The sequence below is a fragment of the Oryzias latipes genome, chromosome 5 (genome assembly GCF_002234675.1).
Source record: "Oryzias latipes chromosome 5, ASM223467v1".
In the NCBI taxonomy this organism is placed as follows: Eukaryota; Metazoa; Chordata; class Actinopteri; order Beloniformes; family Adrianichthyidae; genus Oryzias; species Oryzias latipes.
In genome coordinates this window covers 25,049,344-25,120,933 of record NC_019863.2, presented here as the reverse complement: position 1 = coordinate 25,120,933, position 71,590 = coordinate 25,049,344, and the positions used below count along the sequence as shown (strand labels likewise).

Genomic DNA, 71,590 nt, shown 5'->3' with positions numbered 1-71,590 from the left:
GTCTGAATAAACCCCTTTTGTAATTGAGGCCAAACTTTATTAATTTCAATCATGTCTGAAAATCTTGGGTGTTGGACCGGACGGAAAAGGAAAGAGGGGAAGAAGAGAGAGGGACGCCACCTGGTTCAACTTTTAATGTGTGTTCAATGGCTACACATTTTGTACGTGAAAACAGTCATAGAAACGTGTGAAACTACAGCATCTTTACATTGGAAATGGTAGCTTGATTGTGCGTTGCCGACAGCGGTGTGGACGTAGTTTAACCCTAGAGCACTATTGCCGGGTGATTTTCACGCGAGCAAAACTATTTACATGAATTTCAATGTGTCACGTGTACAGGAGTCTGTGCCTTCAGCAGGGAAGTCTCACATGTCCCAGGAAGGGGTGGACCAAAGACCAAGTTTCTAGTATCATTTTTTATTTCTTTAGGAATTTTTTGTTTGCACATTCCTAATTTTTCCGTCATTTTTGAGCATGGTTTTAGGAACTTCTTATGTTTTTCTTTTTCATTTTGTCACACATACACCACAGTTGAAAATAAAAGAAAACCACTCTAAATCATCATGTTTTGTAATGTTTTGATCTATTTTTTATTTTTTTAAATACTTTTGTTGGGTATATTTTATTGGGTAAAAATTACCCGGCAAAATGGATGGTGCTACTTTTTATAGCAAAAGTGTTCTAGGGTTAAGAAAAAGTGTGGTGAACAATGTGAGTGCTGCTGGTGTATGACAGGCACCCGGTCTGCTTGTGCTGCAGCAGCTCTCCTCTCCAGCTTCGTGAACTTTTTTCATCTTTGCAGCAAACCAAGCCATGACGCTGCAAACATTTAATTCAATTCAATTGTCTTTATGTAGCCCAATATCACAACAATAGTCGTCTAAATGGGCTTTCTAATGAACATGAAATCATAGAGAACATGAAGTCATACAATTCAATTGGTAATGGCTAAACGAAATCAAACATGACCTCAAACGGAAAGAGCTGCAGCTTCTGGATGAGCTGCTTCCTAAAGCAGGCCTGCTGTTATTGCTTGGCTAACTTCTAAATGTCTCCATGTTTCTGTGTGCACATGCCTCCTCCTCCTCCTCCACTTTTGGCTGTCCAGCACGCATTAGAACTGTCACCCCTTGTTATTGCATCCAAGGCCATCATAGACGATTTACCGCTCCTTGCGCCAGAAGTTTCTGATTGTTTTTACGTGCATATACCTAAGGCCAGGAAGGGAACACCTCCTTCATTTCAGAGGCACACATCTGGAAGACCATGAAGACTAGGTCTTCTTGTCCACGAGTTCCCAAGGCCCCGCTCTATTTTAATCCAAGCGGAATATTCCAAGAGCATGTAATCAAAGCTAATGAGAGAGAATTGGACCAACAACACAGGGCTGTAAAAACAATTGCCGGATATCGGGTAATGTGACTGTTTATTTGATGAGCTGTTCACATTATACAGCTATGGAATCTATTTAATGTTCAGAAATGCGTTTTGTGTCGCTGCAGCCTCCCCTCTCTTCCCTGAGTTCTGTCTTTCATGTTAGTTTAATCGATTCAAAATGCTGCATGATTTCAGTTAAATGATGCAGCTGCCGTCAGGCTGTCACAACATGAAGAATGACAAAGGCTTTTCTTGCACTCTTTTAAACTGGTGTACATGGGAATGGTGTGATGTAGGCCCACATGTCCTTCTAACAGGTTATCAATCACAGTCTGTCCCTGCCAGCTGCTGTTGGATTTTTGTTTGTATGGAAAGGAAAAGCGGCCAAGGAAATGTAGCTTTCAACCGTATCTCTACCCTCACGTCCTCACAGCTCACATTCACACATTTAAGCCAGATCTTATGTTTTTGTCAAATTTTGTGCAGCTTTTGAAAAGTAAAGTTGCAAACGAGGGTCATTTTCATCTTCATCTCCTTCACACCTGTCAGTTTGCAAAGCAGCCTGTAAACACACGTCTACCATTGTAGAACCAAAACTGAGCAATTTTTAGAGTAAAACATGTTACTTGCAGCACACATGACAAACAACAAGGCAAATCCTTATGTTGTTGAAGACGTCTACAAACAGCTGTTTTGTTCAAGCTGTGTTTTCTTATGAAACATCTATCTACATGTTCATTTCTATGCACCATAGAGAGGGCATGCAAAGGCAAGCATCAGGTCATCTGCATCAGTTTAACCAATCAGAGAGCAGCCAGCACATTCAGGAGATTTCCCACATAATTGTTCATGGCCCAGAAATTAAATGCAAAAGCAAAATCCATCCATCCATTTTCTAAAACCTGCTTAATCCTTTTGGAGGTCATGGCGTTGCTGGAGCCTATACTGTCACTTTAAGGCAAATGTGGGGTACACACTGGATGGTCCTCCAGGCTTTTACAGAGCCAGCAAAAGCTAAATGGAGAATCTAATTGGTTCAGCAAGTCTGATTGGAAAGTTGACAGGAAAGTTCAGTGGGGTTATAAAGATGGATATAGAACAAATATTAAGAAATATTACATTTTTCAGGCAAAAAAAGTTCTAACCATAGCTAATAATCGTGTGGTTTAATTCTTCTTAACTGTGTCATAATAATAATCCATCATTTAAGAAGAAACAATGCAATACCTATTAAAAAATTCAATGCTTTCCAATATGTGCACTGCGACAGATTGGAGACCCCTCCTTCGCCCAAATGCTGCCAGGACAGGCTCCGCCGACCTCTTGACCCCAGAAGGGACATAGCGGGTTAGAAAAATGGACAAAAAAAAAAAAAAAAAAAAAGAAAAATGGACAAATGAGTGCCTTTGCAATATCATTTATTTATTCATTGAATTATTGTTGTTGTAAGCTTTATTAATATTACACTGCACTAAGACACTAAGACATGTTTTCTTGAACTAAGATTATTTTGCCATTCAAAAAATTTCAAGGTAAGCTTTTCTTTTCCTTGCAAGACAGAAAAAAAAGACATTTTTGTTGTGTAAAGCTGTATTACTGTTGCACAGCACCTCCTGGTCCTCCTCCATTTAGTTCATCATATTGCATCTTTTGGTTTAGCATGTTCACGGGAGGATACAAAATCTTGAAAATTGGGCTGATGGTACAGTGAATTCACCAATGTTTAAGTCAAAATGTAGCCCCACACTATCAGGAGATAAGACACGTATGGAATGTTTTTTAAAAGATGATTTTTTAATCTACTCTTTGGTTTTCCTGTGCTAAATGAGTTCTGATTCATCCTGTGGCTTCAGAGTTTCCCTGAAAACATTGTGATTGGCATGATACCTGTCCAGACTCATGCACTGATCCAGGTTTGACCTGACTGTTGCAAAGCTTGTGTAACACAGGCTTAATGCCAGTTTTTTGTTAGTTTGGCACGTTGTACATGTCATTGAGTGTCCATTGTGCACCTAAAGGAGGAAACTCTGCGTTCAAGATCGAACTATGCCAAACAATCTCAGTCTTTACAAATAAAGTTAATCTCTGCAGAAGAATTCCAGCAGGTTGTGCTATAAAAAACGTGTTTGATCTTGAAGAGATTAAAAAAAGCTCTGTATGTTTACATTTGTAATCCGTTATTTTACCCCTGTGTGGCATGCATAGCTCATCCTCCAGCAGAGTTTGAGATTTAGAGCCTGTTTTTTTTCCTTTTCAATGGTATTTTACCTGCATGTTTGCAGTCATGGATAGTTCTACTGTACATGCATATATAACTGGAGGTGTACTTTTTGGGGAAGTTCTGCGGATGACTGCAGGAGAGAAATGTTGAAACTTTAACCACTTGCTGCTGCAGCTTCATCAGACCGGTTTCTGATCTAAAGAGGTTAAAGATTTGATGTGTTTGGGAAAATAAACCAGAGCAGAGCTTTCACAGCCATGCTGTGCAGACGGTAATACTTGGAACTCCAGCCAAAGTTAAATTGCTGCCTTGTCAGGTCTTACTTATGGAAGTGGGATTGATTTTCAAGCTGGATTAAGAAAGGAAAGGGGAGTTTCTGCTGTAATTGCAATATAATGAGCGTTTCACTGACCTTCTGCCACAGCTTGGCCATGTTTTTTTTATTTACTCATCCACCAAAGGGAATGACTCCATTAAACTGATGGAAAAAATGTGTCTCTCCGTCTCTGCAGGAATGCAACTTCTCCCAACAGCTGTCTCATTTTAAAGAGCATAAAGTCAGGGAATTGCCTGTCTCAGATCAATCACGCCGGATGACGTTTCCTGCTAACCGTGCTAACAGAGTGAAAGGGGCTCTGCAAGAACAGCATCATCTTGCTGGAGGAGGCCATGTTTATGTCTTCTAATGCCTTTTCCCATTAGCTGGACTCTGAGAGCTGCGATCTGATCCAAGGAAATCACCTGCCGAAGGAAACTCGACTTTAACACGTCTCCATTAGCTTGGAAATGCAGAGAGTGCCTGTGTGGTCCTGCTGGACGAGCTCACCAAAACAACATCTGACCGTGCTTTTTAAACATGTCTTCCAAATGCAGCCATCATTTGTGTCTGTGTGTGTGTAGGGGGCTGAGCTCAGGTAAACGCCAGGCTGAAGCCCAGGTATGCCTTGATGCATGCACAGAAAGATCAGACAGGATATGTGTGGGCACTGCGACCATCTTTTAAACTATTCTAAAAGCATTCCCAGAGGTTTTTAATTATGATTATGTCGTTTTTAGCCAAAATCCAAAAAACCTGTGTTGTTTCCTAGAACATACTTCATACAGAGCGGCAGGAGTTTGTCAGAAATTCGCCTCTGAGTTGTGGGCGGGATTACTGGTGTTGAGTAAACCTGCCTTCATTTCTCAGTCTCGCTTTGTTTACTCTCTCTCCCACTAGCTTTCAGCCCCTTACATCCCCAACATCACATTACTGGTGCAAAACTGGCAAGCCACATTGGAGCCATCCAGCCGTACAGTTTTGAGCCAGATGCCAGCTCGGACGAGGAAAACAAAGTGGTCGTCTGCAAGTAACAGAATGGAGCAGAGAGCTGTGGCCACAAAAAAGCTCTTTTTCTGAGAGCATTTTTTCGTCTGATCCTGATTCAAAAAAATTTGAACAAAAATACTCAGAAATGCAATTTTGAGCTTAATTTTCTTAAGATATGTCCTCCATTATAAGTAAAATGCTAAAAAAGAAAATTCTTTGGGGCGAATCTTTGAGGTCTTCATTTTATGTGTATATTTTACTTCAATACTCCAATTTATATTAAATTTACATTGTTAATATACATATACATATGTGTACATACACAACCTAATGTCCTATTTTTTTGCATGTTTGGATCCCCCTAAGTGTTTCGGATCTTTTTAAATATTAGATCAAGACAAGTAAACAAGAAAAAGGTGTTAATTACCTCGAGTAAAAAACTCCAAACCTTCAATCTTGTGTGTAATCTATGTAGATTTGTGGAAGTTGTTACATAAATTACATCCAGGGAAAACTGCCTCCCCATGGATATTATAATGTTCCAACTGTTCTTTCCAAATTAGAAAATGTGCCTTTAAAGTTTGAGCTCACATAAAACCTAACATTTGTTTATTTTGTCAGTGCGGCGGAGAGCTTTCTGAATGTGAAACACTGAGGACTTTATTCAAACTGAAAGCGCGGCTCTGCGGTTTGTCCCACCCCCTCGTTTCCCCCAGTACCCCCCCCCCCCCCTCTTCAAAGTGCTGACAGCTGAGCTCAGTAATGAAGGGCAGTCGGGGGAGCCGTGTCGCTGAGCGCACCTTTGGAAGGGTTTTCGGGAGTTGGGATTCTGACGTCAGCAGGTCTGCCTCAGTCAGTCAGTCTGTCTGTGGTGAACAAACTGAGCTGCGATCCACCATCAGAGTTCAGGCCTTCGCTCTTCTGAAGTTACACAGATGACTCTGGCTTAGAAAACCATCGTCACAGCAGGGTTTTCTGGCCTGCTGCTCCCTGATGTGACCCCCCCCCGGTTCTGTTAGGGAGTCAAACGATGCTGGTTCCATTTTCAAACCACTTTCAGTTGAAACACTTTATTCCGCCCTCCACTCTCTTTGGATTTGGGCCAAACTGCTGCCTCCACTGCAGCTTGAGCACATTCAACATGAACACAAACCTGCTGCTGTCCCGCCCTGGAGCTCGTCTGTGCACAGTTCAAGGCTTGCAGCGGCCAACATTCAGTCCACCAGTTTCCTCAAGAGAAGTCAGACTCCTGCTTCCTCAAAGTCAATAAACTGAAAATGTGTCAGTGAAAGTGCTCAGAAGAAACTCATGAGGAGGCGAATTGTTAAAGTCTGGAGGAGATCTGGTTCGTTTCAGACACATCCACAAATCTGTGGATTCAATGCACATTTGCATCTGTTATGAAAGAAGCTTAAATGTCCGATACAAATCTGTGTGAGCAGAAATGTGCAACTGCATCAGTTACTTAAAAAAACAACGGCTACAAAAATCTTAATAATGAAGGCCAGCATTTTTCAACCAGTGTGAGTTGAGAGATGGTCAGGTGTGCCATGGGAAATCATTCAATTTCACCTCATTGTTTTGAAAAAAACATTAACCATATCAGGTCATGCAAACAGGCCCAGGTTTTTTGAACACTTAGTAGGCATGAATATGAAAGACCGTAAAATATTTGTTTTGTTCTTTGCGTTTATTCTTAGTCAAGATACTTTATTAGAATGACTGTATTTTGTTAATACAGACCGCAAAGTTTCCTTTTTAAAAAAATATATATATACGGTAGTTCCGATTGGTGGTGTGCCTTGTTGTTCTTATCAAGGAGAAAGTGTACCTTGGCTCAAAAAAGGTTGATTTATTCATTCTGAAAAGTTAAAAAGCAACAAGTGAGGGGGGACTGTCTCTTCTATTAATCCAGAAAAATCTTTCTGGATCATTGTTTTCAGTTCATTTGTCCTCACAATGAAGAAGCAGGATTCCATTGACTATATATGAGAACTGGACTGAGTGAGCGTAACGCCACCCATACAAAATGACTAAATTCCAGCTCTACTGAAATGAAGTCAATTCAGTCAACATGTTGGAGCCAGAAATCGTTCGTAAGCAGAGGTTGGTCCAAGTCGTTTTGAGTCATTGTTTCTATGGCAACAACTCTTGTCAGTTAGCAGTGAGCTTGTTGGAAGTCAACACCTTCACATACTTTGAATGAGGGCTTCACAAAATCTGTCAAACGTTTCAGATGTTGGACATGGGGGCCCGCCGGTGCCACATAGTTTTATTGAGGTATCTTGTTGATCAGCTTATAGCTTAAATAAATTGCACTACAGAATAAAATATCATAAAAACACGAGGATTATCAAGAACATGTTAAAATAAAGGTAGCAGAGCAATAATGGTTGTTCTGACAAATAAATTGACTGAGTAATAGCTTTGAATTGCTCTTTAGAATCCATGGGATGTTTTGGCTACTTCCTGCTTCCTCTTTGGTACTCCAGAGGGGAGGGGTCACTCAGTGTAGTTCGCAGATACGGTCAATGGGGTATTTCTTGGACATTGGAAGTCCCAGAGGTTCCACAAAAACAGCTTCAAAATAAAAGCATGAACTCAGTTCTTTGTTATAGCTCGTGATGCTTAGTGGGCTGACTGCAGTCGTACGGATTCTCTTTGGGCATCCAGTCACTTGTGTTTCCATTAAAGCTGACACTGACAGGTAATGCCGACCCCTTCCCTCCCCTCCAGCTGTGAAGCAGTGAGGCAGAGAGAGTGAATGTGGAGCTGCAGGATAATTGGGATCAAACGCCATATGTGCAGTTTTGGCTCAAACCTCAGATTAATCAGGGTCTTTTAATCGAGGGGAAGGGTTCCTGTGTGGGTGGGGGCAGCTGCTTGACTCACTCGCACCCAGGATCCTTCCAGGCCCAGGGTCGGCCTAAGCATGGACTATTTGACTCTGAATGCCCCCCCTTCATGGTTCAGCCGCACGGATGATCCAAAGCTGCTGACTCCTGGCTGCTGACTCCTCCTCTGATTGCAATTTATGTCGGAAACCATCACTGTCTTGTGGGAGGCGTGGGGGGTTGGGTGCATGTGAAGCCATCACAGTCCGGCCTTCTGCAGGTTTAATCGTTATTGTGGAGGGAAGGCTGCCACCCATTTTCAGCTGGTAAAGTTTTTAAAATGTTCTGCTTCCTGAAAGTCTTATGAGTTTGGCAAAAACTCCAATAAAAGAAAGCAGGAAATCCCTGACCCCGAAGACTGCTCCAACAGGAGGAGCGTGCACGGATGTCCGTGCGCAGACGTTCAGCTCACCTAGATTGTTGACTTTAGCTCAGAGGAAATATTAAAGAGTTCATGTAGAGAAGAATAATCTAACAGAAAATGGAAGCTTTATAAGGAGGAATCACAACATCACAATCAGACAGTTGAACAAACTGAATCTACCAGACAGTTTAGAGTTTTATGAACGTTATGGAAAAGGTGGTTAGGTAAAAGTGGAAATCTTTATCTCATTATTAATCAGTATTTTTTGTGTGAGCTGTCATTAAAATTAGTGATTTTGTTTTAATTTTCATGCTTTTGGTTGTTGTAGTACCCCTGTAGAGAAAACATATTTTACACCCCCCCCCCCCCCCCCCCCCCCACACACACACACAAACACTCTGGGGCAACCAGGAAATAAGTCAATAGCTGTGTCCGAATTCCCATCCTAAGCCTAACCACTAAAAAACTTTATTGTGGGGGACTTTAGTACACTAGGTTCTCAAAGCAATTCAGACATCTTGCTCACTACTTTTTTTTTTAACAGCGAATATGACATAATCAATTTAACGAAGTGAAAATCTCATTGATATGAGCGTTTTGTGATGACCATTTATGAATCCACTGAGTTCTGAAGATGAAAATGTTGATATTTTAAAAAATACATTTAAATACATTTTCTTTGCAAAAACATTTCAAATGCAAAGCATTGTGGTCTATATTCGTCAATCTAGTGAGCATCAATGCACGCTGGTTTTTCGCAGAGACTTCTGGGAAATTTCTAGGGCACTCTATTTTGGAATTGTAGATTCAGGCAGCACTACAAAATGGTTAACGCACTATATAGTGAACTATGTAGTAGGAGGGAATTCGGACACAACCAATAGTTCTTTAAATTTGAAAAACAAAAAACTGCCAGTTGGTAATAAATGGTCTCACGAAGAATTTTACAAAAAATGTTATTACACGTTTTATTAAGCTAAGATTATTTTGCTATTTATTTTCTTAAACAGACATGTGAGACATAAGAAAATAAAATTGTGTCAATAAAAAAACGTTTTCTAAGACTTATTTTCATTGATGTTTATTATTTTTTAGTTAGTTTTTAAATAATCAACTGATGTGAAGCGTTGAATAGAATGGGGAGGGGCAAAACTGAGGAAGAGAAGGGTTGTGTTAACTGCAGATCTCTTTCTTACTGACTTAAAATACAGTTCAGAAAGAGTCAGAATCTTCCTGTGGTGTCAGTGCAGAGATTTTTATTGCATTTTTTCTTATAATTCAGAAATGATTGTGGCTTTATCCCTAGAAAGGTTAGAAGCAAACTGTAGGTTGTGCAGAATTCAAATGGCCTCGCCTCAATTTTCTTCAGGAAATATGCAGATGTCACTGAAACAGTTTTACACAAAAGTGTCTGCTGTGAGCCTCTGAAGATATTTTACTATAGATGAGAGAGACTTTCCTGCAGCTCAATCCCAGCTCAAACTGATTTCAGCAGTATCCTTATTGAGGTTGGCTCACTTCACAGCAGTTTTAAAATTTCTGCACTGGCTACAGAATCCCTTTCTACACTCTTTGGCATTCTCATTTACTGCTTTTTCTCCTGAACTGCAGTTTTCTGAGTCTGTAACCTACTTTCATTAATGTGGGCCTTCTCTGTAGAGCTGAAAGTCTGATGACTTCATCTATTGAGGAGATTAAAAAAGGCTCAAAACTCAAATCTTTTTAAAACTCAATTTGTATGTTTATTTATGTATTTTTAAAGAATATACATATCATATTTGGTTTTTCTGCTAATCTCTGTCATTTGCTTATTTTTTTAAGGCTTTAAGTTTAATGCTTATAATTGAATGGAGGGTTTTGCCAATGGCATTTTAGAATTACCTTTTTGTTTTATGTAAAGTTCAATGTTTGGTTGGGATCGCTTTTTCTTTGTTATTTTTGTTCCGTGTGTGACTACTACAAAAGTGTGTGAGTTCAAACGTCACTTTCAATTTTTTTGTGTTGCAGAATCTGTATAAAACGAACTGTAAATAAAGGTTGATTTGAATCTTGAAGTAAAGAGAGATTCACTCCAAACTCGTGCAGGGTGTTTAGACATGTTTTAAATAAATGATCAAATAATATCTGAACTATTTCCCTTCAACTAACAATTAAAAAAACAAATGTCATTATACAAAAATGATAGTTTTTGTCAATTTGTCCAGACTCCTCGTTGATAATCTCTGATATCAACGACAACAATCTTTTCAGGTTTCACTGAAACCAACCAGACGCCAGTGATCTTTGCACGCGCTTTTCTCACACGGGCACAGCCGCGAGCGCAAAGACCAGCAGCACACAGATTTAGAGGAGGGAACTTCGTCAACTGACAATGGCGGACGAATTATGATGCTCATGCAAAACGAAGTCATAAAAACGGCATTATATTGTGAATAATAATAATAATAATAATAATAATAATAATAATAATAATAATAATAATAATAATAATAATAATAACAATCCAAAACTGCAATCAGACTTCTAAAGGTTATAAAAAGACTTATAACGCACCGCGCGCAATTATAAAGCTACACAAAAGCAAGAAACTTAATTTTAATATATCATCGTTCTAGCTAAATAAGTAATTTTACTTATTGTTTTTATTGTTCAAAAATGTTAAACATGTTGGAGGTTTCGAACAAAAACTTTTGGGAAATTCATTTGAGTTTTTTCCGTTATGACTGGAAGCTCTGTGAGTTTAAAATGTCAGTCAGTTCCCCCTCAAATGGTTGTCGGTATGATAAAATTGTGTTTTTCTTTCTTCTTCTTTTTAAATTATTGGATTTTTCATCTTGAGACACGCATCTCTTGTGTTCAGATTTGCGTGCTGATGCGCCACTGAGTCGCAAAACAGGAAAAGGCTGAAGCTAAAAAGTCTTTTTCAGTCAGAGGACATCCAAAGAAAAATTAAATTCATATATTTTCATCTCTGTTGAATCATTAAAATGTTTTTTCCTCCATAAATTCGATTGACTTTGACCTGCATCTTTACCAGCTGGCTCAGCTCGAGTCAGGCCGGCTGCCATGCGCGCGCGCGCACACACACGGGAGGATCATTTTTAAAGACCGACACATTTTACAGCAAGAAGCAGGAGCCCATCCCTCTGAGCTGTCACAACTCAAAAGTCATCAAGTCTACGCTTCAGTGAGCTGATGCTGAATGCAGAGAAATGAAAAAAGGTGTAAAAAGCAAACATGCAGAAGAATTTTCTTCTCTTTCACCGTTTCAGAGCAAAGCTGCAGGCTGATCTTCAAACTCTCTGTAAATCCAAACCGAAGGCAGAACCTCCTCCTCTCTTCTCCTCCAAAACCATCAGAACCAGAAAAGCTAAACATCGCTCTAGATCAGAACTTCCCTGAACCGAGGAGCACCCACTTTCTCTACCAGGCGGCAAAAACATCTGGGCACATGTGACCTTCAGTGAACAACAGGAGTAGTGAAAATATATTTAATAATTAAGTTGCATATTACACAAAAGAGGAATGCATGAACAGATAAGGCTGGAGGAGGGACAGACCTGCTGCAGCAGTCTTTTCCTCAAAAGTCCATCGTGACAGGCACGCAGGTGCTTCTGCTCCCTGCAAGGGCCTGCAGCTCTTTAAGGAGGGGCGCTCGCTTCAATTTGTCCACACATGCCGAGTGTCCCACATGTCCCAGAATTGTGGGAAAAGGAGGGGGGTCACTCCTCCTGAGTGTTCTCCTGGGAGCTGGAGGCCTCAGATTGACGGTCCGTCTCTGCTGCAGACCGGTCCTGCTCTGAAAGCTGCTCACTGCTGGGGATGGAGTTCTTCTTTGGACGACCTTTGGGCTTTGTGGGGGATTCCAGACCCCCACCTTGCAGAACCTGAGGGATGCATGAGTGTGAGTGTAAATTTAACTTTCCTTTTTAATTTAATTTAATTTTTTGTAACATAAACCATTTTTAAAGGTGAAAACAAGCTTGTTTTAATCTGATGTGACCTCCTGGCCTGGAGGTATTGTCCAAATGTGTACAAATAAATAAAAATAACTTCAGGTTCAATTTAAATTTTCATTTGTCAAAATATTTGTAGCGTGTGAGATGGTAGCTGAAGTCACACTCACCATTTTCTTCCACTTCATCCTTCTGTTCTGGTACCAGGTCTTCACCTGCAGCTGACTGAGGCCCAGAGACTCCGCCAGGTCTATCCTGGGGTGGTGGTGGTGGTGGGAGGGGGGCAGAACAGCAGACCATCATTCACGAACAAAGCAGAAAACAATTTGTATTTCAGGCAAATCCAAAGTAAAAACGATCAAACGACTTTATAATCTGAGCTTCAATGTTTGACGTTAGCATCTTGATTTTTTAATATGCTGCAAATCGATTGAAAAGCTATCAAAATAAGATTATTGTTTAAGTAACATTTTTTTAAAGTTTACCCTACTGTCAAAATATTTTTGTTTAAATTAATAAATTGTATTTATTTATTTATTTATTTATTTATTTGCTTGTTTATTTGTTTGTTTGTGCATTTATTTTCAAAAGAGTAAAAAAATAAAGAAAGAATAGACTGTCCTAGCAGCAGTGAGTTAACAGTTATGCAGAATGGTTGTTTTTCTTATTGCATGCAGAAAGGAACCTCTGCGCTCCACGCGGGACTCACCTGTCGGGCGTGGACAGGTACTTCTGCTTCTCGAAGCGCTTCTCCAGACCCATCAGCTGCAGCTCCGTGAACACAGTGCGGCTCCGGCGGCCCTTCTTGCTCTTGCTGCCGCCGTCGTGCTCCAGCTTCCCGCGCAGGTGCAGGTCCAGCGGGAGGTGGTGCGACGCGACCTGCAGGCCCGGCCCGGCGGACAGAAGCGGCGAGCCGAGCGGGGAGCAGGACAGCGGAGACACGGGGAACTTCAGGAGGCCGGCCTGGTCCGCTTTCAGCACTGATCCCAGAAGACACAGACACGCAGGCGTGAAGGAGGACTCATGCGGCACGGAGACACGCAATAATGTCGGGAAAACTTGCGAACTAAGACAATAAGTCAGACTTCAACAGCTTTAGGGTTTTAGCAATAACATTTGATCCCACGAGTAGCCCAACTTAGATCATGTCACCCCTTCAAGCAAAGTCATACCATAAAAAAATCATTCTAAGACCCTGCTCCATGTTCATTTAACGTTTTATCCTGTTGTTTAGTTTTTCAAATTTAGAATTAGTGTTTTAGGGCCTATGTGAATTCTTCTGTATGTCTTATTTTTATGGTATTGACATTTGGACCTCGACTCTGTTATTCTATTCTATTCTATTCTATTCTATTCTTTCCCGTTTTCCCCTAAATATTAGGAGCGATTTCAGCCTCCGTGGAGCTTTGATTTAACCCCAGAAACTCAAAGTTTGAACCGAAACTTTGGACGTTTTGATATTTACAGTCAGTGACGATATTATTATTTATACCAGTCTCCAGGCTGCAGATACTGGAATGGACGCCTTTAAGCCCTTAAATTCTTGAACTTTTAAGTTTATAATTTATGTTTTGACATTTGGACTATGAATCTGTCATTAAAATTCTATTATATTCTATCCATTAACAATTTAAATGAAAATGAAAAGCAGCCCTTAAGCTGCAGCTGACCTCAAAACGCGTTTTGAAGAATTTAAACTAAAGGTCAGAATACACAAAAAACTCAATTAAGTAGACATGAAGCAAGACTTATGAATTATAAGTCACCGTTTCATTCTTGATTTAAATGTTTTTCCCCTCAAAAAATGTAATATAAATTCCTCAGACAAATGCGTAAAGTTTCAAAAGTTTATTTTAGCTGAACTCTACACACTAAAAACTCCAGAGTTAAAAATAACCTCAGACTTGGTTTGTTCTTAACTCAACTCTGAGGTTAAAAAGGGACTACGTTTTTTCTGGGTTATTAACTCAGGAAAAAAATAACTTGGACTTAACACTTGGATTTAAACGAAGCCACTATAACCCCCAAATTCTTTATGCTTTCAAGTTAGCCCAAAGATGTATCCTAACAGGACTAATCTAAGAAATGGGTTGAAGAGAAAAAAACCACGTGTTTTGAGAGTGAAAGAGACCCGCAGATACGCTGCGCGTGCTGCGGCCTCCGCACTGACCCGCAGAGTTCACGCAGAAGAATGGAATCGGACCTGCAGCAGAAAGATGGAACCGCTGAACCCAGAGCTTCTTCGTGTCTTTTTTTTTCTCCAGAAGTAGCAGCTCAGAGTTCTTCATTGGTAAAATAAAACTAAACTGTCAATTCATCCTAAATAATATCCAACCAATGTATCTGTTAATATAAGTTAAGAAAACCATTTTATAGCTGGTTTAATTATATATGTCCAAATGCATTTTGAAAGTCACTTTGAATAAATGAAGTTTTCAAATTTTTAAATCAATGTTTTGTGTTTCATTGACTAGTAATAATTAATGCAAATGTTGCATTTATTTCACCACTTATTATTATTATTATTATTATTATTATTATTATTACTACTATTATTATTATTATTATTATTAATTGTTATTATTATTATTATTGCTCCCTCCCCTCACCGAGCTGGCTGTGAAAGGGCCGCGCGGACAGCAGGGCCTGCACCCCGAACTTGAGGAGCTCCCCGGCCGGGACGGGCGCTTTGTGCTCCGGGTGTTCGGTGAGGATCTCCTCGATCATGAAGCTCCGGTACCGGTGAGTTCTGAGGTCCGGGTGGACGTCCGGAGGGTAGAACCGCGCCGACATGTCCAGAGGATGCTGCATGGTGACGGACACGAAGGGGAGCTCCTCAGCGGCACGAGCCGCAGGTCATGTCCCGCGCGGGTGTCCGTGCGAGCAGCGGCGCCTCTCTGCCAGGGTCACTAATGTCCAGATCCCGCTCTCCCGGAACAAATACGTCCAAAATCCAAGAATCCCAGCGCGTGCATGCCCACTCGGGGTCTTCGTGTGCGACGGGAGGATGAGAAGCGCGGCTCGTCTCTGCAGACTGAGACGGAGGCGAGAACGACGTCCGCTGACTGGGTCCAAAAGAGGCTCCGCCCACTTCCAGGCTTTTCGCAGCAACGAGATGCACCCGGAGGCACGCGCGCGCGCTCAATGGAAATCAGTTAAAACACCCAAAATGTTCCTGCAGAACAGAATCTTGAAACCACTCACGCAAACTTTCTACATCATCTTGAAATCACGTGACCGTGTCCACGCCCAGAGTTGAACTCTAGCGCGCAGGTCTGCTCATCACTGAGTTCAGCAGCAGCATTCAAAGCAAATATAAAGATTTTCGTGACTTTTCCCACTTGATCCTGCCCCGCGTGGGATAAAAATAATCTTTATTTTTTTTTTTACGTTACGTCTGTTGTTGCATGAATCTACTGCATCAATCTCAGAGATGACGTGCTTTGACTCTAAAACAAACATTTGGAAAATGTAATCCTAATCTGGATGAATTAGGTCGAAAAACAAAAAATCATACGTCAAAAAGAAAATGTTTGATTTCTCAAGATGATCTCTTATTTATCTATTTATTTATTTAATTTAGTTTAAACCCCCCCCCCTCTCTCTATATTTACATATATACACATAGATAGGTGGTGGCTATCTTCCACTTCTTCCACTTTCGGCTTTTCCCATCAGGGGTCGCCACAGCGAACAAGTCGCATGGTAAATTTGGCAATGTTTTACGCCGGATGCCCTTCCTGACGCAACCTTCTCAAACCGGGCTTGGAACCGGCACAGAGGTAGAGAAGGGAACAGGGAGCAGCCCGGAGTCGAACCCTGGTTTCACGGACGGAAGGCGCCGCAAACCAGCACGAGCTAAACCGGCTCCGGCTCCGGCTCCGGTGATAGGTGGTGGCTATATCAACTAGAAATAACTGTCTAGAACGTAGACTGAAAACAGTTTTGACACTGGGAAAAGGAGAGAAAAAAGTAAATAAAATTTACACAAAAGCATGAATGTTTTTTTATCTGCAGGAAGCTGACTTTTATTACATTCGTGATGGATTTTTAAAATCCAAAATCACGACAATCTATTTTTCCCCAAGTGTGAACTCCTAACTCAGGATAACTGCACGTTTTTTGAGGCGCATGCGCTTTACAGTCCCTGGACCCATCCCTGCAAAGAGACTAGGCTGGAGTATTAGGAACAAAGTTGGAGCTCTACTAAAAACAGAATCTCTTAAATCTAAGATAAAAGAGTGTTTTCACAGTTTACAGCAGCCTACCGCGTTACTTTACGCACTTCTGACTGCTGAGCTGAACAAAGCGGGTCACAGCAGCTGAGGCTGAACCTCCTCAGAGGCCGACCTGCTCTGGGTTTGGATTCTGAAGCGTTAGCAGAAGAACACAACGGAAAATCCACAAAATGCGTTATGTAATTATTAAATTTGAAAGCATCCGTGCACTTGTTTTTTATTTTAATGGATAATCATAAGATTTATTTCAAACGATTTAATATTTTGATATATCTTTCAGGTGCATGAACTCTTTTCACTTTTATATTAAAACTGCTGAACTCATTCAGCTCCACTGCTGTGAAATGACTGTGCTTTGTGTGTTTGTTGAATAATTTATAAAAACTCGTTTTATAAATTATATTTTTGTAAAAAGAACAAACAAAACTCAGCTGCTTGAATATATAAATTAATACATTTTCTCTTCCCTACTGCTTTTTGAATAGAAAGTCTTAACAGCCGCGGAGCTTGGGTGGCTAAAGGAGCGATTTTCTGTCTGCCAAATTGCTCATGGAAGAAAGTTAAAGCCGCTGGAAGGTGGTAAAATCCAATGAGTTTTAAAATTCATTGGTGAATTCCCGCGCATCATGTTTGCTGACACCAGCGGGCAGTGTCTCCCTCTGGTGGTCATTCCGCATACAGCCGAAAAAAGGGGATATACGACTTACCCTCTATCTGCTCATATATTTGTCTATAATATTCTACATAAGGATATTTTCTCTTTTTTCAACAATCAACATTTCATAGTAATTAATTTGATATTTAATCATTTTTGTTCATCCATTTTGTTTTGTAAGAGCAGTTTCTCTTCAAGTTTGATAGGTAATTGTTTAATGTCAGAACATTGATTTTATTGGTTGTATTAATTCTGCACACTGACACACATTTCTTAACCCTTGTGCTATCCTATGACCCCACCCTTACATTGACGTGTTCTCCCTACAATGACAAAGGTGGAAAAAGGTGAAAAGGATTTCAAGTAATCCATGGATCAGTGAAAATCACAAATCATTGGAGAAAAAAGGTTCTTGTGGGTCTAGATGAACCAACTCCCAATGTTAAAGTGCCTAGCATACCACAAGGGTCAATGGTTCAAAAATACTGTTTCCTCTCAGAGAGCAATCTCCATGGCTTTGTGTAACTAGTTTCTGAATATTATGAGGTAAAACATTACTACTAGCTTGAGGAATTTTACAGTATAAAAATAAACTGAATCAAATTTCTTTTTAGTAATTTGGAGGTTAGAAATAACATGTTGGAATGGTCAAAGTATCCAACATTATGAATAGTTTTCATAGAACGTTTTTGCAGATTGAAGAGGGACTGTAGCCTACTGGTGGCCACAGGTGGATTTCCATGTAGAGGTGCACTTAAGCGTTCCTCAAAACATAACGTTGAAAAGATTCTTCCTCTGCTTTCAATTTTCATTTAGGTGGTCCATCAGTGACTTCCCCAGGCCAACCAGCAGTAGAAAACACACCATATGACATCTTCAAACCAATTTGGTCTCCATTAGTCAATATGTGCATGTTAAATGCTAATTCTTCATTTTAATTTATCGTGGGCTAAAATGACATCATGACAACGACATCAAGTGATGTCATAATAGGGTGTGGTTGCATCCTGAAACCACACCTCAGTTATGACATCAAGTGATGTCATAATCATGTGAAGTGATGTGATTTCAGGATGCAATCTTAATGTAAAATGACACGTGACTACATCATCACTTATTGTCATGACGCCATGATAACAAGTGATGATGAAGTAACGCATCATTTTACATTAAATCTTTACTCTGGAAAAGTTTACATATATGACTGAAACTTCAACCAGACTTGGATATTTCACTTTTAAGATAGCGCACGGCTTCAAAATGGAAAGTAACAGAAAGCCTGCAAGGAAAGAAGTGAGGGCTGGTAAAAGCATGCCGGGGGCCGTTAAGAAAAAGCCTGAACCCCGGGTGAAACAGACAGAAGGAGAGAAAAACTCAGGAATGAAAAGTGAAACAGAAAGGGAGAAGACTTTGGAAATGGGATGTGAAACAGATCCATCACAAAGTGACCGTTCAGTGCAGCTGCTGGAAAAGCACAAAAAATTGTGCAATGAGGTATGCCAGCAGATGGTCATGGAGAATCTGGACATTTACACAAAGCACATTGGCAAAATAGGTGAAGAAAATGGCAGGCTCCAACTAAGGAATGAAGAACTCGAGGCAAAATACAATGAGTGTCTTCAAACTTGTGAAAGATTGAAGGAAGGCCTTCCAGATTTACAAAGAGATGCATTTAAACTTCGAGCGGAGACAAGAAATCTGGAAGAGCAATTAAGTGAAATGAAACTGAACTGCACAAAAGAAGTCGAAAACATTAGTTGTATCATGACGAAACAAGTGGAAAACCTGCAGACACAGTTTGAAAATGCTCTTTTAGAAGTGATAGATGAGAAAGATAAGGAGATCAATGACAGTCAAGCTGAATACGCTGAAAAGGTTGTAACTCTTAACAAAAGTTTTCAGACGGAAAAACTTGCACTGAGAAAGAAAAATAAGGAGCAAGAAGTGGTCATAAAGAATTTGAAAAATTTAGTTGCAAAGAAAGATCGAGACTTCTCTGAATTGCAAAAGGAAGCTTCCAGAAGACTTGCTGAAAAGGATCAATGCAACAATGAATGGTCTGAGGAGAACGAGGAGTTGACTTTGGAAATTGCAAAGTTAAAAGATAAGATTTCCAAATTAGAGCAACCCACAAAGGTTGAAGTGGCTCTAAAGGACCAGGAGATTTTACGTTTGAATGAACTTCTCAGCCAACAAGAAAAAAATATTCGGTCTTTACAGCAAGAAAAAATGAAGCTCCAAACAGAAAATTTTGCCAGCAACGCTTACAGAATGTTTTTAGAGTTAAGGATCTCTAAACAAGCTAAAAGGATATCAAACAATGACTCTAAGCATGCACAGGATTTAGAAGAGCATGAAAAAAACAAAGCGTTTTTGGCAACTAAAATACAGGATTTGGAAGAACAATTGAAAACACTTGCGGATATAAACGACAAATTGGATCTCCGCTTGTCAGAAGCAAAGTCAACGGAAGGGGACATGCTTTCCAAGTTTCAAAACCTGGAAGGGATGTTGCAAAACTGCCTGCAAGACATCAACAAATGCAGCAAATATGATTTCCAAGACTCTGCATTTCAACTTCATTTCAACAAAATTATAGAAACCTACTCAAACAAAGACAAGTACAATGGAACCTTGTTGAAAACAGAATATGAAAAGGAAATGAAAGCAATGAAAAATGAATACGACAAGGTTTCTGAGGAGCTTGCAGTTTTGAGGGCCAAAGTTGAGAAATTTGAGTACTTGTTCAGAGACGCGTGCAACTGGTCTGTAACTCAAGACAATCAAATGAGGACACTAGTTGGCATGTGGAGGGACAAGTACGAGACGGTCAAAGGAGAGCTGCAAAGTACAAAGGTTTTGTGTAAAGTTAATCACACTGATGAGGTAAAACCAAAAGTACAGTGTTGGCAGAAGAAGGACAAAGTTAAAAAGACTTCTCAGGTTGTTCCTTCTCTGGTTGAGCCTTCTCGGGTTGGGCCTTCTCAGGTTGGTCCTTCTCGGGTTGGTCCTTCTCGGGTTGGTCCTTCTCGGGTTGGGCATTCTCAGGTTGGTCCTTCTCGGGTTGGGCCTTCTCAGGTTGGTCCTTCTCGGGTTGGTCCTTCTCGGGTTGAGCCTTCTCGGGTTGAGCCTTCTCAGGTTGGTCCTTCTCGGGTTGGGCCTTCTCGGGTTGGGCCTTCTCGGGTTGGTCCTTCTCAGGTTGTTCCTTCTCAGGTTGAGCCTCCTTCGGTTGGGCCTTCTTGTATTGGCCATTCTCGGCTTGAGTCTTCTCGGGTTCAGCCTTCTCAGGTTAAGCTTTCTCGGGTTGAACCTTATCAGCCCTGGCCTTCTCGGGTCTGGCCAAAACGGACCGGGCCTTCTAAAGTCGATCCTTCTCGTGTTGAGCCTTCTCGGGTTGGGCCTTCTCGGGTTGGACCCTCTCGGGTTGGGCCTTCTCGGGTTGAGCTTTCTCAGGAAGACGCTTTTCAGCCTACTCCTTCTGTAAGGGCACGTCCCTGGAACTGTTTTAGCAAATTATGGAAAGCCAAACCCTTCAAGAGTATAAGCCCATTTACTAATGAAGAGCTATCCACTGAAAAAGACTCAGAAGGCAGTGGGACGTCAGCCACAGGGAACATTGGTAAAAAGGAAGACAGCAAAAAATCTAAAAGAGTCTTCCAAAAGAAGGAGGTTTATTTTTAGTTTAGGTTAGACGGGATTCTTAGAATAATAGTAGGAAGTTAAACGGGGCATAGGATAAAAGGGGGTTAGATAAGGGAGCAGTGGTCAACACTGTCTCCTCACAGAAGCATGGTCTTGTGTTCCAAAAGAAGGAACAGCAGTTGGGGGTTGGGGTTATTAGTTACATAGTGCTAGTAGGAACATGGTTTTTTATTTTATTTATTTTTTTGAGTGGGGGGATTATTAGCTACATAGTAGGAATATTGTAATTGTAGTTAAATTTCATTTCTAATGGCCCTTTAGTGTTAAAAGAAACCCCCCACCCCCCAACTGACTGCAGGGTGGGGGGAAATAACGTGGTCCTTTTATATGGAGTTAATTCAGTCTCAATAATCAGAAATGCACACAACCTGTTTTACAAATGCACACGCTCCGATTCACAAATGTCATTTTATGCAAACGTGAAAAATAAATTCGGAAATACACACCCTGTGTTTCACAAACACACAGATTGTGTTTCACACATGCACACTAAATGTTTTACAAATGCACAATAAGTGTTTCTCACAAATGTGCACAGTGTTTTTCACAAAAACATTTTAGAAATTCACAGTAAATGTATCAGAAATGCACAGTAAGTCCTTCACAAACATGATTTTTAGGTACACATGTGATGTGAACTCACAGATCATTCCAATTGCAGAATGTGCATTCAAAATCCCGTTCTCGTTTGTGAATCTCCCCGTGTGTGTGAGAGATTTTTCTACGGTGAATATTGAGACTCATCTGACGGAGCAGGTAAACTAATGTCACCATTGGCTAGTGAATCTGTCAATCAAACTCATCGGCAAAGCAGGCGGGTTCGCTTTTAGCCAATCGAATGGCCCCTTACACTCCTCACTTTCAAAGTGACGAGGGAGGGAGCTGTTCAGCACAGCAGTTGAAAGGACGCGGGCGGCAAACATGGCGGAGAGGTCTTCTGAACGGGATCAGTCTCAGCCCGTAAGTAATGCATTTATTTGATCATTCCCTCGTTGTACGTCCTGTAATGTTATTGAATACTAAGTTGAAGCGGTCTCCTTTGCCAAGTGACATGTGTGAATGCTTTATGAACACTTCAGCCGAGTCGTTTGCAGAGTACCCCCACCGCAAATTAGCTTAGCTTTGTTTTGCTTAGCCTGTGCAAGTTGTGTCTGCCTGTGAGTGTGAGTGAAGTTCAAGCCGGTGTCGGTTCAAGCTAGCGTCTATAGCCAATGATCTGTAGGTTCTTAACATGATTCAGATAGAACTAAGGGGAAAACATGCCGGATTTACAGCAGCAAAGAAAGTTTAATAAAAAGTATTGATTTGGAGACGGGGATTTTTTTTAAACACTGATGCTATGCTAACTAGCTAGTTGTTCCGTGTGCTGCCTTTATGTAAACGCGAAATTATGTAATCCATGTTTGTTGTGTTTTTATTTATTCTCTAGGAATTACTGAAGCCTGACAGCGTGACAATCTTTTGTTCCCCGTGCCATCAGGCAATACAACTCTCTGGCAGGGCATCTTACAAGTAATTTCTTTTAATTTTACCCACTGATTTTCCAATTATTTACCTTTTTTTATCAATCTTTTTATTTTGTGATATTTCTATTTGTAATGCATGTGTGTTTATGTCTTTTTTTAAGATGGCCATTTTTTAAAAATTTTCTCAGGGATTATTAAATACCCTTCTATTCTATTCTATTTCATATTTTATCATCCTATTGTATTACTGTTTTACCTGTCAATTGGGAATTTAGCATTTTTGCCCCTGTAAATATCTGTCAGTTGAAAGTATTTGTACTTGTATTCCATGTATCCTGTACCTGAAGATAGCAGACAACAACTGTGCAGACACCCACTTGGCCTTCTTCAGTGACGCTGTGAACGTTTATGGCTTTCCTCTGAGGTATTCATGTTATTCATAAAGAAATATTTTATTCACATATCAGGCAGTATAAGTACTTGGTTATTTGTACAAAAATAAAATAACTTTTTTTAGACTCCTCTCTGAAAACAAAGGCAACTCTAAAACTCTTTCCCCTCATGAATAACATTTTACCCCCCCTTAACAGTCTCTCTCACCTCATTTTTTCCCCAGTGATACATGTAACCCACTCCTGCAATTTATCTAACCTAGAAATTCTACTTATTGGCAACATACATAAGAACATTACATTTTAAACTGATGTGTACCGTATTGGCGATGCATTTGTAATTATGTGTTTGAGACATGATTTTCATGTTATTGTCAGGGTGAGAGGAGATCACGGAGGAGAAAATGTGGGCATAGCCGAGTTAATGCTCACAGTACGTACAACTGACACAAACGGCTTCATTGTGGGAAAAGTGTACACCCATAGGAAAAATCTGTTGCTCATATGTTGCTTGATCTCGTCTCTTGAGATCAGTTTGAGCGTCTCATATTCGTATCATTCTGTGATCATTTGCTTCTTAACTCTTGCTCCTAAGGGTCCCTTAGGAGCAAGAGTTAAGCTATAATGAGAAAAGACATCGCTGAGACAAATGAGGTTGAGTTGAGACAACTGTTAGAGCAATAATTAAGAAGTGGGAGAGACGAACCTAAGACGCTCATGAGACAAATCTGAGAAGAATGAGTCCTAAAAGAGATCTCATCGTTGTCTGTCTGATGTCTCTTTCATGTCTTAATCATTTCTCTTGAATGTCTTACCAAAGCCGTTAATGAGAATGATATTTGAGATGTATTTGAGAAAGAAAAGAGAATTTAGTTTTATAGCAGTGGTCGCCAATCCTGGTCCTCAAGGGCCACCATCCAGTAGGGTTTAGATGTTTCTTTGCTCCCCAGATGTGAATCAACAGGTGATTAACCACCTCCTGCAGAACTTGAGGAGGCAATTCAACCACTGCAGCAGATCTGTTGGAGCAGGAAAACAGCTAAAACATCCAGAACAGTGACCTTCAAGGACCAGGATGGGAGACCACTGATATACAGTAACAGTAAAAACAATACTAGAAATGTAAATGCTTTACACTTTATTTGGGCAGCACCATCATCAGTACAGCATTTTAATTGTGGTAGCAGTATTAGACACTTTTTAAAATATTAAATGCATTAAGTACATGAACCGTGGCGTACTCAATCTGGTTGACACGCTGGTCATGAATACTTCCAGATTTTAAACAACACACTGAAAAAAAACATTAGAAAAACATAAACATAAAAACATTCTCTGAAACTTGCAGACTATCAAATCCATGAACCAATTTGAGAACCAAATTAAGATTAAAAATAAGAAAAAAGATGGAAAAGAAACCAGTCCGCATACTGTAGATCATGGCAGTAGCCTTAGAACCGGTTCTGCCCTACATTTGCTGACAAAGGCTTTCTTGAGCTTGGCCTCTTCAATTTGTTCCCAACCAGGTAGAGTGGCACATCACAGGACATCAGCTGTAAGACAAGAACATTAAAATCTGGCATGAGTAAATTGATAATAGACAGCACATAACAAACAAAGATAACACTTAAAGCTAGAAGCAAACTGTAGTTTTATAAAAGCAGCTGAATAATGCTACCATAAGATTACGTTTCTGTCATCCCTAAAAGCAGCCACACGTCGCTAGAGAGGACATCTGTTTCAGTTAAAAGAATTGAAATGCAGCATACTATGGGCATTAACTATTTAACAAATAAGGTTCAAATCTGATTCATTTCATTTTTCATGATACAGTCCAGATCAAACATTTAAGAAATGATCAAAAGTCACATTTTGCATGGTTGGCTCTTAACAAGGGAAAAATAATACCCATGTCTTAATTGGGACGCTGAGGGCTGATCGTGTCAAACTGTGGAAGAAGGTATTTCAATGAATATATATTATGGTATGATTAAGAATTTTGTGGTCAATATTTTTTGGATTGTTCAGAATATTTCCATTAGTTTTTTAAATTAGAGCACTTTGGCTTAGGTCTTTGTTCTGTTTGAGACTGAAGAATTATCCCTTAGTGGTACAAAAGTAAAGATTGGAAAAAAGTCTGTTATACTTAGAAAACTTCATAAAGCCACCCTTTAAATTGTATTTTATTTCTTTTAATGTGACACAATCTTACTATTTAAATCAAATGACCCCAAAATAAGGATTTTCAAAGCTAAATTTTAGGTTAGCCAGGGCTGCTCATTCCTGGTCCTTGGGATCCATCACCCTGCCTGTTTTCTAGATCTCCAAGCCCTGCTAGCTGTTGATCAGCTCAACCAGATGTCTCCACATTCTGACTGGATGAACACACCTGGTCTAGGTAATCAGCAGCAAGCAATTCAGGGAGAGTTGGAAAACAGGCAGGCTGGTAGATCTCAAGGACCAGGGATGAGGAGCCCTGAGTTAGATTAATACAAGATTAATTAGAATAATTAACTGCAGGTCATGATTAACTAATCACACCCAAAAATCAATCGCATGACAGCACTTATAAATATGTACCTTTGCAGAAACTCCAGGGTTGAAGCCAGCTCAGTTGGATAATGACTGATAAAGCAGAAGTAGCTTCCGAACATCAGGCACAGTGCTGCAATGTTGTTGTGTACGATGGAGCGGTTCCAACTCAGCATGAACCTCCTTGGGGAAAAGCAAGACTGTCCTAAAGACAGAACAATGGATAAAGTAAACATGTCACTCATGTACAGTGTACAAAGACAAAACCTTTAGAATAATTTAACATTTGAAACTTTACTTACCACATAAATAGCAGTTGGAGTCAACGGCACCTGCTGCATCTGGACCTCGTCTGCATCTTCTACAAGAACATGGCATCCTCCTCAAAGTAGCAGAGCAAAAGAAAGAGCATCTCTTTAACATCTCATCTCTTCTGAGCAGACACTCTGCTCTCATTGCATCATCTGCAGCCTTTTAGAGTCTGGAAAAACGTCTTGCTTTCATCATTTCTGCAAAAAGAGTGCAAACCATTTCCTTCCTTAGTCTTGGGTCAGGTCTCTTTCCAAAGACTGCACAAATTCCTCAGAAAACTTACTCCATGGAATTTCAAAGCTGTCCTCCCAGTCAATGTACGTACAGTCCTCGGCTTCTGGAAGATGTGGATGACGAACTCCTTGGTGACTATAACAAAAGTGACGATGATTGTGCTGGTGAGGTCTCAACAGATGACGATGTGCTGTTCTCTGGCGTTTGGTCTGCAACAAAAAACAAACAAACAGTATAAGTGTACTAAGTTTACACTGTACTGTCAGTGTGTTACCCATTCATATTCATATCCACTTCCGTGCATTACAAAAACTAATTTGTAATGTTTGAGACTCACATTTCAATTTCCAGAGAGCAAGACGTTTCCGGGCTTGAACAGGTCTCAAAGCTGGCAGCAAGTCAGCCTCTTCTATGAATCGTAGATCCTCATACAACTCCATTTATTCCAATGGACTGCAAGTGTTCTTCCAGGATGTTTTTTGTGGCTCTGGTAGGACCTCCATAATGGCAGTGTGGAGGAACATGGGTTCTGATTCACTCATTTTCACGTGTAGAATTTAGATCACCTTGAATCAGAGAGGGGGGAAAAAAAACATCATGTACACACATTTTATACAGCACAAAGTAAGATCTGGAAAGGTTTTTAAATACAGTGATGAAAGTCAGGCAAGGAAAAAATCCCTGAACTTTTCTTTGAGCGATATGGCGGGCACAGAGCGAAATTTTGGAAAAATACGTGGTCTTAGATGCATTCTGGTGCATTCTGGCAGCTAGTTATTCACTTCTTTATCAAGAAACTAAGACTAATTGGAGCATCATGATTTGTCATTCAAACCCCTAGTTTGACTCTCCATTAAGGACTTGCTGGTCCTAAAAAAGAATTTGAAAAATTGCTCAAAGTAACACAATCCTACAATCTACGCTTTTCCTTAAAGCTGCAAAACATACAATTGCTAAAATATAGTAACATCAAAGCCCCAAATGGCAAAAAGAACACCAGTAACTATGATATTCTATGAAAATACCTCAGTTATTTATACATTATTTCTGCTTTAGAAATGACTGATGTACAACATCCACTTGCACTGTTTTCTCAAACTATAATTACATCAAAATATGGGATCTGCTTTAAACTATAATTCTATAACATAATACATCAATTCTTTAACACCAATACTAAGTAATCTGGGAAATATCAAAACAAACATACAAACTAAACTAAACATTGTAAACATTATTTTTTAAGGGAGTGCGGGTCCAAACCATCAAATACTTATAATTAATGTTAACTATACTGAACTAAATCACGGTAATTAGGAAATACAAATAAATTAGATAGAGAAATGTATTCAAAATAAAAACTGAAACTCAAAACTAAAATTGAAATTATTTCAAAATGTGGTTTTGAGATTATTTTACACAAAAAAGTATTTGACCTACACTACCTTAAAAATCTTTTTTTTTTTTCCAGCCAAGACCACTTCAATTTGTTTTTTATCGTCTTCTCACAACTGAGGTCGTGACCACGCTCAATAATGACGATGCCTGCCATTATTTTAACACAAATTTGATCGCAAACTCTTCAGATGTGTTTGTGAAAGTTTAGCGTGGGTCCGCCAGTTTTGGTCTCTAGGGAAGCAAGTCACGCTGACCACGTGGTGCAGACAGAGCCAATCAGACCCGTCGACGCATCCGAAAGCAACTAAAACGTCCCGTCATTGGTCAATTAGGCCGGGAAGACGAAAGATGGCCACGACCATAGAGGAAGCGATCTGCGGAGAAATATAGAAAATAAAGCTAAAATTAGCTGATTTCAGACCATTTTCTAATCCGGAAAGCGATTTGTCCGTAGAGATCAGGTCTTTATTTCCCGGAAAGTACGTTCGGTTTGCTCAAAAACCCGGATTTCCGGGAATTCCCGGAAGACTTTCATCACTGTAAATATGATTTATGATTCACTAAAATCCTCCTACATATCAGTGTTGACATTTGTTGGCTTAGCTACATCTGTGCTCTCTAAACATCTCCACCACTGACAGAGGGCTGAGAACATGTTTCCCTAATATGCATACTTAAATTTTCAGATTATGATTTCTAGACATGTGAGCAGTTAATGATGACTTTACTTTAAACACATGTCCATAACCAGTTTCAAAAGATGACGTCACATGCCAAGCCAAACGTCTGAAAGATTATCTTTTAAACAAGAAAAGACCTTTAGCGTAAATATGCATATAGTGAAACTGCACATTTTGAAATTTGCAATAATGGAAATGGACTGTGGTGTCGTCACACTGTGAATGGGATGAACCCTGCAGACCCTTAACTGAAGAGCAAAATGTCTTCCAACAGTTACTTAGCACTCACGCGTTTGGAAAAATATCGACGCTCATTCTGTAAACTCTGCACTGCAAATAACTCTTCAATGTCTCTATTTTTTATTACAAAAAGCACAAGTAAACCTTTGTAAAATGTAATAATTACTTATACAGCCAAAGCCACCGCGAGTAGCCCAGATGTCTGCATTACTGGCGGAGCTAGCTTAAAACACCTTTAGCATTCAACTGAGTTCAGAGTTGGAGGGAAGAAATCGCAAACTTACCGTGCAAACTTCAAAGATTTTACTTGAATCTTTTCCAGACAAGCAAAAAAATTTTTGGAGATTCATCCCACGGATTGTTAAAACGCAGAAAAAATACGACTAGCGCTCGTCAAAAGTCTCTCGTTCTCTGCACTTCTCCCGCTTGCAGATTCCGGCCCGTTGGTGACGTCACCCACTGAGTTTTCCCTCCCACTGTGATCAACCAATCAGAAATCTGTGTCAAGTGAGGCTGTGATACAGTTTAAAATTCAAATCGGGTTACTCCAGGCTTCTGTTTGTTCAATATGATGCAGACTAAAATCAAGAAAACAGAAAATATTTTCAGCTTGTAAGGCTGCATGAAGGGTGATTTTTAAAGACATAGATAAAGTAACTCAAACTGAACCCCATAAATCTGTACCGCCCTAAAGTTGATTTATTAATTTGATTATTTTTATTTGTGTATTTTATTTGTTTGTTTCAAATGTACAATCTATTGTTTGTTCACTTTAAGGTGATCCAAATATGATCCCAAATGTCCTTTATTTAGTTCAGACATCAATGTGTTAAATGTTTTATACCCACCAACATATAAGTGTGCGTATATGCACTTGTGCGTGTATGCATGTGTGCCAGTACATGCGTGTGTTTGTGTTTAACTAAACCTAGCATCATTAACCCAACATACATTCTTGTTCATTTATGTTTATCTAAGCAGTCAAAAAAAAAGTTTATTAAATCAACACTGCAATGTTGTCTTAAAATTTCATGTTTTTAAAAAGTTTCAAAAATATGTCTTTTGAGGACATGACCGTCTTAATTATTTAACTTTTTTTTCTTGAAATTGTAATTAAGTTATATAAATATGTAAGCAATAAACAACTTTTTTAAGTTGAACATAAATAAAATAAAAAATATTATTTTCTCGAGATGAACTGTAATGGTGTCATCATGAGACTCATTTTAGGGCTTGTACTACTCTCATTTTTCTTTTTGCTGAGACAATAAAAAAATAGGCTAAAACAAGAAATTATTGAGCAACGAGAGACAGAACCATTGATGTCTTTCACTGAGACGTAACTGAGATAGGGATTTGAAGTAAGGATATCAAATTGAGACATACTTGAGCGCAACATAATATGGCTCATTTTTCTCTCAATTGAGATCTGGAGAAGAGACAGTTGTGAGAGAATTTTGAGATCTCAAACAGTGCTCACTGTGAGACTTATTTCTCAGGAGAAATGTTTGAGAAGAATGAGAAAAGCAGTTTAGTCTCAAACAGTTCTCATTTATGTCTAGGAGACGTAAATGTGACAGAAACGAGATCTCATCTTCAATTTTGCTTTGCTATGGGCACACAATCAACGGTGAGTTGAACCTAGTTTTAGAAGCTTTAATATATACACAGGGCTCCAGACTGCGTCCATTTGGTCGCATTTTGCGACCAAAATTTGAGAGTGTGCGACTGAATTTTACACCCAGTCGCACATGTGCGACCAGTTAATTTGCCTCCTCCACCCTCCGTATTTTTTATACATTAAACATGAAAGGAGCAAGTCAATGATCGATGAAATGAGCAATGAAATCATCAATGAGACGCGAGCGCACACGCACGCAGGCAGACACACACACTCGCGCGAATACTCATGAGACTGGAGCACACGCGAGCACACACTCGCGTTTCATTGAGTGATGCCTGAGGCGGCCAATGCGTGTGAGAAGAATAGGGAAAGTCACTGCAAGTGGCTAAAATATGTGGAGGGGCGGGGCCTAGAGATAATCGAGCGCGCGTAAACATCCGTGGGAAGGAAACGGAGACAAATATCATCACAACCTGATATGTGCGTCTGAGCTATGAGCAAGCGAACTATTGATTCGTTCTTCCGACCTGCAGCTAGTGTACCAGTGACAGAGTGTACAGCAGGGGTCTCAAACTCGCATGAAATCGAAGCTGCAGCGAGACTGAAAGAGACCAGGAATTAGGAGTTGTCCTTAACATTCAATTTCGTTTTAATATGCCTCTCCCCCTAAGTATGAGATGTGATATTACATCTTTTATAATTATTTTAATGTTTTGTAATGGATGTAGCCTTTTTTTAATCAGTTGGTATTTTAAATTATTTTAATTGATCAGTGAACTACAAAAAACCCATCAGGACGCATGTCCCATAATGCATTGTTTTGTAGTCTATAGGGCAGCTTTTAGTCAGTTCAATACTAAATTTCCAGCTGCGTTCGCTCTGATTGGTGTCTTGCTCTCACCCCTTTCTCGTGATATTTTTGTTTTGATTGACAGGTGATGTTGGAGCAAAAACAAAAATATACGTCACACACCAGGTGATCTGTGCAGTGTTGCGTCCATCTGGGTGATCTCAAACACGCTTATTGTGCATCTTGGCTGAACCTATTTGGTGTCACCAACATGAATTTCCATCCTCTAATATTTACATACATTTAAGTATTGTTTGAAACTGTGAAATTACGAAAGGTTACTACGGTAATCACTTGTTACTAAAAACTTTTTTTTATTCTAAATGTATGGTATTTCTTTTACTATTTTTACTTAGTTGTACTGTCGTGACAGCGATGGTGCTGTCAGTTTACCTTCATGTTGCATCTTCAAAAGTGCAGAATAAAATATGACACTGAATTAGAAACAGCACATTGTAATTTCTGCATCTATTATTAAAGTATTTATTTGTAATACAGTGGAAATTAGTAGATTTGGTTAGAATGTTGATTTACGGTATGCACCCCTAAATTTTCTGGTTGTGCCCCTAAAATTTTCAGTTAGGGGCCACTGTGCTCCTAGTGAAAAAAGTTAGTCTGGAGCCCTGATACATAAAAGTGAATGATGTATTAAAAATAAATCTGACAATATAATATTTCTTTTTGCTTTTTTCCAAATACAGGATTGAGCTCCTCTGGTGTGATGTCTTCGTGAGTGTTACTGGTTTATATTACAACATCCTGCACTCTCCTGAGGACCAAGACTTGCTCAATATCAGTCACATCACGTATTCTGCTGCCATTACATTTTTCTACCTCGCATTCAGGCCAGTTTGGATGTCTTTAGTGACGCGTGGGACAGCCATCCAATCAGGACGGAGCAAAGCATGACACCAAATCAGCTGTGGCAGTTGGGCTTGACCCAGAACCCTGTTTCTGATCCCCGGGTAAATGCTTTATTTAATCTCACTGTACTGGACAACTGATTTGTGTGCAGTTTGACTAAAGTGGAAAGTATCAAGAAGAGTATCATGAAATCATAATGACTACAGTGAATTTTCATCGAAAATGAATGAAAAGGATTATTGTTGTGTTGTGCAAACAATTTCCCTAAATTGTTTGTTTGTAGGAAGAATAGCACATCTGCAAGTTCAAAATGCATCACAATGCATGGCCTTATGAGCCATCAGATGTACTAATGTCACTACTTTGTTAAGGTTCACTTATTTGCAAATTATAAACAGTTATGGAGATATGAGGTCTGCCTGCAAGCAACAATATAAGTTATTATTAGTCGGTCACTGTTCCTACATAATCTAAAACACAAAAAAACAGCGCTGTTCATAAACAGTATCATTTTTTTTGTCAGGGTATGCTGGTTCCAGAGATTGAATGGGAGGAGAGTGGATCCATGGCTGAACCTCATCCTGGGATCAATGTCCCGGTATGGGACAGTCCTCTTTTGGGTCCACAAATGTTGTAACTGCAAGACGACATCAATCCATTGTGGAATTCAGACCGTTTTGGAGTGGACCTACATCTTTACTGTCCAGTGTGTTTAGAACTTAATTTAGGCGACATAATTACATACAGAAGAAGAGAGACTGAGCGGGGCAAGACAGTTCAAATCAATACTGCTGTATTGTTCAAGGGACTTCATTGTATGTAAGGATGTTATGAAAATTAGTTCCAGTTTAAATAAAATTCAAATCAGTAGAGATCCCACATTTGCTTAAATTTTGATGTTTTAATCTGTCCATGTTTTCACTGAATTTTACTCTGCAATAAAGGGTGAATGTTTGCACTTTGTTGTTCTATGACCATCTTTTGTTGTGTAGTATTTAACCAGTTATAAAACCCAGAGTGAGGATCTTTTTGCAAGGGTGACCTGGCCAAGAGGTGTATGTATATGGTTACAATATAAATTCAATGACATTTGAGTTATTAAAAAAATAAAATTAAGGTCAAGCAAAGTGACTTTGGGCTGAGCAGGGGAGGTGTATATTGGGCGTCTGTGATTGACAGTGAGATGAACTTGAGGTAATGTAGTCCCACTGCGTGGTACGGAGCAAAGTGATGCCAGTTTCTCCACAAAACCTGTGGAAGTTGAAGATTTTTCTCCTCCACCTTCATATGATCAAAACCGTGTCTGAGTGTTGAAATGACGCTAGCATGAAAGCTAAGAGAAGGATAACGTACAAACAATCCCGAGTGAAACGTTCATTTTAAATCTCATGACCAGTACAGAGTTCGATGGATTCAATGTCAACTGCATTCAACCACTGTTGCCTTGCTTCCAGGTCCACTGAAAAGTTGCACAAGCCAGTAATTTTTGACAACCGAGGCAAATAAACCGACAAGCCATGCTAAGGCTAACACGCTAACGACCGACTGGTACAGAATCAAATATGGGCGGGGCTTTTGCCACCCGCAGAAAGCGTAAAGAAAGTGTAAGGGGCCATTCGATTGGCTAAAAGCGAACCCGCCTGCTTTGCCGATGAGTTTGATTGACAGATTCACTAGCCAATGGTGACATTAGTTTACCTGCTCCGTCAGATGAGTCTCAATATTCACCGTAGAAAAATCTCTCACACACACGGGGAGATTCACAAACGAGAACGGGATTTTGAATGCACAGTCTGCAGTTCGAATGATCTGTGAGTTCACATCACGTGTACCTAAAAATCATGTTTGTGAAGCACCTACTGTGTATTTCTGATACATTTATTGTGAATTTCTAAAATGTTTTTTGTGAAACACAGTGTGCACATTTGTGAGAAACACTTATTGTGCATTTGTAAAACATTTAGTGTGCATTTGTGAAACACAATCTGTGTGTTTGTGAAACACAGGGTGTGTATTTCCGAATTTATTTTTCACGTTTGCATAAAATGACATTTGTGAATCGGAGCGTGTGCATTTGTAAAACAGGTTGTGTGCATTTCTGATTATTGTGACTGAATTAACTCCATACTTTTATAACTGCAATAAGTCAAGACACAGCATGTACTGTGGGGAAAAAAAAGAAATAAAAATCTGTTTTGAAAAGTGTGCAAAACTGGGAGGCCACGAAAGGTGAACCACAATAAAGCCAACGACCACTGTATTTAAACTGTCCCAAATTCAAATTCAACAAAAAAAGATAATTTTCTCTTAGTCTCTTAACTACATTATATTAAAATTACTTACATATAAAATATAGAGGGGAGATAATAATTAAAAATAACCAAATAATGCAAACACAAGGGAGTCCATTAATGCTTTCTTGGGCCGGTCCCACGTACGGAAAAATGCAGAGGGTTTGGTTAAGGTGTGCATCCTATCTAAAACCAAAGACTAATTAGATATGCAAATCAGAGGGAAGAGACAGACGTGACAGAAGGATCGCTGCTTTTAGCAGTCCCTTTGTCTCTCTGTGGCCCATTGACAATTTGTGTCCTGCATTGATCTACATAATGGGACACCATAGACAGGCGCTCTAGTCCAGCTGCAGAGCATCCATCAGTCTTTGGTCATTAAATAGTAACATTCTAAAAGTCTTTCTGGATTAACTGACACTTGCCTAGTACACAAGTTGGTCCTAGCTTATTTGACCCTTTAACACTGGAGCTTTGGCTCGTTTTTTGAGCTACCATAACTCTTTGACCATTCTCAAAATAAGTACAATTCCAATGGATTTTGAAGCTGAGAAAAGCAGCTTTGTGTCAATATGGAACACTTTACAATAATGAAGTGTTTATGCAATTAACATAAACCAGCTGATTGGATGGAAGAACTCTGAGGTAATCTGCTTATTGGTTGCTTATATCAGTTAATTTATTTTAGTGCTGTGACGAATTGTAGTGTGTTATTTTGTGTTGTGTAGCAAATTTAAAGTGTTGTGTTGTGTTCCTTCTGGGCCATCGTACAATATCTGCAATTAAATGTGTAAAATGTTATGATTATTGTTAAGTTCCTGTTTGCTCATAGTTTTTTTAAATATGTGCGGCCAGTGCTTTATCCTTAGCTGAACGGACCCAGAAGAAGGGTTAGGTTTAGGCTAATACGACCAACAACATTTGGCTTCGGATGCACTTCAAATCCATGCGGCCCCCCTTAGTATACACACCCCTCCCCCTTCAATATATACACTCAAACATAAACACACACACATGCACACACACCCTTTGAAACACACATACACGCACACACATTTTGCAAGGAAGGTGGGACCTGGGTCCATCTGTCCCCTACCCCCTTCCCTGGTGGGGGGTGCGGGCCCCTTGGCGATGGCGGCCGTGTCCCTTGGGTGCTGGCTCCCTGGGCCCGGCGGTGCTCTCTCCGCATGGTGGGGGGGTTCATATTACACCTGAGCCGGGGGTGTTCGTGTCCCTGGGGGGTGGGTCCTGGTCCTTGCCCCTGAGCGCTGGGCCCCGCCAAACTTCCAACATGGCCGAGCCTGGTCGGGCCATATTTATAACACCCCTTGTGGGCCCTCTTTTTTTCCCCGGGGTTCCCCCCTCCTGGGCGGGGGCGGCGGGCCCCTGCCTTGCTCCTCCCTTGACCAACGGTGGGCCGGGCGGATGGCTGCCTGGAGTGCGGAGCGGGTCTCCCTTGGGGGGTCCTGGCTCGTACCTGGGGTAGGGGCGGGGGGATGCCCGGAACTCCTGGGTGGTGGTGGGGTGCTCGTCTGGGGCTGTGGGCGTCCTTCTCCGGTGGGGCCCTGCGTTAGGCGCTCCCGGCGCGGCGGGGGGGCTGCTCTCCTGGTTGGGCTGGGGCGGCGCTCTCTTTCCCTCCGTGCCTCCCTGCTCTCTGGCTCTGGGGGCCTTGCGGCGGTCCTGCTGGCCCTGGCCTGGGTGGCGGGCTTGGTCGCCCGGGCGGCGGTTGTTCCCTGCCGGTTCCCGTGTGGCGTTGGGGGGATTTCGGCTGCCGCTGCTGCTGCGGTGGGGGTCTTGGGGTGGGGATGGATAGGCACTCTCCCTCCTTCTTGTCACGTTCCACCATCCATTTTAGAAGAACATAAACACTCACCTGAGCACAGGTGTTAGCTCACCTTTGCACTAACAGTTTGCATGATTGAATGACTGAAATATTTCACACTAGTTGGTTTTAAGGCATAAGTATGCGTGTGAACACTATCTGTTTTGTGTACATGTCGACAGGTGGACATTTTTGCAGCTAGCAGGTGTGTTTATAACATTTGAGTGTGTGTGTGGATAGGCCCCGCCCTTTTTGTACTACATTTGAACCTTACCATAATGATTAACAACCAGTAAACTTGTTGCTTTATGCTGCTTCATGGTCTTACCCCCCTTCCCCTCCTATTATCACCCTCCTACCCCCCCCTCTCTCTAACGTCCCTCTCTCTTCTTCCCCTCTTTCCTTTTCTGTCCGGCCCAACGCCAAAGATTTTCAAACATGATTGAAATTAATAAAGTTTGGCCTCAATTACAAAAGGGGTTTATTCAGACATACCTTTGGTTTGTCTGAAGATTAATAACCCCTCTTGTTAAAGTAAAATATGTCCAACACAAGAGGCCCTCAGCTCTCATCTGTCTGCCTAGCTGTTGGACAGGACAAGTTAAAAAAAACAAAAAAATAAAAAAAAAAACATCCATGCGGTCTTTGCACGTAAATGTGGGAATAACATCAGCCTTTGTTTTGTCTGAACACGATAGGTAACACAAATTCACATGATTATTTACATGGTTTTCATTTGAGAGAAACACATCCAATTGAGTAAAGCAGGTGAAATCCTCCTGATCACACGCCCTTTTCCACATCTCTGCTTTTTTCAGGAAACCACCCACCTTGTCATACAGGTTCAGGATGCTGGTGTCCTTGCCCTGCAGGGACATGTTCAGTTCATTCAGTTTTCTGAATGAACCAAAACATAAACAAAGTTAATTTCTGACCAAGTCTTTGTTGTATTTGGACAATAAGGTCATAATTAGTCAGTACAGAAAGTTTGGTGACTGTATCTTCAGTATCTTCAGAGCTATTGAGGATTTTTGACCAAATATGATCCATATTTCTATATGAAAACAACAAAACATAAACAAAGTTAATTTCTGACTAAATCTTTGTTGTAGTCGGACAATAAGGTCATGATTAGTCAGTACAGAAAGTTTGGTGACTGTAGCTTCAGTATCTTCAGAGCTATTGATCACTTTAATTATGATTTATATTTCTATTAAAATGTGAAAAATATGTGCAATAAAATATGATAAAGATGGACACACAAAATATTTATTTTAGCATTAATATCTTGACAGATCTTCATTACCAGTTCATATAAATGTAGAGATGTATTCACTTTTCAAAAGGTTATTGATTTTTATAGAATGGTGTTTCACAGAGGTTGCACTTTGTTGACGGTCCTTTGGGAGCAGGCTCGCTGCATGTCTGCATTTACACCTCGAAGAGAACAATTTTGATCAAAAGGCAAAAAAACGATATTTTTTCTTTCTAAATGCATTTGTAGTTCACTCTCTGGGTTAATATAAAAGAATTTAGATACTTGCTGTCACATTTATACGTTTATCAGAAGAGTTATTGAGGCCGGAAGTCCGAAACTGTGAATATCTTTACCGAACTGGATTTTTTTTTTAATCCGTGCCATGAGCCCTTTCGCGCTGCCCGTCATTGATGCAGCCGCATTTGTGCAGACGCTGTTGCAGGATTTCCAGCTGACAGCTGATTCATTCAGCTGCAGTGAAAATGAGTCGGCAAGTTTCCCCACAACTTGTTTGATAATGTCTGTGCCCATGATATCTATTCTACGGCAAACGGTGTCATTAGACAGAGGCACAGTTTTTAATATATCTGTAACCCTCTTGTACTGATACCTCTCCGGGAACCTCCGAGACTCTGCGTTGTGTTTGTGATGTTATGATGAGAGGAGGTGTCGCACGGAGAGTCGAAGCATCAGAGACCACGATTGGTTCAGAGATTGCAGTCGAGTCGAGAGCCAGGTGTAACAAGGCAGGTGTTTATTCTATCCCCAGAAGCACTCAGGTTCACAAATTTCCATGTACTGCTCAGCTACCACCTTTCTTTCAAAGGAGTAACACGTTCTCAATTAATAAAACACAGACATCAACAAACTGAGCAGCATCATACAGTAGAGCCTGATTTGAAACATGTGTAAAAAAACCCAATGTTAAATGTAACTTAAAATGTATCTTAGTTTACCCAATTCTTACTAAACATTTTACCAAACATAGCAATAAACACATTTTTCCATTTCCAAAGGTTTTGACCCAAAAATAAAAAGAATATTGCTGAGCACACCACGTTTTCCCCCTACCTTTCAAAGGAGTAACACGTTCTGAAATCAAAATGGCGCTCAGAACGGACTTTACCTGGGGCTACGGTATCCCTCAAAGAACAAAACATACAACTTTGGTCAAAATCCCGGGGCAACAGCGCCATCCAGCGGCCATAACTTTCAACAGCGCTACATCCACCCCCACATTGACAGATGGCGTCCCTGACATTTAACTCAAAGAACAGAGGAAACATTCTCAGATATACAGACACCGAACAAAACAGATCATGGAAAAAGGTGTATAGCTTATGTGTGCAAGAGTGAGTCGACAGAATGAATCTATGTCTACTTGTTCAAGCAGTCTTATGAAGTGCTGCTGCACGTTTTTCTTTTGCCTGCAGCCACAATGCTCTCCCTTTCTGTATCTTCCATTGGTCATCTTGTGTTCTGACCACTTGAGATTCAAGAGACAATCTCTTCGGGGGTTGTCGGTTTCTTGGCGGGTTTAGTTTATTTGTATAGCACAATTCCCACACAAAGTAATTCAAGGTGCTTCACAAAACAGAAAAATGCATTAAAATCACACATCATAGAAATAATCAACGTAAAATTTACTTTAAAAGAAAAGAAAAAAAATTTGAAAATTGATTTAAAAATAAAGGAAGGAAAGGAAAGAAAAGTGCAGATAGGACCTTTCAGTCATATACACAGCTAAACAGAAATGTTTTAAGTCTAGATTTGAACATAAACACAGAAGAACCCTGTCTTACGACTTCAGGGAGGCTGTTCCAGATTTTAGCTGCAGAATATTGAAACGCTGATTCCCCTTGTTTAGTTCTGACTCTGGGAATCAACAGGAGGCCGGCCCCTGAGGTCCTCAGAGTACGAGATGGTTCATATGGCACTAACATGTCAGAGATGTACTTAGGTGCTCGGCCATGGAGAGACTTGTACACAAGCAGAGCTGCTTTGAAGTCTATTCTTTGAGGTACAGGGAGCCAGTGCAGAGACCTGAGCACAGGACTAATGTGATCATACTTCCTGGTTCTGGTCAGGACTCGAGCAGCAGCATTATGGATGTACTGAAGCTGTTTTACAGCTCGTTTGGAGAGGCCGGTGAGCAGGCCGTTACAGTAGTCTAACCTACTAGAGACAAATGCATGAATAAGTATCTCCAGGTCTGGCTTTGACACTATGTTTTTGATTTTGGCAATGTTTTTCAGATGGTAAAATGCCGCTGATGTTACTGACTTGATATGGCTGTTAAAGTTCAGGTCAGAGTCCATGATTACCCCTAGATTTCTGACTTGATTTCAGGGTTTAAGAGACAGAGAATGAAGGTAGCTGCTGACACTTTCTCTTTGTTTCTGGGGGCCAAAAATAATAACTTCGGTCTTGTTTGAGTTTAGCTGGAGAAAGTTGTTCTGCATCCACGCACTGATCTGTTGGAGGCAGTGGCTGAGTGAATCCACCGGCCCATATTCACCTATTGTCAGTGACACATAGATCTGAGTATCATCTGCATAGTTGTGATAAGATATGTTATTACTGCGTATTAACTGCCCTAGTGGCAGCATGTAGAGGTTGAACAGAAGGGGTCCCAGGATCGATCCCCCTCAGGACGCACCACATACACAGGCATACCCGGCTGTTTTTTCTGAATGATGTATGGGTGTCGTTCCCATCTGTCTCCCAACTTCTGTCGCCCCTCAACATGACATATCTTCACTAGCACTCGGTCACCCTCACAGAAGCCATGGTCTGTGACTTTTTTGTCATAATACCTCTTTTGTTGCTCTTTTGCTTTTTTTGATGCCTGATTAGCTTGGGCATAAGCCTGGGTGAGGCAATCATGCAATGTCTGGATATAGTCATTGTATTCACATGGTTGGTTTGTGGTAGACAGTCCAAACACCAAATCAACTGGGAGGCGGGGGTGTCTCCCAAACATTAGAAAGTAAGGGGTGTAACCTGTTGAGTCATGCCTCGTGCAGTTGTATGCATGTGTCATTGCCTCTACATACTCAGGCCACCTGGGTTTTAGGTGGGGCTCTAGAGTTCCCAGCATGTTCATGAGTGTATGATTCAACCTCTCTGTTGTCCCATTGCCTTGTGGGTGATAAGGCGTTGTGTGGGTCTTAATAATACCTGTACACTTACACAGCTCTCTCACAACTGCACTTTCGAAGTTGCGGCCTTGGTCTGTATGCAACTTTGCGGGGAATCCAAAACGACAAAAGAAGTTCCTCCACAGCACTCAAGCAACAGTACTAGCCTTTTGGTCTCTTGTGGGGTAGGCTTGTGCATAGCGAGAAAAATGATCCGTCACCACCAGGACATTCTCCATTCCGCCCTTAGACTTCTCCAAGCACAAGAAGTCTACACAAAGTAGTTCCATTAGGGCAGTGGAATGGATGCTGACAAGTGGGACTTGGTGTCCTGATATTGGGGTCTTCCTCAGACAACATCTCTCACACTTTTCACACCAAGACTTTATGTCATGAAACATGTTGGGCCAATAAAATCTCTTCCTTATCACCTGCAATGTCTTCTCCATCCCTAGATGTCCAGAGTCATCGTGAAGTGCTGTCTTTACAGTAGTGTGGTACCGTTCTGGTAATACTCGTTGTTCAATTTTTTTGTTTCCATCCTCTTTTACTATACGGTACATGATGCCATTTTTTGGCATCATTTTTTTAATCTAGCCACAGGGGTTGCAAGCCAGTTACTTCTGTGCCGGTCCCAAGCCCGGATAAATAGAGAGGGTTGCGTCAGGAAGGGCATCCGGCGTAAAAATTGCCAAAATAACCATGCGAATCATCCACAACACTTTAGACAATATACCGGATCGGTCGAGGCCCGGGTTAACAACGACCGCCACCGATGCTGTTAACCTACAGGGTGTCGGTGGAAATTTGACTACTGTTGGTCGAAGAAAGAGGGGAGGCAGAAGGGTCCGTGGCCAGAGAGAGAAGGGAAAAGGCAGGAACATAGGTTTGAGAATAGGGACTCTTAACGTTGGTACAATGACAGGGAAAGGCAGAGAGCTGGCAGACATGATGGAGAGAAGGAAGGTAGATGTACTGTGTGTGCAGGAGACAAGGTGGAAGGGCAGCAAGGCACGTAGTATTGGAGGAGGATACAAACTGTTCTATCATGGTGTTGATAGGAAGAGAAACGGGGTAGGAGTGATTCTGAAGGGGGAGTTTGTAAACAGTGTTCTAGAGGTGAAAAGAGTCTCAGACAGGATGATGAGCCTAAAGTTAGAAATTGAAGGGGTGATGGTGAATGTAGTCAGTGGGTATGCGCCACAGGTTGGCTGTGAGTTAGAAGTGAAGGAGAGATTCTGGAGTGAGTTGGATGAGGTCATAGAGAGTTTTCCCAGAGGAGAGAGAGTTGTTATTGGAGCAGACTTTAATGGGCATGTTGGTGAGGGCAACAGAGGTGATGAGGAGGTGATGGGCAGGTTTGGTGTGAAGGAAAGGAATCTGGAGGGACAGATGGTGGTGGACTTTGCAAAGAGGATGGAAATGGCGGTAGTCAACACTTACTTCCAGAAGAGAGAGGAACATAGAGTGACATACAGAAGTGGAGGTAGGAGTACTCAGGTGGACTACATCCTGTGTAGACGAGGTCATTTGAGAGAGGTTAATGACTGCAAAGTGGTGGTAGGAGAGAGTGTAGCCAAACAGCACCGCATGGTGGTGTGTAAGATGACTCTGGAGGTCAGGAAGAAGAAGAGAGGGAAAACAGAAAAGAAGACCAAGTGGTGGAAGCTACAGAATGAAGAAACTTGTGAGGAATTTAGGCAGAAGTTGAGACAGGTCCTGGGTGGTCATGATGAGCTTCCAGAGGACTGGGAAACTACAGCAGAGATTATCAGGGAAACAGGTAGGAAGGTGCTAGGTGTGTCATCTGGAAAGAGGAAAGACGGTAAAGAGACTTGGTGGTGGAATGAGGAAGTACAGGAATGCGTCCAGAGGAAGAGGTTGGCTAAAAGGAAGTGGGATGTAGAAAGGACTGAGGAAGGTAGACAGGAGTACAAGGAAGCGCAGCGTAGAGTGAAGAGAGAGGTGGCAAAGGCCAAACAGAAAGCTTACGATGAGCTATATGACAGGTTAGACACAAAGGAAGGAGAGAAGGACTTGTACAGGCTAGCCAGACAGAGAGACATTCGAAATGGTTTTGCATCTATCAAAGGGATTTCATGCTGTACCGTCGTTGTGTGACCATAGTCCAGTGGGTGTTTGGAAAACACATTTGCATTCCTTTCCACCAATTGTTGAAGGAGGGTACGTTGATGGTCATCATCCACTCCAAGAGTGAGAGATGTCTCTCCTTTCAGATGTTCTCTCTGCTCTCTCTGGGAAATTTCCACCACATTATCCACCAGACAGACTTTGGCAAGCTCCGTGTTTGGTTTAATTGTGACAGTATGCTGCGACAGGTTCATAACTCTTACGGGAATCCATCCCCTGTTTACATTCGCCAGAACCCTGCCAACCAAAAGGTCCAGAGGAGCTTTAGGGGATGTATGGCCCTCTATTAGAGCTGTGTAAGTCCTTTTCCTTGGGCCAGCTTTGACTTTACACCTCAGGTCCATTTCTTTCCCCACTTGGATATGGACAGTCTGGCCAGTGTACACAGCAGGTCCCACAACGTCAGTCTTTTTAGTTTGAACTAACTCACCCACTTTCTGCAGGGCTGTATACCATTCCGGGTGCTTTTCTTTCACTTGAAGCAAGAACCCTTGGCCATAGATGTTTTTCAGGTGGATTCTGGAGGCCCGGAGGACATTAGTGCCAACTACAAGAGGGACATCCAAACGGTAGTCAGAGTCAGGGACCACAAAGGCGGGGACAGTTTCATACTGTTTGCCAAGCACTTCCAATCTGATGTTCAGAACACCATAATATGGGACCTTCTGTCCTGCTGCTCCCTCTATCAGGATGTTGGAAGGCTGTAGCTCCAGTGCATTCAGCTCAGGATGGCTGCGCCAGAAGCTGCAAGTCATGCTGGTCATTTGAGAACCAGAGTCAATCAACGCCTTGCACTTTAGTCCATTAACAATCACCTCTCCCTCATTCCTGGGACCCACTAGGGGGGTTTGCTCTTTTCTAATGCCAGTTTCTGCTTTTGGTGGGTTGGGGCTTTGCTGCATGCCCGCGGTTTCCCCAGGAACCGTGGGCCTTACCAGTTTAAATGTTGTTTTGAGTGTGGAGCTTCCCTCTCAGTTGGGTTTGTAGATGGTTGTTGGTTGGCCCCTTCTGGGTTCGTATTCTGAAGGACTGCCCTGTAAAACCGAGCTCTGTGTCCTTGCTCTCCACACCGACGGCACCTAACATGCTGGGCCTGTGTGCTGCCCCTCCTGGGAGAGAAAGCTGTAGGAGAAGTGGCAGAAGGTGAAACTGGGTTAGAGAAAGTTATTCTGGCCTCAAGTTGCGACAATTTAAGCATTTGTCCTTCCTGATTAAGAGCTAACTTCTTCACCATCTCAGTCAGTTCTGAGAGTTCAGAAGAAGCTTTTGTATTCTCCCCTTTTGTGCTTGTGCTGCTATCCTGAGTACAATGCATTTGGGACATTGATTTCTTAGCTCTGCAGTGGGAGTGGGACTTCCTTGTTTCCCGTGTTAGCTCGCGAAGTTCAGCCTGCAGCTCACGGAAGCTCCATAATCGTGGTTTTATAGATATAATTCGAGCATACACAGCTTCGTCAATCAAGCCCCGCAAAAATTGGCGAATGAGTTTACTGTCTCTGTCGGGTAAAGGCCTGTTCTGTCTTTCGCTCTCTTCCGCTCTGCGCAGTAGGGCCTCCAGTGCAATGGCATACGAACATGCAGACTCTCCTGGCTTCTGTCCACGCTCATAAAAGTCAGCTAGTGGGTCGAGAAAACACTGAGTGTCACCATACTCTGCTCGTAGCTCTTCAAATGCTTTCTCGGGTGTCTGGGACATGGGGGGAAGATTTAGGACCAGCTTTCTGGCTTCACCTCTTAAATGCCGAATTACAGTTGAGAAACTGAGGTGCGAGGGGAGGTCCACTGCATCCAAGAGGTACTGCATATCACGAATCCAGTCATCCACCAACACCTTGCTGTCTGTATAACCTGTGAAAATTTGTACTTTTCTAACTTGGTGTGTTTGCATCAATCGCCCATATGCTGGAGGGGTAGCGACTGGGGAAACAAATGCGCACTCAGCCGGAAAAGGGACACCACTGTACCTGCCATCTGGAACTTGAATTGTTTCGTTAACAATGCTGGCTTGGTGGACAGATAGATCAAGTGCTGGGGCAGGGTTTGGCAGGAACAAAGGAGTAAAATGTGGATGTTACTGGTAGGTGTGGGAAGAGCACCCACTTGGTGCCCATCAGGCTGTTGACTGTGTGTCATATCCACTGAAGCTTGGGGTGGTATAGTTTGATGGTAAGGCGGAGCCCTGACTGCATGTCCACCGTGATGCGTCTGGCCCAGCTGAGTTGCCGGCAGGTTCACTGGGATGGGGGGGAGTGGCAGATGTGCTGAGTCTGCATTGCTTGGCGGCCCAGAGGCATATCTTGTGGCACTGTAGTCTGCATAAGGGGTCAGATTTGGGGGTGGTGGTGTTGGTTGTGGGACTGGCCCATAATCTGACCGCCTACCAGCAGCTTGGTAGGAAAAATGTTCACTTCCAATGATTGGTCTGGATCTGGGAGGAAAACTGCTTACTGAGGTCTGAGTTGCAGGACCCGCAAGTGCAGACTCTGGGGTGTTTTCCATCTCTCTCTCTAATTTTTTTTTTTTTTTTTTTTAGAGGAATTTTAATATTGAGTAAATTAACGAGTGTGTGCACTTATTAAGGTGCAGAGAATGCTGTGATTGTGTTGCAAGACAGAACAGAATCCCAAAAGTCTTACAGCTTGTTAAACCATATATGCAAAAAAAAATAGAAAAACAAAAACAAAAACAAAATTCTCAGTCAAAATTCAGTTTTACCACACAATCCTCAAATTTTACATATGTTTAACCAGTCTATATATTTTCAGAACAACAGACAAAATTCAAATGAGTAAACAAAACTGCCCATTTATAGTTGATGGTATTTGTAAAGAATATTTCAGTGTAGGCAGGTGTTACCAGCGGTCTCTCAAGTACTACTGGCCCATCCACTGTGGATCAAAACTTCACCTTGATCTTACATCAGTCTCCACGACCTGCAATCCGGGTCACGGCACCAAAAGATGTAACCCTCTTGTACTGATACCTCTCCGGGAACCTCCGAGACTCTGCGCTGTGTTTGTGATGTTGATGATGAGAGGAGGTGTCGCACGGAGAGTCGAAGCATCAGAGACCACGATTGGTTCAGAGATTGCAGTCGAGTCGAGAGCCAGGTGTAACAAGGCAGGTGTTTATTCTATCCCCAGAAGCACTCAGGTTCACAAATTTCCATGTACTGTTTAGCCACCACCTTTCTTTCAAAGGAGTAACACGTTCTCAATTAATAAAACACAGACATCAACAAACTGAGTAGCATCATAGAGTAGAGCCTGATTTGAAACATATGTGTAAAAAAAAACAATGTTAAATGTAACTTAAAATGTATCTTAGTTTACCCAATTCTTACTAAACATTTTACCAAACATAGCAATAAACACATTTTTCCATTTCCAAAGGTTTTGACCCAAAAATAAAAAGAATATTGCTGAGCACATCACGTTTTCCCCCTACCTTTCAAAGGAGTAACACGTTCTGAAATCAAAATGGCGCTCAGAACGGACTTTACCTGGGGCTACGGTCCCCCTCAAAGAACAAAACATACAACTTTGGTCAAAATCCCGGGGCAACAGCGCCATCCAGCGGCCATAACTTTCAACAGCGCTACATATCCGCTGATTTTTTTGTCCAGCATAGTTTAATACCACAGCGGCGGGGAGCAGAACGTTTTTTTGGCTTACGCAACAAGCAAAGACACAGCGTAAGAAGCCTCCAGGGCTTTGGCTGATGAGGTGGGGACTTTTCGCATTGTGGCTTGGGATGACTTGAAATCAGAAAGTTTTCTCCTGAAGACCTCTGGTGCCTTACCAACGTGCCATCCATGTTTTGTGGTGAGATGCCACACAGTGCCTGGGGTGGGTCAGAGCTCGTGGACGTAAATACCATTAAAACATGTTCTTCCATGTACTTTCTGGACTTCGTCGCCTCTTGTTTTGTTTTCTTTTTCACTTGTCCATCTGTACTTTCAGCAGCATGGCTGCTGCGCTTTAACCACGTCTCCATAGTTACAGTGTTATGGTAACGACAGGTCTCTGATGAGTGCGTGACGTCAGTGGTTCAAACTAACTTGGTGTGTGGTCCCAAGTTAGACAGGAACCCTTTCAAAATAAAACAGGAAACATAACCAAACATGACAGAACAAGAAATAAAACAAAAACCAAGACAAAACAAACCCAAACGATGACAGTATCCCCCCCTCAAGGAACCGCTCCGAGGTTCCAACCATCCACCAAGGAGGAGGGGGCCCGTGAGACTAACTGTGACAGACGACTAAGTACAGGGAGGCCGGGCTTGGCACGACAGCAAGGCCGAGAAGAGTCCGGAGGACGGCCGGGGGGCCAAGCGGTCCGGCGAGGCAGGTCCTGAGGAGGGCCGGGGAGCAGAGCGGACCGGCGAGGCAGGTCCGGAGGACGGCCGGGGGGTCGAGCGGTCCGGCGAGGCAGGTCCGGTGGACGGCCGGGGGGCCGAGCGGTCCGGCGAGGCAGGTCCGGAGGACGGCCGGGAGGCTGAGCGGTCCGCAGAGGCAGGTCCGGCATGAAGTCCTCCGAGGCGTCAGGCATGGAGTCCTCCGAGGCGTCAGGCATGGAGTCATCCGAGGCGTCAGGCATGGAGTCATCCGAGGCGTCAGGCATGGAGTCAACCGAGGCGTCAGGCATGGAGTCATCTGAGGCGTCAGGCTTGGAGCCAGGCTTGGAGTCAGGCTTGGAGTCAGGCTTGGAGTCAACCGGAGGGTCAGGCCACTTGTCGAGCACTGGCCGGTCAGGCGTGGAGTCAGCTGGCCGGTCAGGCGTGGAGTCGGCTGGCCGATCAGACGTGGAGTCGGCTGGCCGGTCAGGCGTGGAGTCGGCTGGCCGGTCAGGCGTGGAGTCGGCTGGCCGGTCAGGCGTGGAGTCGGCTGGCCGGTCAGGCGTGGAGTCGGCTGGCCGGTCAGGCGTGGAGTCGGATGGAGGGTCAGGCGTGGAGTCGGCTGGCCGGTCAGGCGTGGAGTCAGCTGGCCAGTCAGGCGTGGAGTCAGCCGGCGGGTCTGGCCAGCAGTCGGCCGGCGGGTCGTGCCAGCAGTCGGCCGGCGGATCAGGCCAGCAGTCGGCCGGCGGGTCGGGCCAGCAGTCGGCCGGCGGGTCGGGCCAGCAGTCAGCCAGCGGGGCGGACCAGCAGTCGGCCGGCGGGTCGGGCCAGCTGCCATTGGAAGCGGGAACCGGTCGGTGCGCAGCCAGCACCCCCCTGGGAGCAGGGACGGGTCGGGGTGCAGCCAGCACCCCCCTTGGAGCAGGGACGGGTCGGGGTGCAGCCAGCACCCCCCTGGGAGCCGGGACGGGTCGGGGTGCATCCAGGACCACCACTGGCACAGGATGTGGTGCATCCGGGACCACCTCCGGAACAGGACGGGGCTGGGGTGCATCCGGGACCACCACTGGAAGGGGTTGTGGTGCATCCGGGACCACCTCCGGAACAGGACGGGACTGGGGTGCTCTGGGTTTGGATTCTGAAGCGTCAGCAGAAGAACACAACGGTAAATCCACAAAATGCATCATGTAATTATCAAATTTGAAAGCATCCGTGCACTTGTTTTTTATTTTAATGGATAATCATAAGATTAATTTCAAACGATTTATCTATCTATATACCCAGGCTGTGTCCCACCAAAGTTGGGTAGCCTAGACAGGGCACCCATTCTTACCGCCCTCCTTCTCTTCCCCACACCCTCCTCCTTCAGTGTGTGCGCGTGTGTGTGTGTATGTGACTGGTCTAAGGCCTGGTCTAAGCCACACCACATTGCACCAGGGTCAGCTGGACAGACCAGTGTGGGCACCTCCACAGCAGGGCCTCAGCCAAGGCTGGTTTCTCCTTGCCGCTTCATCCCAAGACCAGGGGCCTCATTTATAAAACTTTGCGTAGGATTTGCGTCAGAAGTGGCGTACGGATGAAACATAGGACGTGCGTACGCACAGAAATATTCAGATTTATAAAACCATGCGCACACACATCCTACGCATCTTTCCCTTATTAAATCACAACCAATTCTAAATGCAACGCAGGTTTTGCGGCTTCATGACACGCCCATAGTTGCCCATAAATAGTCCGTGAAACGCCCACAAATGAATATTCATTGATTGCAAAACTGTGACGGAGCGCCTCTAGATGCAGCCACCTGCGCGCACGCACACACACACACACACAAGCATACCCAAGTAGTTTTTCCAGTCATATTAACCTCTCACCTCATTTTTAGACGCTGTGTCGCGAGGCGGGCGCTCCTTGGGTGGGTTGTGTTGATGGTGCACACTCAATACGCTTTACCGGGAGCCATTTAGAACCTCGAGTGTCAAACAGAGGCGACGCCTAGTCAGCTGTTAAGACGCGACTGGGAGCAGTGGGCGGAAATGACATCATCAGATAGATGTGTGGGAAAAACAACTTTTTCATGTAAATATTCTGTATTATTGTTTGTAGCATTTTGGGATGAAGGGATTTATCCCAAAAAGGTGTGGAATTATTATGTTTTTTTCTTTATTTATTTTCTTTGAAATGGTTAGCAGAAATGGCCACAATGAAAGGGAAATTCCAAATCTGAGGTCTATTGAGAATTCAGCTTAATGGGAGGGGCTTAGACTATATAAGAGGGAGAGGTTAGTTGCCGCGGGCGGGCGATGAGGGAAGACATGAATGTGCTCCTCTCCTGTGTAATGCTGTTGAATGTAGGTAAAATTTCACTGAGGATTATTGCACTTGGGGAATTGTGGAGAAAAATAAACCAGTTGCAATTGGAACATGACTGCCTGGATCTGTTAAACACCCATCCTCATCACAAGTGGTGTCAGAAGTGGGATTGCAGAGGGGCCACAAAAAGGTGAGGACGCAGAGGCGGTGAGGAAGATCAGCAAACACAGCTCCGTTCCAGGGACTCCATCCTCTGTGAAGAGGGAGAGGTTAGTTGCCGCGGGCGGGCGATGAGGGATGACATGAATGTGCTCCTCTCCTGTGTAATGCTGTTGAACGTATGTAAAATTTCACTGAGGATCATTGCACTTGGGGAATTGTGGAGAAAAATAAACCAGTTGCAATTGGAACACGACTGCCTGGATCTGTGAAACACCCATCCTCTTCATAGAAACCATGGCAAACATCGAGAGGAAATCAAAAAAACGTAACTTCACTCAATGCGAAGTAGAAGTTATCGTTGGCAAGGTGGAAAAGAGGAGAAAAGTGTTGTTTGGAGGGCACGGTGTGGGCATTACTAATGCCAAAAAGGCACTGGCAAACGGTGGCAGACGCCGCAAATGCTGTAGCCTCACAACCTCGGACCGTGGCCGAAATAAAAAAGAAATAGTCGGACATCAAAGTCGAGGCAAAAAAACGTCTGGCGCTGCATCGCCAGAGTGTGTCTGCCACGGGGGGGTGGGGGGGGGGACACCGGAGCTGACCCCTCTTGATGAGAGACTGGCGGCAATAATTGGGGAATCCCTTTTAAGTGGAGTGGTGACTGAGGCGCAGGGGGAGCACCGACGCGCCAGATGCACCGGGTGACACCCCCCCAAAAGCCCGCAGAGGTCCAACAGGACGGCTCGAGGAAGTTGGAACCGGCTCATAAGCCACTCGTCCTTGTTTGCCAGCAAGTCTTCTTGCTGTCTAAAGATGCGTTCACTCCGAATTCTTCCATTTGCCACATCTTCTAAGAGCGCAAGATCAGCCATTGTGCGTCATTACGCATTGTGATGGGACATTTTATTTCCCTCCATTTAATTACATCTGACAAGCTACAGATGTCAGTAATAATCGACGTGGAAATGGGAAATTGATCAGCGCAAATGTAATTTCTTGTTGCTTTCTGAATGGTTGAGACATACGCCATACATTGTTTTATCAAAAATAAAACAAACTAAAGGCATATGCATGAATACCATAATTCCGTAGCTTATGAAGTAATGTATCTATTCTCTACTATGAAAACAACTTTCCCCAGTGGACAATTAATATGTCTGTCTGTCTGTCTGTCTGTCTGTCTGTCTGTCTGTCTGTCTGTCTGTCTGTCTGTCTGTCTGTCTGTCTGTCTGTCTGTCTGTCTGTCTGTCTGTCTGTCTGTCTGTCTGTCTGTCTGTCTGTCTTTATGTCTGTCTGTCTATCCATCTGTGTGTCTAATTGCACCTGCTCCGCCAGACGGACACATTAACGAGAATATCAGTTTTGTACATTATTTCGTTCTGTTAACTATATTATTTATGAGGATGAATTGCACAACATGCCAATATTGCAGAACATATTTCACTTTTCTTTCTGCAAATAAGTGTTCATTGGAATTTCTGTTGTAATTTTCGTTTGATTTTTTTTGTTTGTTTCACTGCTGATCGATCAAACGGGTGTTCGTGTAGGCTGTTAATTGTAAGACTTGCTTTGTGAAGTCTTCATGTTATTTATGAGAGGCAGTATTGTCATTTTCACTTTCACTTTCACGTGTTTCTTCCATCTGCCGACGGTGTCGCCGTTTCTCATTTCACCCGTTTTTGTGCGTACGCCTGGGTCAGAGCTTGCTTGAAGGACCGCACATTTTCCCGTCAAGTTTGCTTTTTATAAATCTCAACTATTGCGTAGAGAGTGGCGTACGCCTTCTTTTGTGCGTACGCAACGTTTATAAATGAGGCCCCAGACCTCTACCACACCCATCCATTCATTCATACACAAACTCTCTCCATCCATCCTTTCAACATGTCCAAACCATCCCAGTGCCTTTTGCTCTGCTCTATAAGCCAACTTCGCGCGATCATGATCGGGAGCTTCGCGCTCCGCTATGCGAAGGCAGCTGCCTGTCCGAAGAAAAAAAGCTTGTCCGCGGTGCGTCCGAAGGAGGACCGCAGAAGGCGGAAATGCTGCTACGTAGTCCTGAGAAGCTGTGTAAAATCATCAGAAGTTCCCAACCATCACAAAGCCGTCTTCTCTGCCGCTAACACAAAGCTACACTGCTCCTGATGTGTCTGTGTCTCAGCTGGACACACAGAGAAAGCACTGATGTCATCGTCCCGCCTCCCCGCTGGAAATGCTTTTTCGAAATGAATACTGCCACAATGTTCGCAGGGTGGATGTTAAAATGCAAATGCAATCCCCTTCTTTGCATTTTCGGTTTAATTATGACACAGAATAAGCAGTTTTTAAGTATAAAATGAAAAAGCATATTGGTGGAGTGCTTTTTCATTTTAATTTTGAGACAAAAAATGCAGCTTCATTTTGAAAATGAAAAAGCATTTCTGGTCTAGACTTTTATTTTTAATTTTGCTACAGAATCGCTTCCATAGTCAGCTGGGGTCTGACCGCAAACAGGGTGGGGCTGCTCTAATCTGATGTGCTGCACACAGATGGAACCTGCTTCGCTTTCATTCTCTTCCATGTGTTTTGTCTTCTGTTTGATTTATTTTACCAAGTTTAACACATGATTTTTAATGTTTTATTGCATTTTGGGTTATTTCAAACATCCAGAACAATACAAAAATATAAGAAATAAACAAATGAATAAAATATACATAAAAATAATAAAAAGCTTCAGACTGAACTAAAAAATACTTTTTTAAAAAAGGGGATATACGACTTACCCTCTATCTGCTCGTATATTTGTCTATAATATTCTACATAAGCATATTTTCTCTTTTTTCAACAATCAACATTTCATAGTAATTAATTTGATATTTAATCATTTTTGTTCATCCATTTTGTTTTGTAAGAACAGTTTCTCTTCAAGTTTGATAGGTAATTGTTTAATGTCAGAACATTGATTGTATTGGTTGTATTAATTCTGCACACTGACACGCATTTCTTAACCCTTGTGCTATCCTATGACCCCACCCTGACATTGATGTGTTCTCCCTACAATGACAAAGGTGGATAAAGGTGAAAAGGATTTCAAGTAATCCATGGATCAGTGAAGATCACAAATCATTGGAGAAAAAAGGTTCAGCGCACTGTCTTGTGGGTCTAGATGACCCAACTCCCAATGTTAAAGTGCCTAGCATAGCACAAGGCTCAATGGTTCAAAAATACTGTATCCTCTCAGAGAGCAATCTCCATGGCTTTGTGTAACTAGTTTCTGAATATTATGAGGTAAAACATTACTACTAGCTTCATGGAGGAATTTTACAGTATAAAAATAAACTGAATCACATTTCTTTTTAGTAATTTGGAGGTTAGAAATAACATGTTGGAATGGTCAAAATATCCAACTTTATGAATAGTTTTCATAGAACGTTTTTGCAGATTGAAGAGGGACTGTAGCCTACTGGTGGCCACAGGTGGATTTCCATGTAGAGGTGCACTTAAGCGTTCCTCAAAACATAACGTTGAAAAGATTCTTCCTCTGCTTACAATTTTCATTTAGGTGGTACATCAGTGACTTCCCCAGGCCAACCAGCAGTAGAAAACACACCATATGACATCTTCAAACCAATTTGGTCTCCCTTAGTCAATATGTGCATGTTAAATGCTAATTCTTCATTTTAATTTATCGTGGGCTAAAATGACATGATGACAACGACATCAAGTGATGTCATAATAGGGTGTGGTTGCATCCTGAAACCACACCTCAGTTATGACATCAAGTGATGTCATAATCATGTGAAGTGATGTGATTTCAGGATGCAATCTTAATGTAAAATGACACGTGACTACATCATCACTTATTGTCATGACGCTATGATAACAAGTGATGATGAAGTAACGCATCATTTTACATTAAATCTTTACTCTGGAAAAGTTTACATATATGACTGAAACTTCAACCAGACTTGGATATTTCACTTTTAAGATAGCGCACGGCTTCAAAATGGAAAGTAACAGAAAGCCTGCAAGGAAAGAAGTGAGGGCTGGAAAAAGCATGCCTGGGGCCGTTAAGAAAAAGCCTGAACCCCGGGTGAAACAGACAGAAGGAGAGAAAAACTCAGGAATGAAAAGTGAAACAGAAAGGGAGAAGACTTTGGAAATGGGAAGTGAAACAGATCCATCACAAAGTGACCGTTCAGTGCAGCTGCTGGAAAAACACAAGAAATTGTGCAATGAGGTATGCCAGCAGATGGTCATGGAGAATCTGGACATTTACACAAAGCACATTGGCAAAATAGGTGAAGAAAATGGCAGGCTCCAACTAAGGAATGAAGAACTCGAGGCAAAATACAATGAGTGTCTTCAAACTTGTGAAAGATTGAAGGAAGGCCTTCCAGATTTACAAAGAGATGCATTTGAACTTCGAGCAGAGACAAGAAATCTGGAAGAGCAAATAAGTGAAATGAAACTGAACTGCACAAAAGAAGTCGAAAACATTAGTTGTATCATGACGAAACAAGTGGAAAACCTGCAGACACAGTTTGAAAATGCTCTATTAGAAGTGATAGATGAGAAAGATAAGGAGATCAATGACAGTCAAGCTGAATACGCTGAAAAGGTTGTAACTCTTAACAAAAGTTTTCAGACGGAAAAACTTGCACTGAGAAAGAAAAATAAGGAGCAAGAAGTGGTCATAAAGAATTTGAAAAATTTAGTTGCAAAGAAAGATCGAGACTTCTCTGAATTGCAAAAGGAAGCTTCCAGAAGACTTGCTGAAAAGGATCAATGCAACAATGAATGGTCTGAGGAGAACGAGGAGTTGACTTTGGAAATTGCAAAGTTAAAAGATAAGATTTCCAAATTAGAGCAACCCACAAAGGTTGAAGTGGCTCTAAAGGACGAGGAGATTTTACGTTTGAATGAACTTCTCAGCCAACAAGAAAAAAACATTCGGTCTTTACAGCAAGAAAAAATGAAGCTCCAAACAGAAAATTTTGCCAGCAACGCTTACAGAATGTTTTTAGAGTTAAGGATCTCTAAACAAGCTAAAAGGATATCAAACAATGACTCTAAGCATGCACAGGATTTAGAAGAGCATGAAAAGAACAAAGCGTTTTTGGCAACTAAAATACAGGATTTGGAAGAACAATTGAAAACACTTGCGGATATAAACGACAAATTGGATCTCCGCTTGTCAGAAGCAAAGTCAACGGAAGGGGACATGCTTTCCAAGTTTCAAAACCTGGAAGGGATGTTGCAAAACTGCCTGCAAGACATCAACAAATGCAGCAAATATGATTTCCAAGACTCTGCATTTCAACTTCATTTCAACAAAATTATAGAAACCTACTCAAACAAAGACAAGTACAATGGAACCTTGTTGAAAACAGAATATGAAAAGGAAATGAAAGCAATGAAAAATGAATACGACAAGGTTTCTGAGGAGCTTGCAGTTTTGAGGGCCAAAGTTGAAAAATTTGAGTACTTGTTCAGAGACGCGTGCAACTGGTCTATAACTCAAGACAATCAAATGAGGACACTAGTTGGCATGTGGAGGGACAAGTACGAGACGGTCAAAGGAGAGCTGCAAAGTACAAAGGTTTTGTGTAAAGTTAATCACACTGATGAGGTAAAACCAAAAGTACAGTGTTGGCAGAAGAAAGACAAAGTTAAAAAGACTTCTCAGGTTGGTCCTTCTCTGGTTGAGCCTTCTCGGGTTGGGCCTTCTCAGGTTGGTCCTTCTCGGGTTGGTCCTTCCCGGGTTGGTCCTTCTCGGGTTAGGCATTCTCAGGTTGGTCCTTCTCGGGTTGGTCCTTCTCGGGTTGGGCCTTCTCAGGTTGATCCTTCTCGGGTTGGGCCTTCTCGGGTTGGGCCTTCTCAGGTTGGTCCTTCTCGGGTTGGACCTTCTCAGGTTGGTCCTTCTCAGGTTGAGCCTCCTTGGGTTGGGCCTACTTGTATTGGCCATTCTCGGCTTGGGTCTTCTCGGGTTCAGCCTTCTCAAGTTGAGCTTTCTCGGGTTGAACCTTATCAGCCCTGGCCTTCTCGGGTCTGGCCAAAACGGACCGGGCCTTCTAAAGTCGATCCTTCTCGTGTTGAGCCTTCTCGGGTTGGGCCTTCTCGGGTTGGACCTTCTCGGGTTGGACCCTCTCGGGTTGGGCCTTCTCGGGTTGAGCCTTCTCAGGAAGACGCTTTTCAGCCTACTCCTTCTGTAAGCGCACGTCCCTGGAACTGTTTTAGCAAATTATGGAAAGCCAAACCCTTCAAGAGTATAAGCCCATTTACTAATGAAGAGCTATCCACTGAAAAAGACTCAGAAGGCAGTGGGACGTCAGCCACAGGGAACATTGGTAAAAAGGAAGACAGCAAAAAATCTAAAAGAGTCTTCCAAAAGAAGGAGGTTTATTTTTAGTTTAGGTTAGACGGGATTCTTAGAATAATCGTAGGAAGTTAAACGGGGCATAGTATAAAAGGGGGTTAGATAAGGGAGCAGTGGTCAGCACTGTCTCCTCACAGAAGCATGGTTTTGTGTTCCAAAAGAAGGAACAGCAGTTGGGGGTTGGGGTTATTAGTTACATAGTGCTAGTAGGAACATAGTTTTTTATTTTATTTATTTTTTTGAGTGGGGGGATTATTAGCTACATAGTAGGAATATTGTAATTGTAGTTAAATTTCATTTCTAATGGTCCTTTAGTTTTAAAAGAAACCCCCCACCCACCAACTGACTGCGGGGTGGGGGGAAATAACGTGGTCCTTTTATATGGAGTTAATTCAGTCTCAATAATCAGAAATGCACACAACCTGTTTTACAAATGCACACGCTCCGATTCACAAATGTCATTTTATGCAAACGTGAAAAATACATTCGGAAATACACACCCTGTGTTTCACAAACACACAGATTGTGTTTCGTGGTAACGTGGTCCTTTTATAACTGCAATAAGTCAAGGCACAGAATGTACTGTGGGAAAAAAAAAAGAAATAAAAATCTGTTTTGAAAAGTGTGCAAAACTGGGAGGCCACGAAAGGTGAACCACAATAAAGCCAAGGACCACTGTGTAGCTCAGGGGTCGGGAACCTTTTTGGCCAAGAGAGCCATAAATGCCACATATTTTGAAATGTAATTTCGAAAGAGCCATACAATAATGTAGTGTCCCTTCCCCACACTGAGGCACGGAGACTTAACCTCTTTTAAAGTTCTTTATTCCGATTACTGCAGACCGCAACAAACGCCGTTCAATTAATTCAGCAACTCCTGAATCTCTCCCGCCGAGACGAGAGCGCTTCTCCCAACTTTATATTCCTCTGCTACCGCTGCAGCCCTCCCATTTCCCTGATTCGGCCCATAGCTGAACCCCATTGGTCCAAACTACCTAACAACAGGCTGAGCGACAGAACTGAGAGCCAATCAGATCTCTGCTTGACGCGTTCAATGAACTCCAGAACTTTTAACGCGGCCCAACAGCCAAGTTAAACTCAGTCCGCGACAATTTGTTTAAAACTAAATATACAAATGAATGTGTGCATTTGATTTAATTTCAACATTTTTAAAGTACAATAAGTCTGTGGATTCTTTTTAATAACATTGTTATTCTGTTGCTAATAAATGATGAGTATTTCTCGTGGTAGTTTTGCTGATGGTCTAGTCTGGTTGATACGTGGTGAGTTTCTGCTTCATGCAGGCGTTGAGACTTTAAACGGGATCGTAGGTCTGAATGTTCTGTAGATGTGAGACAGACTGATCACATGCAGACCTGGAGTCAAACACACACTCACACGCTGCAGTGAGTGACGGGCAACGGGTTTTACGTTTTTATAATCCCTGCGCGATTCACCTGCTGTCCCCACAACCCCTCGCCCCCACCCCCCTGCTTTCTTCCTCACACATCCCGTCCCCGCATCTGCGCGCTCTTTCTCAGAGACGGGAGCGCGCAGTTTTAGGCACGTCAATTCACAGGTTTCCAGCTGGTACAAACTCTGTGAATTAATAGATAATAGTAACTGATAGCGCTGGCGCAGATTTCTCTCTCTAAGCACTGTTACTACTGCGCGCCTCTGGCATCGCATCGCGCCCGAGAAGGACTGGTCTAATGAAAAAAAAAAACTATAATTAAAGATTTGTCTGCGAGCCACATGTGACCATCAAAAGAGCCATATATGGCTCGCGAGCCATAGGTTCCCGACCCCTGGTGTAGCTGCTCCTTAAGTTTTTCAATATTATCAGGAAAAAGCCACGCTCCGACTGCTGATCTTTTGGTTGTTTATTTTTCACGTAACCAAACGAATCACCGTGAAAAACTAAAGAAAAACAAATTACACTTTCAGAATACACATATACATAAATATTTACAAAATTACAATATAATGAAACAATATTACCGTGTGCCCTCTGATCAAATTTTAAGGAGTTGCTTTTCCATTCGAAAGTCTTTGCACCATGCTCTGTTCCGTCTTCTTCCAGCTTGTTCTCTGCTTGACCAAACGCATGGACAGCGCATGCACAATCAATTTTCAGTTCACCATAAGGGGTCAGAAATGAGTCACAAAAAATTGAACATAAAGAACATTTACAAAATGAAAACTTATTTTGTGACAGCTACACTGCCACCAAAATTACATAAGATTTATATGTATACATGTTAAATCTTGTAATTTTCAAAAATAACAATATGAAGAACCTTAAACAGTTAACTTTCATTTTTAACATCTTACTCATGTTGTACTGAAACTACAAGTTTTTGAACTGGTCGTTCAAGAAAAGATACTTGAAAAGATACTTGCTTCACCCTTTTCTCCCAAATCTCTCCATACCCCAGTCAGAGAATCTAGAGAACCTCTAGAGAAATTTTCCCTCTGCTGTGCTTGTGTTTTTAGAACTTTTACCTCAGGGTCACCTACTAAAAGCTCTGGAGAATGGTGTTTTGTGACAAATGTTTGTTCCCATAGAAAACTAGGTTCAGTGATCCAGTTTGATTCAGTCAGCTCTGCCACCTTGAGTCTTCTAGATGCATGATCTGCTGGATTTTGGTCTGTCTCAATGTAAAACCACTGGTTTGGGTCTGTGAGGTTTCTGATTTTCTGCACTCGATTGGCAACAAAAACATGAAAGCGACGCGCTTCATTTTTTACGTACCCTAGTACCACCTGGGAATCTGTCCAGAAAAATTCTTCGTCTAATTTCAACTCAAGCTCTGTTCGGAGAAAATTACTTACTCCTGCAAAGACTGCAGCAGCTGTCAGTTCCAGACGTGGTATTGTCACTACTCTTGTGGGCGCTACTCTTGCCTTAGCCATAACCAGGGCACAGTGTACTTTGTCACTTGACACAACCCTTAAATATGAACACTGCCCGTAGCCGCTACTGCTGGCATCTGAGAAATGATGCAACTTTATTTTCTGGATTGCACCAATGTTTTCAGGGATGAGACATCTTTTTATTTGCACATTTGGAAGGTTTTCCAGATCCCCAAGCCATGCTTTCCAATTGGTCTCCAATGCAGGTGGGAGGGGTTCATCCCATCCAACTCCACGTTAGCACATTTCTCGAAGAACTTGCTTTCCATTTAGTATGAAGGGAGAAAGAAATCCTAGTGGATCATACACGCTTGCGACAGTTGACAGGATTCCTCTCCGTGTGTTTTGCTTTTCTTTGAGATTGACACTGAATGAAAATGTATCTGTTTCCACATTCCATTTGACTCCGAGTACACTTTGCATTGGAAGTTCAGAGTAGTTCAGACTTACGTCTTTGTCATTACAAGCACGCTCAGACACTGGTATGGCATCCAGAACCTCTTTCTTGTTGCACATGAATTTTTGTAAGCGCAACTTTCCCTTTTTGCAAATTTCTTGTGCTTCACTGACTAGCTGTTTTGCCTTTTGGATTGAATCAAGACTGATGAGACCGTCATCCACATAGAAGTTTTTGTGAATGAAGCTGGCTGTTTCGGGGTATTCCTTCTCGTGTTCTTGAGCAAGAAACTTCAGGCCATAGTTTGCACATCCTGGCGAAGATGACGCTCCAAAAATATGAACTCGCATGCGATAGTCTTTGGGTTCACTATCAATATTTCCATCCTGCCACCACATAAATCTTAGGAAGTCTCTGTCTTTGGGGCAAACGTGAAAACGATGAAAAATCTTCTCCACATCACAACTGATTGCAACTTGGTGTTGGCGGAACCTGCAAAGAACTCCTATGAGAGTATTAGTTAGGTCTGGGCCAGTCAGCAAATGATCATTTAGAGAGGTGCCTTCACTTTTAGCAGCATAGTCAAACACAACTCTGATTTTCTCTGGTTTTCTTGGATGATAAACTCCGTGGTGAAGAATATACCATGTGTTACCATCCTCAAACACACTGGCCATGAATCTCACATAGTCTTCTTTGTATTTTGGATTTCTTTGCATCTTTCCTTTTAGATGTTTCAAGCGCAGTTTTGCAAGCTGTTTATTGTTTGGAAGTTGAGGGCGCTCTTTGAAAGGTAGAGGCATTTCCAAATGGTCTTCGCTGTTGTAGTGAATGTTTTCATTCAGGAACTGCAGAAACTGGAAGTCTTCCTGAGATATGTTTCCTTCTGAAGGATTTGTGTCCATAAAATCTGTTTCCAACACTTTAATGACTGAAGAAGGTGTGATGGATGGCAGCTCCTTCACATTAATACGATGGCATGTTCCAGTTACATCTACAGCACTTGTCCAAGGCTTCATGGATCCCACTATACTCCATCCTAAGTCTGTTTTCACTGCATAGGGATCATGGCCGTTGCCTGGGATTACCTTTCTTGGTTTTAGAGCTCTTGCACAATCATAACCAATCAGAAGTGCTGCAGGACAATCCAACAGATTAGGTATTTCTTTTGCAATACTGTGCAAGTGATGCCATGCTTTTGCTGTTTTACAAGTGGGTACACTGTTTTGTTCAAGCGGAATGTACTCACGAGTATATGCAGGGGGTAGTTCTATGTACTCTTGTGAGTAGTACCCTCTTACTTTTAATCCACTTACTCGAAAACTTGGCATGATTGAACCTTTGTCTGTCATTGTTGTAAGTTTTAACTTCACAGGTTCAGAGTCGGCTTTGAGCTTGTCCGAAATTTCTTTGTCAATGAATGTATTGCTGCTCTGTTTGTCTAGCAAAGTGTAAACCAAGGTCTCTTGTTCATTACCTTTTGTGCATGACAGCCAGACAGGAACAATCATTGACGTGTGATCACTGTGGTCCACTTTCACATTGTTAGACACTGCTGATGCATTTTCCTCTGCCAACTGCGTCTCACATTTGTCCACTTTAGGATGATCTTCATGAAGTGGAGTGGGATGGTTTTTCCTGCAGATATTACAGTTGGCTTTCTGGCGGCAGTTCCTTGAAATGTGTCCAACTCTGAGGCAGCCAAAACACATATTGTTTTCAATAACAAACTTTCTCTTTTCTTGAAATGACATTGCTGCGAATTTTTCACATTTGTAGATAAAGTGACTTTCCTTACAGCAAATACATTCAATCCGACTTTTGTTCCGAGATGGAAAGGTGTCAGGATTTGATTTGTTACTCTGCACTGTACCACAGGTCCTTAAGTTTTTGATTGTCTTTGTTGTAATCAGGGCACTTGCCTTAATGCGTTTTTGCTCCTTGACTGGATTCTCAAGTCCTTTTAATGCAAACAAAGATGAGACTGGATTGCATGCTATTTGCGCTTCTTTTGCCACAAATTCTGCAAACTCAACAAATCCAGGATATTCCTTTTCCTCATCCAACGTTTTAGACACATGTCTATTCCATCGAGCAGTCAACCAGTCAGGAAGTTTCAGGAGTATTTTTTGATTTTCCTCACAGTCATCCAAAATCTTGAGACCTTGCACATAGGCCATTGCATTCTTACACGAAATGAGAAAATCACTGAATTCTCTCAATCTAAGTGACTCTTTTGACCCAATCTTTGGCCAGTTGCTTAGTTTTCCTCTGAATGCTCTCTGAATTACAAAAGGATGGCCGTATCACTTATTCAAGGCCCCCCAAGACTGAACGTAGGCTTCCTCGTCACTGCGATAGAACGTTCCCTCCAACACACTAAGAGCTTCTCCACTTATGTATTTTTTCAAATAGAACAGTCTATGTGCTGAACTTACACAACCACTTTCTATAAGAGCCTTGAAACATGTTCTCCACTCTACAAACTTGAGAGGATCTCCACTAAACACACATGGTTCTGGAGCTGGAAGTCTCGTCATTGTCAGGGATTCTTTCAGTGCCTCAACTAGGGACACCTCACTATCTTTACCTGAGATCTGAATGTCACTAGTTTGGGGAACTGCAACTTTCTCGGAATCCTGAACATTTCTTGTGGCTGGAAAAGGAAGTGGAGCTGCACTCAGATGAACTTGAGGTTGCAATGAACCGTGCCACTGTTCTAACGGCTGACTTAGTGAAGTGGCTTCTGCCTCAATGTCTCTTATTTCAGCTTTTGCCTTTGTTTCCTCTTCGACATACACATTATATTCTGCTTCAATTGCCTCAAGATCTCTGTGAATTACCAACATTTTTAGCCTTTCTTGTTGAACAACAATCTCCTGTCTGCGTGGAAATTTCAATTTCTCGATTAACTTCAGCCCTTTTTGCTGCTAAGCGTGCAACAGATTCTGCCCTTTTTGCTGTTACATGACTGCTTTGAGAACTTAAATAATGCTGACTCTTTTCTGCTCTTGATACTGTTGAGCCATATATTGACTTTGCATCCTGTCTTTGGAGTAACTTCTGAAGTGATTCTTTTACTGCTTCAGCGTCAAACTCCTTGTCTACGTCTGCATAACGCCTTTTCAACAGTAGAATGAGTTCAGCAGAGACTGATGTACAACTGTCCATTTTCCTCCTAATGTCTTGAGGCGGTGCAGTTATTACACGTATTGACTCATAATGATGTTTGACATCACATTCAGACTGTTCAATCGAACGAATTCTCTCAACTAGCTCTGATTTGGAGTATTGCACTTTAAGTTTAGATCTTGTCAACTGAACTTCTGCCTTGAACTGCATGTAAGTTGACAAAAAGCTTTTCTCTCTCTTTATCAACTCATCTTTCTTCAACTCAAACATCCTTTCAGTCAAACGTTTCTCTCTTTCAGAACGTCTAACTTGCGGGTCAGCATGAGAACCTGGTTGTATTTCGATTTTGTGTATTTCCAGGTCTGCACAAATCTCTCCTATGCGTACCTCAATTTGTTCCTTTTCTGACTCATCAAGGTAAACACTGTTTAACTTTTCTTCCAGTTGAGCCTTTTCAGACTGTAACGCATTAATTATTGCCTCTAATTCTAATCTTTAAATGTTCAACAATAACAAAATTCAAAATGCATCAAGTAACACACTAATAACAAGTAACTTAGAACATCAGTAACATTTGTCTTTTTTCCCTTTTTTTTGTCTTCTTCTTTTTCTAACCAACTCTAATGATACAGTCTGACCTGCTGGAATAAAATTCACTGTGCTGAGAAGTTCAGTCCATTTTCGTCTTCATTGATGTGGCTGTGCTCTTCTTCAGCTCTAGCGGCTGCAGGCCTTTTCCAATGGCACCAAGGACGACTCTCGCAAGCTTCTCTCGTGGCACCGACAGGTCACGTTTTTCACTGTAGCTGCTCCTTAAGTTTTTCAATATGATCAGGAAAAAGCCACACTCCGACTGCTGATCTTTTGGTTGTTTATTTTTCACGTAACCAAACGAATCACCGTGAAAAACTAAAGAAAAACAAATTACACTTTCAGAATACACATATACATAAATATTTACAAAATTACAATATAATGAAACAATATTACTGTGTGCCCTCAGATCAAATTTTAAGGAGTTGCTTTTCCATTCGAAAGTCTTTGCACCATGCTCTGTTCCGTCTTCTTCCAGCTTGTTCTCTGCTTTTTTTCTTATAACGCTAATGCTGGCCAACAGACTTTTTTATGACCAAACGCATGGACAGCGCATGCACAATCAATTTTCAGTTCACCACAAGGGGTCAGCAATGAGTCACAAAAAATTGAACATAAAGAACATTTACAAAATGAAAACTTATTTTGTGACAGCTACACTGGGAGGCCACGAAAGGTGAACCACAATAAAGCCAAGGACCACTGTATTTAAAAACAATGACTGTCCCAAAATAGAATTCAACAAAAACAGATAATTTTCTCTTAGTCTCTCAACTACATTATATTAAAATGATTTGCTTATAAATATAGAGGGGGGATAATAATAAAAAATAACCAAATAATGCAACCACAAGGGAGTACATTAATGCTTTCTTGGGCCAGTCCCAAGTACGGAAAAATGCAGAGGGTTTGGTTAAGGTGTGCATCCAATATAAAACCAAAGACTAATCAGATATGCAAATCAGAGGGAAGAGACAGATGTGACAGAATGATCGCTGCTTTTAGCAGTACCTTTGTCTCTCTGTGGCCCATTGACAATTTGTGTCCTGCATTGATCTACATAACGGGAGACCATAGACAGGCGCTCTAGTCCAGCTGCAGAGCATCCATCAGTCATTGGTCGTTAACCCTTGTGCTATCCTAGGCACTTTAACATTGGGAGTTGGGTCATCTAAACCCACTAGACAGTGCGCTGAACCTTTTTTTCTTCAATGATTTCATGGATTACATGAAATCTTTCCACCTTTATCCACCTTTGTCATGGTAGGAATAACACGTCAATGCAAGGGTGGGGTCATCTAAGATAGCACAAGGGTTAAATGGTAACATTCTAAAATTCTTTCTACATTAACTGACACTTGCCTAGTACACAAGTTGGTCCTAGCTTATTTGACCCTTTAACACTGGAGCTTTGGCTCGTTTTTTGAGCTACCATAACTCTTTAACCATTCACAAAATAAGTACAATTCCAATGGATTTTGAAGCTGAGAAAAGCAGCTTTGTGTCAATATGAAACACTTTACAATAATGAAGTGTTTATGCAATTAACATAAACCAAGCTGATTGGATGGAAGAATCTGAGGTAATCTGCTTATTGGTTGAATAAGACCTGCTGACCACCAGCTTCCAGTTGGTCTTAAGGTTTACAAGAAACCTTGACCTCTCTCCTAAACCTTGAAGACACAGCTGCTCCTGCTTTTAGCCAAATATAGGCCAGCCGAGAGACATAGTCTCTCCAGTGTGTCCTGGGTCTCCGCCCTCTTAAACATAGGGAAATGTATAATGCCTTCTGTACCCCTCACGGGCGTCCAGTGAGGGGTACTTCAATTGCGCTCCAATAGTTTCATGTTGTGAGTTAAATGCTTCGTGTTGTGAGTTAAATGTTTCATGTTGTGATTTATTTTTCCTAGTGTTTTCAGTTAATTTATTTAAGTGCTGTGACGAATTGTAGTGTGTTATTTTGTGTTGTGTAGGAAATTTAAAGTGTTGTGTTCCTTCTGGGCCATCGTACAATATATGCAATTAAATGTGCAAAATGTTATGATTATTGTTAAGTTCCTGTTTGCCCATAGTTTTCTAAATATGTGCGGTCAGTGCTTTATCCTTAGCTGAACGGACCCGGAAGAAGGGTTAGGTTTAGGCTAATACGAGCCAACAACATTTGGCTTCGGATGCACTTCAAATCCATGCAGTCTATGCCGCAATGGGCATCTTGGCTGCACGTAAATGTGGGAATAACATCAGCCTTTATTTTGTCTGAACAGGATAGGTAACACTAATTCACATGATTATTTACACGGTTTCTCAGGACTTCTCACATCGTCCCACGCCCCTCCTCTGGGGACACTGTTCTTCCGGGAGATACAGTTCACCCTCTGGAGCGTACTCCGTACCAGAGCACCCTCTCCTGCTCACAAACACGAAGCTACGAGTCTTGGCTACTATGCTCTGAGGAATGGTTCGCTCCTGCGGAGCGGCCGGCCAGTCCTGTTCGCGCTCCAAAGCCTCTCTGGAGCGCCAGACTCTCTATGCATGACGTAAAGCCAGAGCAGTAGTGACCCGCAATCATAATAAATTGTTTACATGCACCACGATTGGATAAACAGCCTTTTTATTCTGATCAGGCGTTTATTCCGATTACTTTTGTCCATGTAACCGCAGTTAGTGACTGGCATTTTATTAAGTGGTTTGTTGAACGGTTTTACTAGTGTTCTCCTTAGATCCCAATTTCTCTCCTAAACTATTCTAAGGCATTTCTTTCACCAACCCAAAAAGTTTAACACACCTTCATACACAGAAACACCTATTATAGAAACATTGTCAACTATACACAAAGACACACTATTACACACACAACATTGAAATCTATCCATTTATGTTTGTTTATATTTCCATGCATTTTTCAAAAACAAATATCAAAAGGTAGTTCTAAGTCCTACTTTTTTTTAGGATTAGCTCCCTTTACCACGAAGCTTGTCCTGTCTGCCTGGGAATTGTCCATCCTGCAAATCGGGTCGCCTTTTGCGGTACTTAAGTTTGGAAAGACGTTTGAAGTTTGTGGAGAATATGATGTGAAAAACCTTTGTGGCACAGCAGGACCCCTTGCTCAAGGACCAGGTTCCGTCCGAATCTGATGACGTGTTCTCGTCGATTCTATAGCATGGATAACCAGGTACGTGTACTAGTACGGCCCTATGGGTGCTTGAGCACCTGCCCTTAAATTGCCCTCTATTTTCTTTTTTTGTATAAGTACAGGGTGGCTATATCAAACAGAAATATGTTGACTAAAAACAGCTTTAACACTGGAAAATGGAGAGAAAAAAGTACATAAAATTTACACAAAAGTAATTGTTTGTTTATCTGCAGGGAGCTGACTTTTATTACATTTGTGATGGATTTTTAAATTTTCCAAAATCACGACAATCTATTTTTCCCCAAGTGTGAATTCCTAACTAAAGATAACTGTGCGTTTTTTGAGGCGCATGCGCTTTACAGTCCCTGCACCCATCCCTGCAAAGAGACTAGGCTGGAGTATTAGGAACAAAGTTGGAGCTCTACTAAAAACAGAATCTTTTAAATCTAAGATAAAAGAGTGTTTTCATAGTTTACAGCAGCGTACCACGTTACTTTTTGCACTTCTGACTGCTGAGCTGAACAAAGCGGGTCACAGCAGCTGAGGCTGAACCTCCTCAGAGGCCGACCTGCTCTGGGTTTGGATTCTGAAGCGTTAGCAGAAGAACACAACGGAAAATCCACAAAATGCGTTATGTAATTATTAAATTTGAAAGCATCCGTGCACTTGTTTTTTATTTTAATGGATAATCATAAGATTTATTTCAAACGATTTAACATTTTGATATATCTTTCAGGTGCATGAACTCTTTTGATGGATTCTTCACTTTTATATTAAAACTGCTGAACTCATTCAGTTCCACAGCTATGAAATTACTGTGCTTTGTGTGTTTGTTGATATTTTTGTAAAAAGAACAAACAAACAAAAATCTGCTGCTTGAATATATAAATTAATACATTTCTTTTTCCCTACTGCTTTTTGAATAGAAAGTCTTAACAGCGGCGGAGGTTGGTTGGCTAAAGGAGCGATTTTCTGTCTGCCAAATTGCTCATGGAAGAAAGTTAAAGCCGCTGGAAGGTGGTAAAATCCAATGAGTTTTATAACTCAATGGTGAATTCACGCGCATCATGTTTGCTGACACCAGCGGGCAGTGTCTCCCTCTAGTGGTCATTCTGCATACTTGTAAAAGTGTGAAGAAGTGCTATCACCTATGGAAGCGATTCTGTCGCATCATTAAAAATAAACGTCAAAACTAGAAATGCTTTTTCATTTTCGAAATGAAGCTGCATTTTTTGACTCAAAATTAAAATGAAAAAGCAATCCACCAAAATGCTTTTTTCATTTTCTTCTTCAACACTGAATATTCTGTGTCATTCTAATGTCATGATCAGTCAGTACAGAAAGTTTGGTGACTGTAGCTTCAGTATTTTCTGAGCTATTAAACATTTTTGACAAAATATGATCCACATTTCTATATAAAAATTCCATTAAATAAATTAAGTAAATTTCTGAACAAATCTTTGTTGCAGTTGAACAATAAGGTCATGATTAGTCAGTGCAGAGATTTCGGTGACAATAATCTAAGCATCTTCAGAGCTTTTGAGGATTTTTGACCACATGTGAGCCATATTTTAATATTTAAAAATTCCCCAAAATTCTGACCAATATCTGACCAAATCTTTGTTGTAGTTGGACAATAAGGTCATGATTAGTCAGTACAGAAAGTTTGGTGACTCTAGCTTAAGCATCTTCAGAGCTATTGATCACTTTAATTATGATTCCTCTCTCTATTAAAATGCGAAAAATATATGCAATAAAATACAATATATGGACGTTCTTACAAAATATTTATTGTAGCATGAATATGCTGACAGGTCTTCCTTACCAGTTCATATAAATGTCGACATTTTTTCACTTCTTAAAAGATTATTGATTTTTATAGAATGGTGTTTCACAGAGGTTGCACTTTGAGCATCTCGGATGTAAATATGTGGGAATTACATCATCCTTTATTTTGTTCTGGACACCACTGGAAACACAAATTCATATGATGGTTTCTCAGATTATAGCAGCATTTCCGCCTACGGCGATCATGATCGGGAGCTTCGCGCTCTGCTATGCGAAGGCAGCTGCCGGTCCGAAGAAAAAAAGCTTGCCCGCTGTGCGTCCGAAGGAGGACCGCAGAAGGCGGAAATGCTGCTACGTAGTCCTGAGAAGCTGTGTAAAATCATCAGAAGTTCCCAACCATCACAAAGCCGTCTTCTCTGCCGCTAACACAAAGCTACACTGCTCCTGATGTGTCTGTGTCTCAGCTGGACACACAGAGAAAGCACTGATGTCATCGTCCCGCCTCCCCGCTGGAAATGCTTTTTTCAAAATGAATATTGCCACAATGTTCGCAGGGTGGATGTTAAAATGCAAATGCAATCCCCTTCTTTGCATTTTCGGTTTAATTATGACACAGAATACGCAGTTTTTAAGTATAAAATGAAAAAGCATATTGGTGGATTGCTTTTTCATTTTAATTTTGGAGACAAAAAATGCAGCTTCATTTTGATAATGAAAAAGCATTTCTGGTCTTGACTCTTATTTTAAATTGTGCTACAGAATCGCTTCCACAGTCAGCTGGGGTCTGCGGGACCCCAAACAGGGTGGGGCTGCTCTCATCTGTTGTGCTGCACACAGATGGAACCTGCTTCGCTTTCATTCTCTTCCATGTGTTTTGTCTTCTGTTTGATTTATTTTACCAAGTTTAATCCATGGATCAGTGAAGATCAGAAATCATTGAAGAAAAAAGGTTCAGCGCATTGTCTTGTGGGTCTAGATGACCCAACTCCCAATGTTAAAGTGCCTAAGATAGCTCAAGGGTCAATGGTTCAAAAATACTGTATCCTCTAATAGAGCAATCTCCATGGCTTTGTGTGAATAGTTTCTGAATATTATGAGGTAAAACATTATTACTAGCTTCATGGAGGAATTTTACAGTATAAAAATAAACTGAATCACATTTCTTTTTAGTAATTTGGAGGTTAGAAATAACATGTTGGAATGGTCAAAATATCCAACATTATGAAAAGTTTTCATAGCACGTTTTTGCAGATTGAAGAGGGACTGTCAACTGTCAAACCAATTTGGTCTCCCTTAGTCAATATGTGCATGTTAAATGCTAATTCTTCATTTTAATTTATCGTGGGCTAAAATGACATGATGACAACGACATCAAGTGATGTCATAATAGGGTGTGGTTGCATCCTGAAACCACACCTCAATTATGACATCAAGTGATGTCATAATCATGTGAAGTGATGTGATTTCAGGATGCAATCTTAATTTAAAATGACACGTGACTACATCATCACTTATTGTCATGACGACATGATAACAAGTGATGATGAAGTAACGCATCATTTTACATTAAATCTTTACTCTGGAAAAGTTTACATATATGACTGAAACTTCAACCAGACTTGGATATTTCACTTTTAAGATAGCGCACGGCTTCAAAATGGAAAGCAACAGAAAGCCTGCAAGGAAAGAAGTGAGGGCTGGAAAAAGCATGCCTGGGGCCGTTAAGAAAAAGCCTGAACCCCGGGTGAAACAGACAGAAGGAGAGAAAAACTCAGGAATGAAAAGTGAAACAGAAAGGGAGAAGACTTTGGAAATGGGAAGTGAAACAGATCCATCACAAAGTGACCGTTCAGTGCAGCTGCTGGAAAAGCACAAGAAATTGTGCAATGAGGTATGCCAGCAGATGGTCATGGAGAATCTGGACATTTACACAAAGCACATTGGCAAAATAGGTGAAGAAAATGGCAGGCTCCAACTAAGGAATGAAGAACTCGAAGCAAAATACAATGAGTGTCTTCAAACTTGTGAAAGATTGAAGGAAGGCCTTCCAGATTTACAAAGAGATGCATTTCAACTTCGAGCAGAGACAAGAAATCTGGAAGAGCAAATAAGTGAAATGAAACTGAACTGCACAAAAGAAGTCGAAAACATTAGTTGTATCATGACGAAACAAGTGGAAAACCTGCAGACACAGTTTGAAAATGCTCTTTTAGAAGTGATAGATGAGAAAGATAAGGAGATCAATGACAGTCAAGCTGAATACGCTGAAAAGGTTGTAACTCTTAACAAAAGTTTTCAGACGGAAAAACTTGCACTGAGAAAGAAAAATAAGGAGCAAGAAGTGGTCATAAAGAATTTGAAAAATTTAGTTGCAAAGAAAGATCGAGACTTCTCTGAATTGCATAAGGAAGCTTCCAGAAGACTTGCTGAAAAGGATCAATGCAACAATGAATGGTCTGAGGAGAACGAGGAGTTGACTTTGGAAATTGCAAAGTTAAAAGATAAGATTTCCAAATTAGAGCAACCCACAAAGGTTGAAGTGGCTCTAAAGGACGAGGAGATTTTACGTTTGAATGAACTTCTCAGCCAACAAGAAAAAAATATTCGGTCTTTACAGCAAGAAAAAATGAAGCTCCAAACAGAAAATTTTGCCAGCAACGCTTACAGAATGTTTTTAGAGTTAAGGATCTCTAAACAAGCTAAAAGGATATCAAACAATGACTCTAAGCATGCACAGGATTTAGAAGAGCATGAAAAGAACAAAGCGTTTTTGGCAACTAAAATACAGGATTTGGAAGAACAATTGAAAACACTTGCGGATATAAACGACAAATTGGATCTCCGCTTGTCAGAAGCAAAGTCAACGGAAGGGGACATGCTTTCCAAGTTTCAAAACCTGGAAGGGATGTTGCAAAACTGCCTGCAAGACATCAACAAATGCAGCAAATATGATTTCCAAGACTCTGCATTTCAACTTCATTTCAACAAAATTATAGAAACCTACTCAAACAAAGACAAGTACAATGGAACCTTGTTGAAAACAGAATATGAAAAGGAAATGAAAGCAATGAAAAATGAATACGACAAGGTTTCTGAGGAGCTTGCAGTTTTGAGGGCCAAAGTTGAAAAATTTGAGTACTTGTTCAGAGACGCGTGCAACTGGTCTATAACTCAAGACAATCAAATGAGGACACTAGTTGGCATGTGGAGGGACAAGTACGAGACGGTCAAAGGAGAGCTGCAAAGTACAAAGGTTTTGTGTAAAGTTAATCACACTGATGAGGTAAAACCAAAAGTACAGTGTTGGCAGAAGAAAGACAAAGTTAAAAAGACTTCTCAGGTTGGTCCTTCTCTGGTTGAGCCTTCTCGGGTTGGGCCTTCTCAGGTTGGTCCTTCTCGGGTTGGTCCTTCCCGGGTTGGTCCTTCTCGGGTTGGGCATTCTCAGGTTGGTCCTTCTCGGGTTGGTCCTTCTCGGGTTGGGCCTTCTCAGGTTGATCCTTCTCGGGTTGGGCCTTCTCGGGTTGGGCCTTCTCAGGTTGGTCCTTCTCGGGTTGGACCTTCTCAGGTTGGTCCTTCTCAGGTTGAGCCTCCTTGGGTTGGGCCTTCTTGTATTGGCCATTCTCGGCTTGGGTCTTCTCGGGTTCAGCCTTCTCAAGTTGAGCTTTCTCGGGTTGAACCTTATCAGCCCTGGCCTTCTCGGGTCTGGCCAAAACGGACCGGGCCTTCTAAAGTCGATCCTTCTCGTGTTGAGCCTTCTCGGGTTGGGCCTTCTCGGGTTGGACCTTCTCGGGTTGGACCCTCTCGGGTTGGACCTTCTCGGGTTGAGCCTTCTCAGGAAGACGCTTTTCAGCCTACTCCTTCTGTAAGCGCACGTCCCTGGAACTGTTTTAGCAAATTATGGAAAGCCAAACCCTTCAAGAGTATAAGCCCATTTACTAATGAAGAGCTATCCACTGAAAAAGACTCAGAAGGCAGTGGGACGTCAGCCACAGGGAACATTGGTAAAAAGGAAGACAGCAAAAAATCTAAAAGAGTCTTCCAAAAGAAGGAGGTTTATTTTTAGTTTAGGTTAGACGGGATTCTTAGAATAATCGTAGGAAGTTAAACGGGGCATAGTATAAAAGGGGGTTAGATAAGGGAGCAGTGGTCAGCACTGTCTCCTCACAGAAGCATGGTTTTGTGTTCCAAAAGAAGGAACAGCAGTTGGGGGTTGGGGTTATTAGTTACATAGTGCTAGTAGGAACATAGTTTTTTATTTTATTTATTTTTTTGAGTGGGGGGATTATTAGCTACATAGTAGGAATATTGTAATTGTAGTTAAATTTCATTTCTAATGGTCCTTTAGTTTTAAAAGAAACCCCCCACCCACCAACTGACTGCGGGGTGGGGGGAAATAACGTGGTCCTTTTATATGGAGTTAATTCAGTCTCAATAATCAGAAATGCACACAACCTGTTTTACAAATGCACACGCTCCGATTCACAAATGTCATTTTA

At 41.7% G+C, this 71,590-nt stretch overlaps 1 protein-coding gene and 1 long non-coding RNA gene across 3 annotated transcripts; both read right to left on the bottom strand.

Annotated features, from left to right (window-relative positions):
- Window positions 1-10,982: 10,982 nt before the first annotated feature.
- Window positions 10,983-15,321, bottom strand: barx1 (BARX homeobox 1). The gene is made up of 4 exons (XM_023955134.1): window positions 14,728-15,321; window positions 12,828-13,098; window positions 12,289-12,373; window positions 10,983-12,049 (listed from the first exon to the last, which is right to left on the bottom strand). The coding sequence occupies exons 1-4, from the start codon at window positions 14,927-14,929 to the stop codon at window positions 11,885-11,887; spliced, it is 723 nt and encodes a 240-aa protein (XP_023810902.1). The 5' UTR covers window positions 14,930-15,321; the 3' UTR covers window positions 10,983-11,884.
- A 7,897-nt stretch (window positions 15,322-23,218) lies between these two features.
- Window positions 23,219-28,932, bottom strand: LOC105358706. Of its 2 annotated transcripts, none has more exons than XR_912249.3 (6): window positions 28,252-28,932; window positions 25,987-26,215; window positions 25,699-25,858; window positions 25,406-25,612; window positions 25,152-25,308; window positions 23,219-24,124 (listed from the first exon to the last, which is right to left on the bottom strand). It is a non-coding gene; the product is annotated as an uncharacterized LOC105358706 (long non-coding RNA). The 2 variants fall into 2 exon arrangements; XR_002289544.2 differs by having other exon boundaries at window positions 25,406-25,485; window positions 28,252-28,928.
- Window positions 28,933-71,590: the final 42,658 nt, after the last annotated feature.

Excerpts from the sequence above, each read along its gene's own strand:
- barx1 (XM_023955134.1), bottom strand. The coding sequence starts at position 14,929 with ATGCAGCATCCTCTGGACATGTCGGCGCGGTTCTACCCTCCGGACGTC. Across the intron at positions 13,099-14,727 it reads GCCCTTTCACAGCCAGCTCG|TGCTGAAAGCGGACCAGGCC; the intron begins GTGAGGGGAGGG and ends TTCTGGGATCAG. Across the intron at positions 12,050-12,288 it reads GGATGAAGTGGAAGAAAATG|GTTCTGCAAGGTGGGGGTCT; the intron begins GTGAGTGTGACT and ends TGCATCCCTCAG.